Source organism: Chelon labrosus, assembly GCF_963514085.1.
Source record: "Chelon labrosus genome assembly, chromosome: 6".
NCBI classification, from domain to species: domain Eukaryota; kingdom Metazoa; phylum Chordata; class Actinopteri; order Mugiliformes; family Mugilidae; genus Chelon; species Chelon labrosus.
This window is the reverse complement of record NC_140342.1, coordinates 26492972-26565060: the sequence shown is the minus strand read 5'-3', so window position 1 is coordinate 26565060 and position 72089 is coordinate 26492972. Positions and strand designations below refer to the sequence as shown.

The following is a 72089-nucleotide window of genomic DNA, read 5'->3' as shown; positions in this document are numbered from 1 at the left end:
AGATGAAAGAGGAACAGGAGGAACCAGAACCTCCACAGATGAAAGAGGACCAGGAGGAACCAGAACCTCCACAGATGAAAGAGTACCAGGAGGAACCAGAACCTCCACAGATGAAGGAGGAACAGGAGGAACCAGAACCTCCACAGATGAAAGAGGAACAGGAGGAACCAGAACCTCCACAGGTGAAAGAAGAACAGGGAGAACATCTTGTTCTGAAGCAGGAGACTGATTCCTTGATGGAGACTCCTACTGATGAGGAAAGTGAGCACAGTGAACCAGAACCAAACAGTGAACAGCTCCTCTCTAACAACCCTCCTGTAGCTGAGAGCCCAGATCAGGAAGGAAGCAAACATGTAGACTCAGGATCAACTAGAAATGCAGAGCTGAATCCAAAGAAGAGACGTCACAGAGACACAAGACACAGTAACAATGGAGACAACTCTCCCATGTCAGAGAGTCAGTGTGATACTGACACAGGTAGAAAGTCTGTAACATGTGACGTCAGTGGAAAAACCTTTAAGAACATGTCTGTAATGAAGAAACATTACAGATTTCACACTGGTGAGACACCTTATCATTGCAACACGTGTGGTAAAAGCTTCACGCAGAGGAATGGTTTGATTTTACACACCAGGATTCACACAGGTGAGAGTATGCATTCTTGTCAAACATGTGGTAAAGTCTTCAGGGAACGTAGTAAATTAACCAGACACTTGAAGACTCACACAGGTGAGAAGCCGTATCGTTGTGACACATGTGGTAAAACCTTCACTGAAAGTGGTAATGTAACGACGCACATGAGGACTCACACGGGTGAGAAGCCGTACGGTTGTGACACATGTGGCAAAACCTTCAATCAAAGTATTCATCTGAGTAATCACATGAGGACTCACACAGGTGAGAAGCCGTACGGTTGTGGCACATGTGGCAAAACCTTCACTGAAGGTAGTAGTTTAACGAAGCACATGAGGATTCACACAGGTGAGAAGGCATATTGTTGTGACACATGTGGTAAAACCTTCACTCAAAGCACTCATTTAACTACTCACATGAGGACTCACACAGGTGAGAAACTGTTGTCCTGAAACATCTGTGGGAAAAAAATCTCTGGGAAGCTGAGCTTGAAAAACACGTCAGAATTAGTAGGGGGTAAACGTTGTAGCAGATCAGTGTTGTTTCGCAGCCATTTTAGATTTGGTCTTAGTCTTAGTCTTTTGGACGAAATTGCTTATTAGTTTTAGTCACATTTTTGTCATTTCTATATGTGATGGTTTTAGTCTAGTTTTCGTCGACGAAAACTCAAAAAGGTTTTAGTCTAGTTTTACTCAGTTTTAGTTAAAAGAAAAAAAGTATTTTCACCAATAATTACAATAACCGAATGGTTTTAGACAGACAAGTTTTCCACCCAACAGCAAATACTTTCTGATCTACTATAAGGATTATGCATTACACACAGATAAACTGGTAACAGTGTATATATAGTCATATTAATTGGTGCTACAGTGTTAAAAGCTCTATCCATCTTTGTTTTTATTTTTATCAAGAAAAACTGGTGCACTGCACCTTTACAAAAGTAGCGCTGTCTCTTTAAGAAAGACGGTAGTGTTGAGTTGTTGAAGTTGTGCGTGGCGGTGGATGTGTGCCGCTGAACTGAGGGCATGTTGGAAATATAAAGTAAAAATAAATAAAGATGAACGTTTGTCTTGCTGTTTGTTTTGGAGGTAAAACAGACAAATGTTTTAGACTAACATCTAAAAAAAGTTTTCAGTGGCACGCGATCTACCCGCACTACCTTCGCGATCTGCCGGTCGATCGCGATCGACGTAATGGGCCCCCCTGCCATAGATCATCTCGTCGTTTCTGACCACCAAGGCCCTTGCCGCTGCCACTAAGGTCCATCATTTAGTGTGACTGTGACGGCAGGCGTGTTGTGCAGAATGTGCACAGATGCTGGCGTGATGCCATGTGGTGGGCGTGACCAAACAAGGATAGGATGCAGCACCATTGCTGATACTGTCAGACAATAGGCAGAAATGTCATGTATTTTGAACGTCTGGCAGACCACCCACAACATATTGTCATGGAAAAAAGGGGCGTCAATGAAATAATTTCATCATCGTCATCGTTGACGAAAACAACACTGATGTATGTTGAGTGTTCATTTAGTGTTTAACTAAAATACCTAAAACCACAGTCCTAATTATACGCTCTGTTACAGGCTTCGGTTTCTTGTGTTAGCCTGGCAGTAGAGAGGGTTCAGAGGAGCTGTCCAGTGCTGAAGTTACCTCTCCTTGTGTTAGCCTGGCAGTAGAGAGGGTTCAGAGGAGCTGTCCAGTGCTGAAGTTACCTCTCCTTGTGTTAGCCTGGCAGTAGAGAGGGTTCAGAGGAGCTATCCAGTGCTGAAGTGAGGGACTGTGGTTTGTCAGTGGCCTTGACCCAAGGAAAGTTGTCAAACTCTGACATTTTGAACAATCTCTCAGGTTGCTTGGCTCATCTTTCTGATGTATAGTGTTCTGATCTGGTAGAGTTCATTGAGTCTAGTAAATCCTTGTTTGCTGATACTCCTTCCCAGACTCATTTGCTAACGCACGATATAAACGTGGGTGACTCCTGAGGAAGCTTCCTTTGTGACTCAAGTCATTTTTCCATCAATTGTCTACAGATAGATTATTTCACTTCTTCTTCACTATATCTTAATTCCAGTGGGTCAGACAATAAAAGGACACTCAGTTGACTGCACCTTTAAACAGCTTAAACATTTCCGGAAAGTGATGTCATGGCTTTAGAAGCTTCTGATTGGCTAGCTGACATCATTTGAGTCAACTGGAGGTGTATCTGTGGATGTATTTTAAGGCCTACCTTCAAAGGTTTGATTTAACATCAAGGGAAAATCAGAAGAAATCAACCAAGACCTCAGAAAACAAACTGTGGACCTGGACAAGTCTGGTTCAAGCTTGGGAGCAATTTCCAAATCCTGAAGGAACCACGTTGATCTGTACAAATAATACTACACATCATGGGACCAGGACACCATCATAGTGCTCAGGAAGGAGACACATCCTGTCTTCTAGAGATGAACGGACTTTGGTACGAGAAGTTCAGATCAGTCCCAGCAGCAAAGGACCATGTGAAGACACTGGAGGATACGTGTACAAAAATATCTGTATCCACAGTAAAACAAGTCCATCATCCACATGACCAGAAAGAAGACACTGCTACACAACACACAGAAAAATGTCACTGATAGATTTTTACAGAGCAGTGTTTCATATGTACAGGACACCAACGTTTTGTAGCAGAAATATAAAGTGTCTTATTCCTGTTAGCATCATCATCCACTCCAACAGCTCCATCTCCAAACACAGAACACTGACAGTCCTGTTTGTTCCCGCTCTAACACTGAATGTAGGATTCAGACTGGCTGGAGTGAAGCAGTGTGCTGTTTGAACCAGCAGAGGGCGGCAGAGGGACTGTTTGATTCTCTCCAGTAGAACATGGAGACAGCAGATTGGATTGAAGGAAACATTCATGTGATTGACATGACAGTGTTGACAGCAGCCAGAAGTGCAAAGATTAAAAGGAAAGAAAGTGTCCAAGTACAGTAACTGATACTGATCATATCTGCTGAATATCATGAAAGTAGAGATAGAGAGAGATCCAGTCTGAAAAGAAGGAGGAATGAAATGATTCATGGAGGAGGAGATTTTCATTTTCTTTCTTCTTTTCATTGATCAAACTCATCATTGGAGTTTTTCTTTGAATGCTAAAGCTGCAGATGTGAACAGCTCCAGTGGTGATGAACAAGCAGCTGACACCATAATGACTCTGTTTGTGTCTGGATGCCTTTGTACTTTCTGTGACTCACCACAGGATGTTAAAGTCGATCATTCAGCCACCTACTATTGCTCCTGCTCTGACATGTTTGATAAATCCAGACCTGATCAGCTCTGATCATTTTGTTGCTGCCTGAGGCTGAAATGAAGAAGCAAAGAGAAGCAGCGTCATCCTGTGGTGAGTCCAGGGTTGGGTAGTAATGGATTACATGTAATCTGGATTACGTAATCAGATTACAAAAATCAAGTAACTATAATCAGCCCAGATTACAACACAAAAATTGTGTAATCAGATTACAGTTACATTGTTGGGGATTACCTGATTACATTTTATCATGCAAACAGTGCAACTTGTTTATGACAGCCTGGGCATGAAAAAAATCCTAATATGTTGTAAAAAGGCAAGGCAAGGCAAGGCAAGGCATTTTTATTTATATAGCGCATTTCATACCAAGAGGCAACTCAATGTGCTTTACATAAAAACAGAACAAATTAGAACACACAGTTAAAAGCAAGAACAAAGAAAAAGAAAAAAGAAAAAAAAAACAAAAAGAAAAGTGTATTATATATATACATATATTAAAACGATTAAGAGGACTTACAGTGTAAATCCAAGATTACGATTTAAAATTATTTAAAAGGGCTCAGCCATATGCACATGAAAAAAGAAATGTTTTTAACCTGGATTTAAAAGTGCTTACAGTTGGGGCTGATTTCAGCTCTGCTGGTAGTTTGTTCCATTTGTGTGCAGCCTAACAGCTAAATGCTGCTTCACCGTGTTTGGTTTTAACTCTGTGCTCCACTATCTGACCTGAGTCAGTCGATCTCAGAGCTCGACTGGGTTTATACATTGCTAACATGTCATTCATGTATTCTGGACCTAAACCATTCAGTGATTTGTAAACCAGTAGCAGAACTTTAAAATCTATTCTGTAGCTGACTGGGAGCCAATGTAAAGACTTAAGAACTGGGGTGATATGCTCTGATTTCTTTGTTCTGGTTAAAACTCGAGCTGCAGCGTTCTGGATGAGCTGCAGCTGTTTAGCAGCAAAAGAACATGTTTACTTTTGTTCTATGATATGTTTACAGACTTATTTACAGACTTATTTTGAGATTTTGAAAGACATGTTGTGGATATGTTATGAGAAATGTTCAGAAAGAGAAATATGAGAAAAGATAGACAAATGTTTTAAATGTGGTTTTTTTTTTAATATATGATTTATTTGTGGAAAATTTCAATACAAGAGTACAATAGTCCTCACAGATAAAAAGTTAGAGGATCACATAGTGGACAGCCAAATGCTGCTGAGGATACACAATACAGTCCCCCCCCCCCCCTCCCCCCCTCCCCCAACCCTCCCTTCCCCCCGCCTCCCTTTCCCAAATCAAACAGACAACTTAAATAATGTGACACACAGACAAAACTAAACAAACAACAACAAAAAAAACAGACACACCAAAACATGACACAACTGCCTGTTAAGTGCTTGCAGTGACAGATAATATTGTAGAACTATATGCTTATGCTCATTCACACTATTCACAAAGACATAGACATAGACATAAGCATACAAATATCCACTTGCACAGAGCAAATTGAGCAAAGTGATGACCATAAGTAAGAAAACAAAAACGTAAACTTAATCATAATAATAACAATAAAATAAATCATACAATTAAACAAAAATAATAAAATAAATAATAATAATAACAATAATAATAATAAAGAATGAATAGTGCTGCATGCTGCTAATATGTGCTACCAATAAGGCTAGTTGATACAGGGAGCAGATGGGCTGTTGGGGTGAATCAGTCAGTGATAGTGGTATCTAATTGGAGAGACCTGATGTGATCTAAGAGAGGTTCCCAGACCCTACAAAACTTAGAAGAGGTGCCACGCAGAGAGTATTTAATTTTTTCCAATGTCATAAAATGAAGGGCATCCCTAATCCATTGAGAGTGGGTGGGGGGGTGGGAGTTCTTCCAGTGTAACAATATGACACGCCTTGCTAAGAGTGAGAGAAAGGCCACAAGTTCACAAAAGTAGGAAGGTAGTGAATGGCCAATAGGTAGGACACCAAACAAGGCAACTAATGGTGAGGGACAGAGGTTGGTAGAAGTGATGGCTGAAAGAGTGTCAAAAACACCCTTCCAGAACGGCGCAAGGGCAGGACAAGCCCAGAACATATGGCCAAGACTGGCCGGTCCTGAATGACACTGGTCACAGCTTGAATCTACACCTGGGAATATACGTGCCAATTTACTCTTGGACCAATGGACCCTGTGCACTACTTTGCATTGTAGGACTCCATGCCGGGCACAGACAGAGGATGAGTGAACCCATTTCAAAGCATGATCCCATACTGCAGGATCTACTTCTATGTTAAGATCATCTGACCATGCAATGCGTAGGTCGTCAGAGGTTGAAGATTGATGCGCAAGAAGAGTATAGTAAATCCTTGATATGGTACCTTTCCGGTAGGGGTTCATTTTGAGGATGGTATCTACAAGCGTGGGAGATGGTATGGTGGGAAAACTGGGAAAACGGTTACGTACAAAATCTCTTATCTGCAAGTATCTGAAAAAGTGGGTTGAAGGCAAGTTATAAGCCTGTGCTAACTGACCAAAAGAAGCAAATTTACCATCAATGTAAAGATGGTTAAAGGATATAATTCCCTTGTCTCTCCAAATTAAAAAAGCATTATCAATAATGGATGGAGCAAACAGAGGGTTAAAGCAAACAGGAGCCAGACCAGATATAGATTGCAGAGTAAAATGTTGTTTAAATTGTGTCCAGATTTTAAGACAATTTTTCACTACAATATTATCTGAGTGCACAGACGGTGATATAGTCGTGGGGAAGCACAGGAGGGACATCAGGGATGATGAACCACAAGAGGCCTCCTCAACCTGTAACCAGGGTGGGGGTTGGTCATTAGTGCAACAACAGTGTAACATGGCTCTAATGTTCGCTGCCCAGTAATAGAGTAAGAAGCTGGGGAGGGCTAGACCACCCAGCTCCTTAGGTTTTTGTAAAGTGTCTTTTTTAATTCTAGGGGCCTTCTTGTTCCATAAAAACTGGGAAATTGTGTGGTCTAGTGAGTGAAAGAAACGTTTAGTAAGGAAAATGGGTATACATTGGAAGAGATATAAAAATTTCGGGAGCACATTCATTTTAACACAATTTATCCGCCCTGCAAGAGAGAGGGGCAAAAGAGACCAACGCTGAAGATCTTGAGTCAAGCCTGCCAGGAGAGGGGAGAAATTACGCTTATATAAGTCTGAATAATTTTTGGTTATACAGACACCCAGGTATTTAAAATGTTCAAAAGATGTTTTGAAAGGTAGATCAGATAATGGATATGCCATGGCTGCCGCATTAATTGGCATTAACTCACTTTTTTGGAAATTTAGTTTGTAGCCTGAGTTAAACAGGTTGATATGAGGATATGGTCTGAAAAATGTTCAGAGTAAAGAAAGTACTTAGTAATAAATCCAAAGTTTTTAGTTAATACAGTTTGTAGTTCATTCACAAAGGAATGCTTTCTCAGCTTTACTGAGAACAAAAAGTTTTCTTAGATGTAATGAAATAATAAAGAGAAAAATAAAAAGAGAATTCATTGATCAATTCTGTGACGGTGTCTTTTACTTAAGGTGCATATTTATTGAAGTAATCTAAAAGTATTCAGATTACGTTACATGTTTTTGGTAATCCAACTGATTACGTTACTGATTACAAAAATTGCCATGTAATTTGTAGTCAGTAATGGATTACATTTCAAAGTAATCTGACCCAACCCTGGGTGAGTCACTGGAAGTACAAAGGCATCCAGACGGCTCACTGGAGGTGAATTTCTCTTCAGCTGGAAAGTGGAGGAGAGCAGGAGGCTGCATGTGGAAGAGACAATAAGCTGCAGCCCACTCTGTGTATCACAGCTTGATTTTTTTTCTTTCCTCTTCCATCAATCATCTCACCACCCCTCCCATTTATGTGCTGACACTTCAGATGGAGCTGATCGCTAGACTGGGAACTACTGGACTTAACTATCAAACTGTAGATAAAGAAGTTGAACGTGGCTCCATCAGTAAAATGCTGCTGAAGCTTTGGTTGATCAGAATCAAAAACAGACATAAAAAGCTCCTAAAAATTAAACTTCAACTAAAAGATTCAATTATTTCCAAAGGTATTTCTCTTCCATATGTTATGTTCCAGGTGGAGGTATTTCAGGTCAGCAGTTAACGACTGAATCAGCAGAAAATAAACTGGTTTAAACTGGTTTCAGGATTAAATTTGGATTTACTACAGTAGACACAGAAGTGGTCGACTTAAACTTTAAATATGAAACAAAAACAGTGTCAGAGTGAATACATTTAGTCATCAATTCAAATAAAAAATAATATATACCTTAAGTTAAATCATTGAGTTGATTTTTGTTTTGTACTCATTTACTTTAGAGTTAATATTCCTGCAAGTAATTGATAGGGTGACCAGATGTCCTGCTTTGTGCGGGACAGTCACGCATTTTCATTACTTTTCACACGTCCCGCAAATTGAGACGTTGTCCCGCATTGTTATTGACAGTCAGACTCCAGTTTTGAAATGCGTGTTTTATAATCTGGCATTTATCAAATAGCTGTTAGGAGAAAGCAGTGAGGGCTGTCATCAGGGGTCGGGGCGGGCTGTTTGATCATGTCAATCAAACTGAGACGCGGACGCAGGTTAAGGGCGCGCCCACCAACAACAAAAAATGCAAATCAGATCAGAACGGCATGCAGCGCGAGACATGGAGGGAAGCACAACCCGTACGACTGAGAAGAGGAAATGCAGCTATAATAAAGACTGGGTACTATCTATCCCTGGGTGAGACCAGTGCAAGGCGAGTCTGCAGTTTGCTGTGAAGTTTGCTTGAGTCATTTTTCCGTTTCACACGGAGGTGAATACGACGTGAAACGATACAGACAATGCGAGACAAAACGTGTTGCTCAACTTGGGAACTTGGGAAAGTTGCATTTAAATAAGTTTTAAATAATACATATATTATAAAATATATTTGTTAAGTTTTTATTTGCAGACTGTTATGTGCTACTGAATCAATCAGATGGCAAAGCATAGTAATGCTATAAGCAAAGGGGCAGAATAGAAATGTTTATTTTTTCTGTTAGTTCTTTTAGGGTACCTTGATGCACTAGTATCTCACATTGTCCCACACTGTCCCACACAAACGTAGCCTTTGTCCCAAATCTGGTGAATTGGGATCTGGTCACCCTAGTAATTGATGATATGATCCGAAGTGAGATTTAAAAATGTAGCGGAACAAAATGTTAACTGTCCTCCTCTGTCGGAACTTTATAGTGTTACACCAGGCGGAAGTGGTTTGTTTTTTAAACTCCGTTAGTAGTGTTGTTGTGTTTCTTTGTTTGTGGACTGAGCTGGAAGACGGTTGTGTCGTGTCGTCGTGTCCCAGATAAATATTAGAGCTGTTGAAGTAACAATGTCTTCAGCTGAGAGTTTGAGAGAGTTGATCATCGAGCGACTAACTGCTGCTGCTGAAGAAATATTCAGACTCTTTGAAAGAACTGTCGTCCAGTACGAGGAAGAGATCGATCGTCAGCGCAGACTGCTGGATATCACCTGGAAACCCGAGATAAAGTTACACAGAATAGGTGAGTAGAACTAGAATGGTCTAAATGAACTAACTAATGAATGGAAACACACAGTATGGAGAAGACACAGAGGAAAGACACTCAGCTACAAGACTGATAACATGCTAAGAGGCTAACTAGCACAGCTAACGCTACATGGATTTAAACTAGAACATATTTGCTCAGATGTGTTTTCCTGTCATCACATTAGTAACCTTTATGTTGTGTCTCTTTGTCCCTCCAGACCTCCCACAGCAACATGTCTGTACGGAGGAGGAGGTTCTCAGTGACCAGCAGCTCTGGAACCAGGAGAGGAACTCCAGTCTGGACCAGGAGGAACCAGAACCTCCACAGATGAAAGACGAACAGGAGGAACCAGAACCTCCACAGATGAAAGAGGACCAGGAGGAACCAGAACCTCCACAGATGAAGGAGGAACAGGAGGAACCAGAACCTCCACAGATGAAAGAGGACCAGGAGGAACTCTGCAGCAGTCAGCAGGGAGAACATCTTGTCCTGAAGCAGGAGACTGATTCCTTGATGGAGACTCCTACTGATGAGGAAAGTGAGCACAGTGAACCAGAACCAAACAGTGACCAGCTCCTCTCTAACAACCCTCCTGTAGCTGAGAGCCCAGATCAGGAAGGAAGCAAACATGAAGACTCAGGATCAACTAGAAATGCAGAGCTGAATCCAAAGAAGAGACGTCACAGAGACACAACACACAGTAACAATGTAGACAACTCTCCCATGTCAGAGAGTCAGTGTGATACTGACACAGGTAGAAAGTCTGTAACATGTGACGTCAGTGGAAAAACCTTTAAGAACATGTCTGTAATGAAGAAACATTACAGATTTCACACTGGTGAGACACCTTATCATTGCAACACGTGTGGTAAAAGTTTCACGCAGAGGAATGGTTTGATTTTACACACCAGGATTCACACAGGTGAGAGTATGCATTCTTGTCAAACATGTGGTAAAGTCTTCAGGCAAAGTTGTAAATTAACCAGACACTTGATGACTCACGCAGGTGAGAGACTCTACCTTTGTAAAATATGTGGGAAAAGATTTATTAACTGGTCATCAATTAGACATCATATGGAAACCCACCCAGGCGAGAAGCCGTTCTCTTGCAAGACATGTGGGAAATGTTTCAGTAAAAATAGTGATTTGATTAAACACATGAGGATTCACACAGGTGAGAAGCCGTACTGTTGTCATACATGTGGTAAAACCTTCACTCAAAGTTGTAATTTAACGACGCATATGAGGGTTCACACAGGTGAGAAGCCGTACGGTTGTGACACATGTGGCAAAACCTTCAATCAAAGTATTCATCTAAGTAAGCACATGAGGACTCACACAGGTGAGAAGCCGTACGGTTGTCATACATGTGGTAAAACCTTCACTCAAAGTAGTAACTTAACGAAGCACATGAGGACTCACACAGGTGAGAAGCCGTACGGTTGTCATACATGTGGCAAAACCTTCACTGAAAGTGGTAATTTAACGACGCATATGAGGGTTCACACAGGTGAGAAGCCGTACGGTTGTGACACATGTGGTAAAACCTTCACTGAAAGTGGTAATTTAACGAAGCACATGAGGACTCACACAGGTGAGAAGGCATATCGTTGTGACACACGTGGTAAAACCTTCACTAGAAGCACTCATTTAACTAATCACATGAGGACTCACACAGGTGAGAAGCTGTTGTCCTGAAACATCTGTGGGAAAAAAATCTCTGGGAAGCTGAGCTTGAAAAACACATCAGAATTAGTAGGGGGTAAACGTTGTAGCAGATCAGTGTTGTTTTTGGCAGCCATTTTAGATTTAGTCTTAGTCTTAGTCTTTTGGACGAAATTGCTTATTAGTTTTAGCCACATTTTTGTCATTTCTATATGTGATTGTTTTAGTCTAGTTTTTGTCGACGAAAACTCAAAAAGGTTTTAGTCTAGTTTTAGTCAGTTTTAGTTAAAAGAAAAAAAAGAAAGTATTTTCACCAATAATTACAATAACAACAGAATGGTTTTAGACAGACAAGTTTTCCACCCAACAGCAAATACTTTCTGATCTACTATAAGGATTATGCATTACACACAGATAAAATGGTAACTGTAGGAGCTGTAGTCTTAGTTGTAAATGTAATTTGCTAATTAAGAGTAAATTTATTTGATTAACTGAAGTGTTTGTTTTGTTTAGATTCGATTTTTGATGATACTCTTTGTTAGTTATTTGTTTAGGATATTTGCATAGTTTAAAATTTTGGTATTTGGGTAACTGTGGGCACCTGAGTTTATTTAAGGAACTAGGCACCTTGAGGACCAGCATGCACCTGGGTGGGCCTATGGTTTTTTACCAGCGCAAGGAGGAAGCAGCCACGATTTTCTTTGTTCTTTTGTTTGTTTTATTATTTCTGAAATAAATCAACACCAAACGCAAGATCTGGTATGGACATTCACCTTCTTTTTGCCTGCGTTAAACCACATTCCCATGGTGCATCAGTGGCCCTTTGATTATGTTTGATTTAAAGTTTATTTTGTTTTTTATGGACAAATGGCCACTACAACAAGTAAAAAACCCGCCCCTGGACACAAAGGAAGGATTCTACATCACTGGACAGATTGGATCTTCTTGGATTATGGATTGATGTTCAGCAGAGATTGATTTATTCAACACTTTTTGTAATATCATCGCCATCAGCGGGACACTGCCTGAGGCTCAGATGAACAGAGGTGCTCAGCCTTCTCCCGAGAAACTGGTATGTAATGCTATTGCTGTATTGGACAACAGCCAAACGAGTGGTGTTTGAAAGTCAGTATTTCATATCAAGTTGGAAAAGTTTGAACGACGCCGAATTGCGGCACGTCATCATTACGAACACTTTACGCATAGCTGTCAGCGGCTTCCAGTCATAAAACTACTCGACCTCAGTGTGTGGTGTTGTGTGTGATGAACTGGATCTGATCAGTCAACAATCAAATAATTTTGCTACTTTTTGCTATTTTTATCTGCACGTTTGATCGCTGCACAAGCAGCTTTGGAAGAATCAACATGTCCGATGATACGGCGGAAGAGACTGAAACATTGCCAACTAAAAGAAATATTACACTGACTTCTAAAGGATTGTGCTTCTACATTAAAATGAGCCAGGAAAAACGGAGTGTAAAATGCAAACAAGCAAAAAAGTCAATGGACAAAATCACTGCGTTAATGGAATCAAATGAAAACGTCAATTCAGTGAATTCTGAGCTTGCAAATCTTATCCAGTGTTGTCAAGACGCAAATGAGCTGCATGAATCTTTAATAAACTTACCTTTGCCAGAGGATGAAATTAAAAGACAATGTGAACATTTCGAGGCAAAGATGGTAAAGTTGAATGATTTCACTGAAACGGTAAAACAGTATCTTTCCAAACTGGGTCATCCATATGTGGATCAAAATACTGCATCTCATGATCATCAAGGTGTCACTGATGAAATAAATCCTGACGATAGCGCTTCTAATGTGTCAAGTGTAAAGGCAAACTCTGTAAAATCACACTCCCAGTTATCACGGACCTCCTCGACCGCATCAGCGCGTATTAAAGCCGAGGCCGAAAAGGCAGCTCTGATGCAGCGCGTTGCTGCGCTAAAAAGGAAACATTTAATTGAAGCAAAAAGAGGAAAAGCTAAGGAAAGAAAAGGAACAACTGGAACTTGAAACTGAACTGGCTGCAACAAATGCAAAACTTAATGTTCTGGAGATTAATTCATCTGCGTGTGGCTCAAAACGATCAGACGGGATGAACTCTTATTTTGAAAGGAACATTTCTCAAGCATCAAATGTACTGAATCCCGATGCTGACATGTTTGTACCACTACCTCTGAATAAAAAGGTGAATGTTACTGATGTGCCTGTAATATCTCAACCACAAGTTGTTAGGCCTAAACAAAGTAAAGAAACACAAAGGGATGAAATGTTTTTGGATGTTGGTGAACCAGTTCAATTTGCATCTGCTGCTGATCAAACCCAAGGAGGACTGGTAAACCCTCAATATCATGCTCTGATAAATGGCTCTCAGGATGAGATTGTCAACATTATGCAGAGACAAAATGACATCACTGCTCTGCTGGTTCAACAAGCTCTGTCCTTCCATCAAGAAATATTCCTGGGTTCGATGGAGATCCTCTTCACTACAAGTCTTTCATCAGAGCTTTTGAAAATGGAGTGGAGGAGAAAACATCTAATTGGAGTGACCGTTTACATTTTCTTGAACAATACACCAGGGGAGAACCAAGGAACTTAGTGCACAGTTGTCAACACTTACCCTCAGAGCTGGGATACAACAAGGCCAAAATTCTTCTTGCAGAGCATTTTGGAAATGAATACAAAATTTCAAGTGCTTATATGGAAAGAATTCTTAACTGGACACCTGTTAAAAGTGAGGATGTTAAAGCATTAAAGTCATTCTCTCTATTTCTGCGAGGATGCTCAAATTTAACAGAGCAAATGACACAAATGAAAGAACTGGACTTACCCTCTAACATGAGAAGCATCATCATGAAACTTCCTTACAAGCTAAGGGAAAGATGGAGGAATGTTGCTTGTGATCTTCTTGAGAAAAATGGTCGGAGAGCACTGTTTGTTGATCTTGTTACTTTTATTGAAAAGCAAGTCAAAATTGCCTCAGATCCGCTTTTTGGCAACATTCAAGACTCACTATCCACCAAATCCAAATCTTCCAAGACAAGCCATTTCATACAAAGAAAGAAGGAAAGCAGTTTTGCTACTAATGTCACCACAATAAAGGAAGGAGACACGACTCTATGTACAGGAAATAAAATCAAGCCCTCCTCAATTCACAGTTGTTTGTTTTGTTCACAAAGTAGTCACTCATTGGATAACTGCTCTCAGTTTAGAATGAAATTACATCGGGATAAGATCAATTTCATCAAGGAAAAAGGAATATGTTTTGGTTGCCTGAAAGTAGGCCACATGAGCAAAGACTGTAGGAGTCGTTTGGATTGCAATGTGTGTAACCAAAAGCACCCAGGAATCCTTCATATCGAGCGGCAGGATAAAGGCACATCCTCCAAACAATCACAACAGACTGTGAGCCCTCCAAGTGTTTCTACTGTAATGACACAGACCTGTGGCCATATTGGGGCCGGTGCTGAAGACGATTCTATCTTTTCTGTTGTTGCAGTTAAAGTTAAGAGCCACAAGAGTAACACAATTGTACAGACATATGCTTTTCTGGACCCAGGTAGCTCAGGAACATTCTGCACAGAGAGCCTGGCAAGAAAATTAAATATGAGTGGCAAAAGAACAAGTTTTTTGATGAGGACAATGGGGCAAAAGAAAATTGTAAATGCTCATATTCTGTCAGGCCTTGAGGTGTCTGGTGTGGACATGAATGATTTCATCCAGTTACCTGATGTTTTAACACAGAGATCTATGCCTGTCTCGTCACTTAATATCCCCCGACAAGAGGATCTTGTTCAGTGGTCTTACCTAAAGGATGTAAAGGTCCATGACATTGATGCGGATGTAGACCTCCTAATTGGAACTAATGCCCCCAAAGTAATGGAGCCTTGGGAGGTAATAAACAGCCAGGATGAAGGACCCTATGCAGTAAGAACCAGGGTCGGTTGGGTCATTAACGGTCCACTTCGTGGCACAAGCAGCAGGAGTAAGAGAGGCTGCCCTGTTGTAACAGCCAACCGAATCTCTGTTGAGCATCTTCAGGACATGTTGGTTCAACAATATAACCACGATTTTAATGAAAGATCAGCTGAGGAACAAACTGAAATGTCCAGAGAAGATGTCAAGTTCATGAATGTTGTTAGCAGCACAGCAGAAATGATTGAAGGTCATTACTGTATTGACTTACCTTTCCGACAGGAGGACTGTGTGCTGCCAAACAATCGCTATGTTGCAGAACAGCGCCTCCAAAGCTTGAAAAGAAAATTTGACAGGAACAGCACATTTAAGGAGGAATACACAACATTCTTAAAGGACATGATTGCTCAAGGATATGCTGAAGTGGTGCCTGCTGACCAACTAAAACAAAGTGATGGAAAAGTGTGGTATATTCCCCATCATGGAGTCTATCATCCCAGAAAAGGCAAGCTGAGAGTTGTTTTTGACTGTGGAGCAACATATAAAGGGACATCACTGAACTGCCAACTCTTGCAGGGACCTGATCTGACCAACACTCTCATTGGAGTCCTTATTCGATTTAGGCAAGAACCTATAGCAGTAATGGCAGACATCAAAGCCATGTTTCACCAAGTGCGTGTCCCAGATAAACACATCGATTTTCTCTGCTTCCTCTGGTGGCCAGATGGTGATACTGCACAGCCTCCACAGGAACATCGCATGAGAGTTCATCTGTTTGGTGCTGTATCTTCACCAAGTTGTGCAAATTATGCTCTGAGGAGAACAGCAGAAGACAATGCACATCATTTCCCACTTGAAGTGATCAATACAGTGAAACATAATTTTTATGTGGACGATTGCCTGAAAGCCATGGCTTCAAAGGAAGAAGCTGTACAGATGATCAAGGATTTGACTGCTGTCTGTGCAAGAGGAGGATTTACTCTTTCAAAATGGATTAGCAACAACCGCACAGTGCTGCTGTCAGTCACAGAGGAAAGGAGAGCAAATAAAATGATGGAGCTGGATTTGGATGCAGACCAATTTCCAACAGAGCGAGCACTTGGACTACAGTGGTGCATTGGAACGGATATGTTTCAGTTCAGAACAACAGTTCGAGAACAACCACAGACCAGAAGAGGCATTCTTTCAGTGGTCAGCTCTCTTTATGACCCTTTGGGATTCTTGGCCCCATTCAGTATGCCAGCCAAATTGTTGTTGCAGGAGCTCTGTAGGAGAAACTTAAAGTGGGATGAGGTCATTCCCTATGTCTTATCTAAGCAATGGTCTGAATGGCTCCAGGATCTTCAAAAAATGGATGAGTTCAAAGTGGAACGCTGTATTAAACCTAGAGACTTTGGAGCCCCAGTTTCAGCACAGCTTCACCACTTTTCTGATGCCAGTCAAGTTGGATATGGAACGGTATCTTACTTAAGACTGGAAAAGGATCATAAGATACACGTAGCATTTCTCTTGGGAAAGGCTAGGGTCGCTCCTCTCAAGCAGACTACAATCCCAAGATTGGAACTCACAGCTGCAGTTCTTGCTGTTCGAGTTGATAAAATGCTGAGGAAGGAATTGCAACTTATGCTGGAGAAATCAGTTTTCTGGACAGACAGCACAACGGTACTCAAATACATTGCAAATGAGACCAAACGATTTCACACTTTTGTGGCAAACAGAACTTCTGTCATCAGAGAAGCTTCAGATATTGAGCAGTGGAGATATGTGTGTTCGAAAGAGAATCCAGCGGATGAAGCATCAAGAGGAATGAAAGCTCAGGATTTCCTGACAGGCAGGAGATGGTTGAATGGACCTGAGTTTCTCTCCAAATCAGAGGAGGAATGGCCTAATCTGAAAGGGGATTGTGATGTAGTTTCTGATGATGACCCAGAGGTCAAAAGGGACATGACAGTGAATGCTATTGTCAAGGACGTGGAAAAGGCCACCAGCCAGCTGATCAATTATTTTTCATCCTGGATTAAGTTAAGAACATCTGTGGCTTGGTTTTTAAAAATCAAAGCAGCTTTCATGACACTGGCGCAGAAGAGGAAGGAGTTTAGTGCTTCTGCAGGCCTTAATAAAGAACAAGTGGACAGGAAAGTTCAAAACTTTAAAGTCACACTCAAAGGACAAAGTCTGACTCCCGAAGATCTTGTGAAGGCAGAAGAGTCCATCATTCTGTATGTACAAAGGCACAAGTTTGAAGCTGAAATCGTCTCACTAAAGAGTGGATTTAAAACTATCTCCAAAGAAAGCACACTGTACAAACTGGATCCAGTGCTGGATGATGGAATCCTCAGAGTTGGTGGTCGGTTGAGTAAAGCAGCATTGCCAGCAGAATCTAAACATCCGGTGATTCTTTCTAAAGACATGTATGTATCCACACTCATTTTGCGCCATATTCATAATCAACTAGGGCATGCAGGGAGGAATCATATGTTGTCCAGGTTACGACAAAAATACTGGATCACTAACGCAAACTCTGCTGCCAGAAAGGTAATATCTGACTGTATTGTGTGCAGACGCAACAGGGGAAAGAAGATTGAGCAGAAGATGGCGGACTTACCTGAAGAGAGGGTGTTGCCTGAAAAGGCTCCTTTCACAAATGTGGGAGTTGATTATTTTGGCCCCATTGATGTTAAAAGAGGTAGAAGTCTTCTTAAAAGATATGGAGTGCTATTTACATGTCTAACTAGTCGTGCTGTACATCTGGAAGTGGCTTATACACTGGATACAGACTCGTGTATAAATGCAATTCGGAGGTTTATCTGTAGACGAGGTCCAGTCTCAGCTATCAGATCGGATAACGGCACAAATTTTGTTGGAGCCAATCGGGAGCTGAAGGAAAGTCTGGCTGCTCTAAATCATAGCAAAATTCAAAGGGCTTTTGTTCAGGATGGCATAAAATGGAGCTTTAACACACCTGCAGCTTCCCATCAAGGTGGTGTTTGGGAACGTCTGATTCGTTCAGTGAAAAGTGTTCTCACCTCAGTACTGAAACAACAAACTCTGGATGATGAAGGGCTCCAGACTGTCTTCTGTGAGGTTGAGGCAGTACTAAACGACAGACCCATCACAAAAGTCTCAGATGATCCAGATGACTTAGAAGCTCTCACACCAAATCATATTTTAATGTTGAAAGGAAAACCAATCATGCCACCAGGACTGTTTGACCGAAATGATCTATATATAAGGAAAAGGTGGAAGCAAGCACAGTATATTGCCGAGCTGTTTTGGAAGAGATGGATTTCTGAGTATCTACCCATGATGCAGGAGAGACAAAAATGGACAAGGCCAAGGAAAAGCCTCACTCCTGGAGATGTTGTTCTTGTTGCAGATGCGTCAGCTCCAAGAGGATCTTGGATCATGGGGAAGGTTTTGGACATCAGACCAGATGCAAAGGGCCTGGTACGCACTGTGCGTCTTCAAACAAGGACCAGTATTCTGGAGAGACCTGTGACGAAGCTCTGCCTACTACTGGAAGCAGCAGTCTAACATCATGACTCTCTCTTTCTCTACCTCTATTCTTTCTTTCTTTTTCTCCAATTAACCTGTGTTTTATTTTGCAGATTCATCAAGAAAAGAGTTTATTTGGGGCTGACAGATAGAATAGGTCTGTTTCATAGTTGTAGTTGCAGAAGTAGCTCCTTATATATAACTGTAATTGTGATATTATGCACAATTAGGGGCCGGAGTGTAGGAGCTGTAGTCTTAGTTGTAAATTTAATTTGCTAATTAAGAGTAAATTTATTTGATTAACTGAAGTGTTTGTTTTGTTTAGATTCGATTTTTGATGATACTCTTTGTTAGTTATTTGTTTAGGATATTTGCATAGTTTAAAATTTTGGTATTTGGGTAACTGTGGGCACCTGATTTTATTTAAGGAACTAGGCACCTTGAGGACCAGCATGCACCTGGGTGGGCCTATGGTTTTTTACCAGCGCAAGGAGGAAGCAGCCACGATTTTCTTTGTTCTTTTGTTTGTTTTATTATTTTTGAAATAAATCAACACCAAACGCAAGATCTGGTATGGACGTTCACCTTCTTTTTGCCTGCGTTAAACCACATTCCCATGGTGCATCAGTGGCCCTTTGATTATGTTTGATTTAAAGTTTATTTTGTTTTTTATGGACAAATGGCCACTACAGTAACAGTGTATATATAGTCATATTAATTGGTGCTACAGTGTTAAAAGCTCTATCCATCTTTGTTTTTATTTTTATCAAGAAAAACTGGTGCACTGCACCTTTACAAAAGTAGCGCTGTCTCTTTAAGAAAGACGGTAGTGTTGAGTTGTTGAAGTTGTGCGTGGCTGTGGATGTGTGCCGCTGAACTGAGGGCATGTTGGAAATATAAAGTAAAAAAAAATAAAGATGAACGTTTGTCTTGCTGTTTGTTTTGGAGTTGCAACAGATACATGTTTTAGACTAACATCTAAAAAAAGTTTTCAGTGGCACGCGATCTACCCGCACTACCTTCGCGATCTACCGGTCGATCGCGATCGACGTCATGAGCCCCCCTGCCATAGATCATCTCGTCGTTTCTGACCACCAAGGCCCTTGCCGCTGCCACTAAGGTCCATCATTTAGTGTGACTGTGACGGCAGGCGTGTTGTGCAGAATGTGCACAGATGCTGGCGTGATGCCATGTGGTGGGCGTGACCAAACAAGGATAGGATGCAGCACCATTGCTGATACTGTTTAGCTTTTGACAGACAGAAATGTCATGTATTTTGAACGTCTGGCAGACCACCCACAACATATTGTCATGAAAAAAAGGGGCGTCAACGAAATCATTTCATCATCGTCATCTTTGACGAAAACAACACTGATGTCTGTTGAGTGTTCATTTAGTGTTTAACTAAAATACCTAAAACCCCAGTCCTAATTATACGCTGTGCTGAAGGCTTCGGTTTCTTGTGTTGGCCTGGCAGTAGAGAGGGTTCAGAGGAGCTGTCCAGTGCTGAAGTTACCTCTCCTTGTGTTAGCCTGGCAGTAGAGAGGGTTCAGAGGAGCTGTCCAGTGCTGAAGTGAGGGACTGTGGTTTGTCAGTGGCCTTGACCCAAGGAAAGTTGTCAAACTCTGACATTTTGAACAATCTCTCAGGTTGCTTGGCTCATCTTTCTGATGTATAGTGTTCTGATCTGGTAGAGTTCATTGAGTCTAGTAAATCCTTGTTTGCTGATACTCCTTCCCAGACTCATTTGCTAACACACGATATAAACGTGGGTGACTCCTGAGGAAGCTTCCTTTGTGACTCAAGTCATTTTTCCATCAATTGTCTACAGATAGATTATTTCACTTCTTCTTCACTATATCTTAATTCCAGTGGGTCAGACAATAAAAGGACACTCAGTTGACTGCACCTTTAAACAGCTTAAACATTTCCGGAAAGTGATGTCATGGCTTTAGAAGCTTCTGATTGGCTAGCTGACATCATTTGAGTCAACTGGAGGTGTATCTGTGGATGTATTTTAAGGCCTACCTTCAAAGGTTTGATTTAACATCAAGGGAAAATCAGAAGAAATCAACCAAGACCTCAGAAAACAAACTGTGGACCTGGACAAGTCTGGTTCAAGCTTGGGAGCAATTTCCAAATCCTGAAGGAACCACGTTGATCTGTACAAATAATACTACACATCATGGGACCAGGACACCATCATAGTGCTCAGGAAGGAGACACATCCTGTCTTCTAGAGATGAACGGACTTTGGTACGAGAAGTTCAGATCAGTCCCAGCAGCAAAGGACCATGTGAAGATACTGGAGGATACGTGTACAAAAATATCTGTATCCACAGTAAAACAAGTCCATCATCCACATCACCAGAAAGAAGACACTGCTACACAACACACAGAAAAATGTCACTGATAGATTTTTACAGAGCAGTGTTTCATATGTACAGGACACCAACGTTTTGTAGCAGAAATATAAAGTGTCTTATTCCTGTTAGCATCATCATCCACTCCAACAGCTCCATCTCCAAACACAGAACACTGACAGTCCTGTTTGTTCCCGCTCTAACACTGAATGTAGGATTCAGACTGGCTGGAGTGAAGCAGTGTGCTGTTTGAACCAGCAGAGGGCGGCAGAGGGACTGTTTGATTCTCTCCAGTAGAACATGGAGACAGCAGATTGGATTGAAGGAAACATTCATGTGATTGACATGACAGTGTTGACAGCAGCCAGAAGTGCAAAGATTAAAAGGAAAGAAAGTGTCCAAGTACAGTAAGTGATACTGATCATATCTGCTGAATATCATGAAAGTAGAGATAGAGAGAGATCCAGTCTGAAAAGAAGGAGGAATGAAATGATTCATGGATGAGGAGATTTTCATTTTCTTTCTTCTTTTCATTGATCAAACTCATCATTGGAGTTTTTCTTTGAATGCTAAAGCTGCAGATGTGAACAGCTCCAGTGGTAATGAAGAAGCAGCTGACACCATAATGACTCTGTTTGTCCAGAACTTGGTGGATGTTCTGCATCCAGAGCTCAGAGCTGTTTTTCTCAACCATTGTGTGTCATTTGTGTCTGGATGCCTTTGTACTTCCAGTAACTCAACACAGGATGTTAAAGTCGATCATTCAGCCACCTACTATTGCTCCTGCTCTGACATGTTTGATAAAGCCAGACCTGATCAGCTCTGATCATTTTGTTGCTGCCTGAGGCTGAAATGAAGAAGCAAAGAGAAGCAGCGTCATCCTGTGGTGAGTCACTGGAAGTACAAAGGCATCCAGACGGCTCGCTGGAGGTGAATTTCTCTTCAGCTGGAAAGTGGATGAGAGTAGTGTATCTAACAACTTTTTAGTCAATGGTTAATTTACAGATTCAGACATAAAAAGCTCCTCAAAATTAAACTTCAAATGAAAGATTCAATTATTTTGAGCATTTCCAAAGGTATTTCTCTTCCATATGTTATGTTCCAGGTGGAGGTATTTCAGGGCAGCAGTTAACGACTGAATCAGCAGAAAATAAACTGGTTTAAACTGGTTTCAGGATTAAATTTGGATTTACTACAGTAGACGCAGAAGTGGTCGACTTAAACTTTAAACATGAAACAAAAACAGTGTCAGAGTGAATACATTTAGTCATCAATTAAAATAAAAAATAATATATACCTTAAGTTAAATCATTTAGTTGATTTTTTATTTTTTTTTTGTCTTCATGGACTTTAGAGTTAATATTAATGCAGGTAATTGATGATATGATCCGAAGTGAGATTTAAAAATGTAGCGGAACAAAATGTTAACTCTCCTCCTCTGTCGGAACTTTATAGTGTTACACCAGGCGGAAGTGGTTTGTTTTTTAAACTCCGTTAGTAGTGTTGTTGTGTTTCTGTGTTTGTGGACTGAGCTGGAAGACGGTTGTGTCGTGTCGTCGTGTCCCAGATAAATATTAGAGCTGTTGAAGTCACAATGTCTTCAGCTGAGAGTTTGAGAGAGTTGATCATCGAGCGACTAACTGCTGCTGCTGAAGAAATATTCAGACTCTTTGAAAGAACTGTCGTCCAGTACGAGGAAGAGATCGATCGTCAGCGCAGACTGCTGGATATCACCTGGAAACCCGAGATAAAGTTACACAGAATAGGTGAGTAGAACTAGAATGGTCTAAATGAACTAACTAATGAATGGAAACACACAGTATGGAGAAGACACAGAGGAAAGACACTCAGCTACAAGACTGATAACATGCTAAGAGGCTAACTAGCACAGCTAACGCTACATGGATTTAAACTAGAACATATTTGCTCAGATGTGTTTTCCTGTCATCACATTAGTAACCTTTATGTTGTGTCTCTTTGTCCCTCCAGACCTCCCACAGCAACATGTCTGTACGGAGGAGGAGGTTCTCAGTGATCAGCAGCTCTGGAACCAGGAGAGGAACTCCAGTCTGGTCCAGGAGGAACCAGAACCTCTACAGATTAAAGAAGAACAGGAGGAACCAGAACCTCCACAGATGAAAGAGGAACAGGAGGAACCAGAACCTCCACAGATGAAGGAGGAACAGGAGGAACTCTGCAGCAGTCAGCAGGGAGAACATCTTGTTCTGAAGCAGGAGACTGATTCCTTGATGGAGACTCCTACTGATGAGGAAAGTGAGCACAGTGAACCAGAACCAAACAGTGACCAGCTCCTCTCTAACAACCCTCCTGTAGCTGAGAGCCCAGATCAGGAAGGAAGCAAACATGTAGACTCAGGATCAACTAGAAATGCAGAGCTGAATCCAAAGAAGAGACGTCACAGAGACACAAGACACACACAGGAGGAACTGAACGAATTAGAGGATGACAAGGACGAGATAAACACAAAGAAAACCACGAAATGGGCAGTTAAAACATTAAGAGACTTCCTGGCTGACAAAAACATGGACATCAACTTTGAAAGCTACACTGCCGCTACTCTCAACGACGTTTTGCGACTGTTTTATGCGTCTGTCCAGTCGACCAAGGAAGGAGGAGAATACAGTGTTGCCAGTTTGAGGAGTCTGAGAGCCGGTATTAACCGCCATTTAAGTGACGTCAACATCATTAGTGACGCTGTGTTCACGACCAGTAATGCGGTTTTTAAAGCGATGCTGAAGCGTTACAGAAAGAGTGGGAAGAACACCAGCTTCCACCGTCCTCGCATCACAGAGTCGGATCTTCAAAGAATCAGATGTTCATCTGCGCTGTCTCCCGATACGCCCCTCGGCCTCGTCAGAAAGGTGTGGTTTGACATCCAGCTGTGTTTTGCTCGGCCTGGCAGGGAGGGGAGCCGAGAGCTGACCATGACATCTTTCATCATCCAAAGAGACGAGCATGGCGTTGAATACCTCAGCTTAGCGCACAATCCTCACACAAAAAACCATAAAGATCCGAACGACTCACACAAGAAAAACCTACGAGGCTTCATGTTCGCCAGGCCCGGGGATCCTCTGTGTCCAGTAAAAAGTTTTAAAAAGTACATCTCCAAGTGTCCACCAGATGCAAAATCGTTTTATCTCCACCCGAAGCGCTCCATCACTGTGGCATCTGATGTGTGGTACTCCAGGGAGCCGATGGGTGTCCACTACCTGGGGAACATGCTGAAAAGAATCAGCGAGGAGGTCTGTACACGAGCTACATTCTCATAATAACGTAGCCGTGTAACCCCTCTTCTGTCCTCATTAATATAGCCTGTTTATTATTGTTTCTTTCAGGTGGGTCTGTCGCGGGTTTACACCAACCACAGCCTCCGGAGCACAGCTGTCGGTCGTCTCTCTGACGCCGGGCTGGAAACTCGCCAGATCGTGTAGGTGACGGGGCATCGTTGTGAGAGCAGCCTGCAGGCTTACTGGGCTCCGTCAGTACAGGACAGACGAGAATGGAGCAACACTTGTCATCTCCCAATGTCCCAAGCAGTGGTCGTAGTGAGACACAAACTTTAAATCTCTGTCCATCAAATGCCACGATGATGGACATGCCAATATCGCTATCAAATTTTACTATTAATGGAAATATAGCATTTAATTTAAATAGTGTGTTAATAGTTAAGTTACGTCTGGCATAGGTCTACTGCCATTGCCTGTGTTTCTGTCTTGCATATAGGCTACTTACTTGCTTTCCTTTCAACACACGTGATGATCAGAGTGAATGGTTGACAATATTTGCTGTAATAAAAACGATTTAGGAAACTATCTGTGGACTTTGATTCTTTGAAACAAAGTTTCGCTTCATCCTCTGGACGCACACAAGCGGTAAGTAGTGCACTGGCCTTCTGAAATGATACTTTGTATCGCGTAACGTAAATTTAAGCCATCATCTCAATTCCCATCGCTGATCAACTGCTGCAGCCGGGTCGCTGTGGCCACGTTGCTTCGCAACGCCTATATACGGGAGATATTAAATAGTGCGCTCGACTTGTAAAAACAAAAAAACCCAAACGATTTTAACTCTAAAACACATTAAAGTATTATTAATTGATTAAATATTTCTTTCGTAAGTGAACATGGTATAAGCGGGATAATGCACTTCGAGGTGTCCATTAACAGAAATGAATGGACACCTCGTCGGGCATTATCCCTTACCTAAATGTTTGGAACGTCACTAATATTTACAGAAATAAAGAAGAACTTTAGTTGTTCAGTCAGATTTCAACATGTTTTCAGAAATGATTGAGCTTTTCTTATGGAACAATGGCTGCAGGATGAATTCTCTACTAATGAGGAAAAAACTAACATGGAAAGGCTGAAGCAGCACAAACTGACTTTAAACACATTTTCAGCTTCTACAATAAAACAACTGAAGGAAAAGAAATGTTTCTTCTTACCTGTTACATACAGTTTAGTTCCAGAGCCAAAGATGTCGTAGCTGCTGCCACACAGTGAAAAAGACTAATACAAAAACCTGTGTGCTGTTGAGAGAGTCAGCTGAGGTGAAGGAGTCCAAATGAGGAAGTAGGATCATATTTCAGCTCCATGATGTGTTTCTCTAATGTTCACATCAACATGACTGTCTCTTCTTCTCTTTTCTTTTAGCCACACTAGCAGCATGGCTCTGATGTTAATGTCAGTGGTCGCTCAGTCCACTACTTTAGTCCTCATGGACTGGATCTGGACTAAACAACTGCATCATTTTATTTTGCTGTTTGATCAGTGAAGTGGTCACTAAGTCTCAGACTCCAACGCTCACAAGCATCGACTCAGGCCTGCACCGTTTTATTTGAATGGACATTCCTTTTATTTTTTGGTTTAGTGCAGAGTGAATGTGTGTTTAAGTTAAAACATTTTATTTTTATATTTCAAAAGCACCATATAAGGTGTATATCTTTTCTGTAAATATAATTTTGTACCTTTGTTTTATTTCCTGTGTATTTTTAATATTGCATTTAAAGTTCAGTGTGTGAGTCACTTGAGTTTACAGTTTGATAAGAGGAGAGGATTTAAAACAGATGCACTTCCAATATATTCTTAGTAGGATTTAGACTGAGTCAATATATTCTACTAAGTGGAGGCACCAACCAGTTCATTTATTTGTATTATTTCAGTAAAGGTAAAAGATGAAAAAGTTCTTGTTGATATGATGAACCACAACATTAAAAGAGCCCAGGGCCCCGCCCATAGTACTAGAACACCCAAACTATATTTAACTCCATTTATTAATAGCTACATGGGACAGGTGCTACACTGATGATTGTCTGACTGGCTCCATCATCAGATCAACATTTGAATTTGTCTGATACTTTGATTTATGACCAAATATCTGCTAAACTAACAACATTCTGACTTTCTATCTGTTTGGTTTCTCCTGCAACTTGTTCAGGTTCCTGATCATTTATTTCATTCCATCTGTATTTTTTTTTCCATCTCTGACAAAACAACAGACTCAGGTTCATGAAACAGTCAAAGCTACGTATCAGTCAGATTTTTTTTTTTTTTTTTTTTTTTTTTTTACTGTGTTCCTGTTTAGTAACAATTGTTAAACCGATCATTCACAAAATGATTCAACTAGCTCACTAAATGGTGAGCCTGTTGATAATGACATCATAGACAGAACTGAAGTCAAGCCTGCCATAAAGAAGGCCAAGCTGAAATAAAAAACAAAGTGGAGGTATCCTTTGTCCACCTGAACATCTGCTCTGCTTGGCAAGGCTTGAAGAACATGGCAGCTGTGAACTCTTTGTCATCCAGTCGTAGACTCATCCAGGTTGATGGCTGCAGCACAGCATCTCTTCCTAATGACATCAACTCATTTTTATCAGATTTGAGAAGGACAACAGCTCAGAACTACAGACTGTCATCTCCTCCCTCCATCGTGGTGACTCAACCTTTACCTTCATCAGGGAAGAGGTGGTCAGTGCCCTCAGAAGGACTAAATCCATTACTGCCACTGGACCTGACAACATCTGTGGGCGGACCCTAAGGCACTGAGCTGAGCAGCTGTTAAAGCTATTAAAAGCTACATCACCAGGATTCCTCTGATGGACCCACTCCAGTTTTCATACAGGGCTGGCAGGTGAGTGGATGAAGCCAAGATATTTATCCTGGAGACCATGCACAAACATCTGGAAACCCCCAACTCCATCAGCAGGCTCCTGTTAGCAGACTGTTCTTCTGCATTTAACACCATGCAGCCACGCATCCTTGCAGGAAAGTTAATAACTCGCTTCCATGTGGACCACCAGCTCACTCTGGATTACTGACTTTTTAACCAACTGTTTCTGAACAGAAACATTTTCTTGACTTTCTACCATTCCTTCATGGAGAGCGTACCCTCCTTCTCAGTCACCTGTTGGTTTCATTCCATCAGCCTGAAAAACTGGACACGTTTACACACCATCACAAAAGTCTGCTACAAAATCATTGGACATCCTGTTAGAGCTCTGTCTGCTCTCTGTGAACAACAAACTACTCAAACTGCTCACAGGATACTACCAGATCCCTCACACATTCTTCTCTCAGTGTTTCAGTGGCTCCCATCAGGTCACAGTCTGCATTTTCCAGGTTGTAGAACACAAAGGAGGAGAAACACCTTTGTCTCCACAGCAGTCCAGCTCCTGAACTCTGACCCCTCCTTGCTCCAGCATCATAATGATGCTCTGTCCTTCAATAGACAGTTTTCCTCTCCAAACCTAGACTGCATGTAGCACTTCAGCACTGAGCACTTTGTGACTGTTGTTTGCATTTTGCACATGTTGTGTTTTACTTATTTTTTATGTCCTGTGTGTTTTGTCCATGTTGTTTCTCTCTCTGTGCCTTTTAATAGCCCATCATGGATAAAAAAAAGTGTTTTGAATAGAACTGAATTGAATTGAATGGTTGAGGATTGATGAAGAAAGAGATGAAATTAAACAAAGATGAAAATGTTTGAAACCATGATCTGATAGAAAAGGAACCAACCCAAAGATTCATGTGTTCATACATGAACTCTGAGGAATATGTCTGTTTGACCTCAGAGTGAATGTTACAGGATTTAAACTGTTACGTTCCAGACAGGGGCAGTGTGTTTCTCTATTGGTTCGGCCCATGTCATCCAATCTTGCTGTGTACTTTCCCCTGCTCTTGACTCGCTGCTGCTCGCTGGTTGCTCTAACTCCTCAAAGACGGTAGTAGAGAGGAGTTCAGAGGAGCTGTCCAGTGCGAGACTGTGGTTTGTCAGTGGCCTTGACCCAAGGAAAGTGCTAATACATGATATAAACGTGGGTGACTCGCAGCCAACAAAACAGCATCTATATCGACTTAATCCTGACAAACGTCGTCATCTTAATCAGCAGGTGGAGTACATGTCAATTCACCATGAAGTATAGTAATACTAAAAATAATGTTCATTTTAATAATGTTAATGATACCAATTTATTCATGTTGATTTGGACAGTTATTAAGTTATTACAATCACATAAAAACCGCTCGTTTCAAGCCATTTAAAATGCAGTACCGCAGTTCCAGACTATGGCCACGAGATGGCAGTAAACATCCGTATTTCAAATAACTTCTGTCAACAACTTACTTCCCAACTGTGGACTCAAAACTTTTATATTTAAAACTCTGGTGACACAGAGAACTATAAAATCAACTCTTAGAATAACTCCTCTTGGTCTGTGTCACCTCTAAAGTTGGAAAGTAGAAAAATTCGATGAAATCAAAAACACATAGAAACATCAAATGATAGAAGCTCAGAAACAAAGAGAAGACTCCAGTTGACAGGGAGCAGTCTTTTCAGTACTAATGATGATACACCACAAAGAACTTCATAGATCATCCAGAGTACTTCATTTTCATATCCTGTAAAAGTTTAGTTCTTTGCTTCTGGAAGATTCACCACATATCCACTGCACAGTTTACCAGCCTCAAACTGAATGTGCAGTCTGACACTGGTCAAAACCAGATTTCATAAACCAACCTCACACAGTCTGACATGCAGTAAAGTCACTGATACATTGTCAGTTTCTCTACATGGTACTACAGTCTCTGGAAGAGTTGTTTTGTTAGCCATGTTCTTTCAGTTCTCACCATTAAAACACAGTCTGGTTGTCTTATCTTCTCCTTGTCCTGTGGCTCCTGCACAACCTTTAGGTTAACGAACAAAGGTGGTCGTAAAGTGGTCCTCTCCAAATCCTGTTGTAAACTCAAGTGTCAGTTAGATGGTCGTCCCAGGCAGAGGGAGATGTCTCCTTCCATCTGTTTAATGTCCAGATTGGATATTTTTATGCTTAAAGTGAGCAGCTTGTTTTTGCAGAATGTGTGTCTGAAAAAAACTACTTTATTTTAACTCATTTGAATTAGAGCAGATGTCTGCTACAACGTTTACCCCCTACTAATTCTGACATGTTTTTCAAGCTCAGCTTCCCAGAGAATTTTTTCCCACAGATGTTTCGGGACAACAGTTTCTCACCTGTGAATCCTCATGTGCCTAGTTACAGTAGTGCTGTGAGTGAAGGTTTTACCACATGTGTCACAACGATATGGCTTCTCACCTGTGTGAGTCCTCATGTGCCTCGTTAAATTACCATTTTCAGTGAAGGTTTTACCACATGTGTCACAACAATATGGCTTCTCACCTGTGTGAGTCCTCATGTGCTTCGTTAAACTACCATTTTCAGTGAAGGTTTTACCACATGTGTCACAACCGTACGGCTTCTCACCTGTGTGAGTCCTCATGTGTTTAATCAAATGACTATTTTGACTGAAACATTTCCCACATGTCTTGGAAGATAACGGCTTCTTGCCTGGGTGGGTTTTCATATGATTTGCAATTGCTGACCAGTTAATAAATCTTTTCCCACATATTTTACAAAGGTAGAGTCTCTCACCTGCTTGAGTCTTCAAGTGTCTGGTTAATTTACTACGTTGCCTGAAGACTTTACCACATGTGTCAGTATCACACTGACTCTCTGACATGGGAGAGTTGTCCACATTGTTACTGTGTCTTGTGTCTCTGTGACGTCTCTTCTTTGGATTCAGCTCTGCATTTCTAGTTGATCCTGAGTCTACATGTTTGCTTCCTTCCTGATCTGGGCTCTCAGCTCCAGGAGGGTTGTTAGAGAGGAGCTGGTCACTGTTTGGTTCTGGTTCACTGTGCTCACTTTCCTCATCAGTAGGAGTCTCCATCAAGGAATCAGTCTCCTGCTTCAGAACAAGATGTTCTCCCTGCTGACTGCTGCAGAGTTCCCCCTGTTCTTCTTTCATCTGTGGAGGTTCTGGTTCCTCCTGGTTCCAGAGCTGCTGGTCACTGAGAACCTCCTCCTCCGTACAGACATGTTGCTGTGGGAGGTCTGGAGGGACAAAGAGACACAACATAAAGGTTACTAATGTGATGACAGGAAAACACATCTGAGCAAATATGTTCTAGTTTAAATCCATGTAGCGTTAGCTGTGCTAGTTAGCCTCTTAGCATGTTATCAGTCTTGTAGCTGAGTGTCTTTCCTCTGTGTCTTCTCCATACTGTGTGTTTCCATTCATTAGTTAGTTCATTTAGACCATTCTAGTTCTACTCACCTATTCTGTGTAACTTTATCTCGGGTTTCCAGGTGATATCCAGCAGTCTGCGCTGACGATCGATCTCTTCCTCGTACTGGACGACAGTTCTTTCAAAGAGTCTGAATATTTCTTCAGCAGCAGCAGTTAGTCGCTCGATGATCAACTCTCTCAAACTCTCAGCTGAAGACATTGTTACTTCAACAGCTCTAATATTTATCTGGGACACGACGACACGACACAACCGTCTTCCAGCTCAGTCCACAAACACAGAAACACAACAACACTACTAACGGAGTTTAAAAAACAAACCACTTCTCCTTCTTCTTCTTCTTTTTTTATGGCGGTTGGCAACCAGCTTTTGGTGCATTACCGCCACCATCTGGACTGGAGTGTGGATCAAAAGGTCAACCTACACTTTCTTAAATTCTTTTTAATAACCCAGTTACCTTCAAAAAAGAAAACAAAAAATGAAAACAAATTCCACCAGATTCTCTCTGCAGTATATCATGTAAATTTAATGTCATCTGGTTTTCACTAAGTTGCGAAATCAATCTTTGTCTGGCTTGATGGTATTTAGGACAATACATAATTACATGCTCTATGGTCTCTTGACTATTGCAATATTCACACATTCCATCAACATGTTTTTTCATTATAAATAATGTTCTATAATCCTGTATGTCCTAGCCTCATTCTAGATACCACATCTTCTTCCTGCTTACTTCTGCACACATTCCTGCTCCCCCCCACCTTTCCTTGAATGCTATACAGGTGTCTCCCAGACTGTTCATTATCCCATAAAAATTGCCATTTTCCATTTATTTTCGATTTAATTATGCTCTTGACTTCAGCTTTGCTGTATTTAATATATACCTCTATATCAGACTTTCCTGCTGCTTTCTTCACACATTTATCTGCTAGTTCATTACCTCCTACACCTATATGAGCAGGTAACCATATAAATGTAGTACTACTACCAGCCTTAAGCAGATTGTTAGCTAGTTGGATTATTTCATACACTATATCTTGTCTAGATTCAGAGTGGAAAAACAAACCACTTCCGCCTGGTGTAACACTATAAAGTTCCGACAGAGGAGGACAGTTAACATTTTGTTCCGCTACAATTTTAAATCTCACTTCGGATCATATCATCAATTACTTGCAGGAATTATTAACTCAAAAGTCCATGAAGACAAAACAAAAATCAACTAAATGATTTAACTTAAGGTATATATTATTTTTTATTTTAATTGATGACTAAATGTATTCACTCTGACACTGTTTTTGTTTCATATTTAAGTCGACCACTTCTGCGTCTACTGTAGTAAATCCAAATTTAATCCTGAAACCAGTTTAAACCAGTTTATTTCTGCTGATTCAGTCGTTAACTGCTGCCCTGAAATACCTCCACCTGGAACATAACATATGGAAGAGAAATACCTTTGGAAATGCTCAAAATAATTGAATCTTTCAGTTGAAGTTTAATTTTTAGGAGTTTTTCATGTCTAAATCTGTAAATTAACCATTGACTAAAAAGCTGTTAGATGCATTTTCACAATGGACAATATATATCATTTACCAGTGACCTGCCAGTGTTTTCTGTGCGTTTAGAGTTTTTAGAGTCACATGAAGTTTTTCCAGCACAGTAATAAAAGTCCACAAGTATTATCAGCTCCATGTAGTCACCTGTCTCTGTTCCTGACGTCTGAATGTGACATGATGAGACTTTTGATGCTGATCAACCAAAGCTTCAGCAGCATTTTACTGATGGAGCCACTTTCAACTTCTTTATCTACAGTTTGATAGTTAAGTCCAGTAGTTCCCAGTCTAGCTATCAGCTCCATCTGAAGTGTCAGCACATAAATGGGAGGGGTGGTGAGATGATTGATGGAAGAGGAAAGAGAAAAAATCAAGCTGTGATACACAGAGTGGGCTGCAGCTTATTGTCTCTTCCACATGCAGCCTCCTGCTCTCCTCCACTTTCCAGCTGAAGAGAAAATCACCTCCAGCGAGCCGTCTGGATGCCTTTGTACTTCCAGTGACTCACCACAGGATGACGCTGCTTCTCTTTGCTTCTTCATTTCAGCCGCAGGCAGCAACAAAATGATCAGAGCTGATCAACTCTGGATTTATCAAACATGTCAGAGCAGGAAATCTCTTCTAACTGACCAAAATCTCTCAGAGTCACTGAGCTTTGATTCTACTTTTAGGAGTTGAAGTCAAACATTTGATCTTCTGCTTTCATTTGTCAAATTCCTCCTGTATGTTAATCATTTCTTTTCATTTGAAATAATTCTACTGTGTTTGTGGGAACATGAATGTTTTTTAGTCTTTCTGCATCATGTGACCCAGATTTTTTTCATCTGCTGTCAGATTGAAATCAAGACCATGAAAGCACACAGCAGCTTCATCTGAGCTGTCAATCAGCAGCAGCAGTCTCATCTGTGGGCTGCAGGGGCTGATGGGAGCTTTGAGGACCTGCTAGAAACCACGTGGCCTCGTCTGATCTCACAGCTCGTCCTTGTTGGGCCTCAGCTGCATCAGAGCTCCACTTCTCCCCAGGTTCACCAGAGGATACACCACTGCACAAAATGCTTTTCCTCCCAGCTGCTGCTCTGTGCTGTCTGTGTTCAGGTGAGTGTTTCCAACAAACTCCACCTTTAACAAACACTGTCTCACTAACCTTCATCTATCTGTCTGTGTCTCTACAGCGCTGGTTGCCATGGCAGCAGAGCTGACCCAGGACCAGTTAACATTGACCAGAAGAGTTGGTCAAACAGTCTCCTTCAGATGTGGACGAACAGACCAGTGTAGTAGTGTCGTATACTGGTACCAGAAGAAAGAAACAGAAACATTCAGAGAGATTCTTTATATTGCTAGTCGTGGTTACATAGGTTTAGGTTACAATCATCCTCAGAAACATGATTTTCTCTGCTGTGAATACACAGAATGGCTGGGAGTTGGAGATAAAGAATGTTAAAGTCGATCATTCAGCCACCTACTACTGCTCCTGTTGGTACCCACAGTGAGAAATGATGCGAGCAGCCTGAACAAAAACCAACAGATGAACAGATGTCAAACAGTGTTTGTGACAGGAAGAGAGCAGTAAACCACAGCCCAGGTTCACATATTTCACCTCCATCTCAGACAGAGTCCCAAACATACTGAGCTGAGGGAGATTCTTCTAATATTGTATAGTTCTCCCTCGTGGTTGTTCACGGTTCTGCCGTTTCATTTGTTGTGTTCATGTTTTGAGTTTTGTTCATGTTTCATGTTTTTGAGTTTCCTGTTTTATTTTGTGAAGTTTTTTGGATTGGACAAGTGTGGCCGGATGGTCTCAAAGAGAGGCGAGATTATTAGAACTGAAGGGGTTGACATAGGTGATATCCAAGACAGCTACAAGTACCTTGGTATCCCACAGGCAAATGGAAACCATGAGGAAGCTGCATGGAAATCAATCACAACCAAATACCTCTGAAGAGTAAGGCAGGTTTCTGTAATGTCAGTTGAATTGCAGGAACAAGGTCCAACATGTATGCAATACCAGTCATCAGATACCCCGCTGGGATCATAAGCTGGCCAAAGGAGGAGACAGAAGCCACAGATATCAAGACAAAAAAGGTTTCACCCCAAATCCAGCACCCTAAGACTGTACACTAAGCGGAAAGAAGGAGGCCGAGGACTAGTGAGCATCAAGGCCACGATCCAGAATCAGAATCAGAATCAGCTTTAATGGCCAAGTATGTGCACATACAAGGAATTCGACTCCGGCAACTTTGCTCTCTTGTGGCTGATATCGAGAAGACCTACCAATTGCTGGGAAAGGCTGGACTCAGAGACAGCACAGAGGCACTGATAATGGCAGCACAAGAACAGGCCCTAGGTACAAGAGCCATAGCGGCCAAGATCTACAAGAGTAGATCAGACCCAAGCTACCTGGGTCAGCAATGCTTCAACACCGGATTTCAGACAGAAAAGAATTTGTCCCCAGACCCCCTGAGAGTGTATTTTATTTTCTCCAATTGTATGAATTGTGTCACGTCACTAAACCACAAAGACACTTTGGGTGTCATAACTGCATTGGGTTGAAGATCCATGTTAAGTGTTTCTGACAGTGTTTTAAATATGGTAAACCAATAGGTTGTTAGTGCTGGACGCGACCAAAACATATGTGTTAAGTCAGCAGGAGTGTTTCAACACCTGTCGCAGCTTGCATCTATGTTCAGATATATTTTAGCCAGTCTTGCTTTGGAGTAGTGGATGCGAAGTAGAATCTTGAGTTGTATAACGTTTAATTTGGCACAGGAAGTGCTGTCATTTACTCTTAGAAGAGCACTCTTCCAAATGTCCTCTTCCAAGTCTTCTCCCAGCTCATCCAGCCAGTCTGCTCTGATCTTTGCCAGTGTCGTGTTTTTAAAAGAGGTTATACAACCAGTAATTCTTGAAATAAGTCTTTTAGAATTGAAAGGGGCTTTTAACAGATCATCTAAGCCAGAAGGTGGTGTTATGTATGGGAAGTTGGGATCATGAAGTTGAAGGAAGTGGCGGATTTGGAAATATCGGCATAAGCTAGACAGAGGGAGGCCGAATTTGTGCGATAAATCGTCATAGCTTGCAAAAACAGAATTTATGTACATATCCTTAAAATTATGAATGCCTCTCTGCCACAAAATAAACTCGTAGTCAGATCTAGCAGGGGGGAAAACTTGATTATTGTTTATGGGACTGAGATGGAGAAGGTTTTTTTTCCAAGTTGAACCCATATTTTGAGGGTATTTATGACTATGGGATTGTTAGAGTATTGCAAGAAAGAGTGGAAGACTGGAGGTGACCAGGGCTCTAAGAGAGGTGGAGATGCAAGATGCGGCTTCAAAGTGGCATCAGTCTATATCAGGAGTATGGAGCCAATACATGATTCTTTGAACATTTGAGGACCAATAATAATGACAAAAACTTGGAAGAGCTAAGCCACCTCGGTTTTTAGGTCTTTGTAACAGTTCTAACTGTATTCTAGGCTTCTTCCCGTCCCATATAAAAGAAATTAAAGCCTTATCAATAGATTTTAAAAAAGATTTAGGAAGATAAAGTGGGATACATTGAAATAGGTAAAGAAACTTTGGGAGCGCATTCATTTTGATACAGTTCACTTTCCCTGCTAGAGATAGGTGAAGTAATTTCCATTTCTTCAGGTCTAATTTGACATTTTCCAATAGTGGGCAAAAGTTTTCTCGGTAAAGATGTTGTATGTCCCTTGTAATATTAATACTCAAGTATTTAAAGCCATTTTTAGACATTTTGAATGGTAGAGCACCATCCTGTATTTGAAGAGCCAAATCATTAACAGGATAATACTCACTTTTACTGAAGTTCAATTTGTACCCAGAGAAAGCACCAAATCTCCTCAGGGTGTGGATAATATGGGGAGCACATGAAACAGGGTCAGATACATACATTAATAAATCATCTGCGTAGAGAGATACTCTGTGCTCTCTCCCCCCTCTATGAATCCCAGTAATTGATGGTGATGCTTCAAGTGTAATAGACAAGGGCTCTATGGCCAAGGCAAATAGCAATGGACTGATAGGGCAGCCCTGACAGGTTGGAAATATTGTGAACGTTTACCATTCGTTTACCATTCGTGGTTACAGAGGCCTTCGGTGAGGTATATAAAAGTTTAATCCATGAAATAAAATTAGGGCCTTATCCAAATTTCTTTAAACAAGCAAATAAATATTCCAATTCTACCCTATCAAATGCTTTCTCTTCGTCCAGAGCGACAACCACCTTAGGTACTGCGCTGGACGCAGAAAAGTGGATAACATTTAGGAGCCGACGGACATTTGTAAATGAATGACGGCCTAAAATAAAACCAGTCTGGTCAGCAGAAATTTTGTCGTGTATTGTGGTTTTTTAGACGTAGGTCAAGGGCTTTGGCCAAGATCTTCACATCACAGTTTAGGAGGGAGAGTGGACGATATGAGCCACACTCTGTGCTATCTTTGCCTGGCTTCAGCAGGAGGGTAATTAATGCTTCAGTCAGTGTCTTTAATAGTTCATCAGAGAATTTTTTTAAAGAACTCTATGGGATACCCATCAGAGCCTGGCGCCTTCCCATTCTGCATTGCCTTTATTGCAATGATGATTTCTGTACGATTTAGTGGAAGCTCAGTCTTAGTCCTATGAACTGTTGTTACAGAAGGAGCCTGGAGGTTATTGAAGAAATGTTCCATGTGATGTATATAGATTTGAATAGAATGTGGTGAATGTTTCTTTAATTTCTTCTGGGTCAATAGTTAGTTCAACGTCATCTTTCCGTATTTGTTGATTTGTTGAGAGGCTGAGGGGCATTTAAGTTGGTGTGCTAATAAAAGTCCGGCTTTGTCGCCATGCTCATATACATAAACCCTTGATTTTAGGAGACGCTCTGTTTTTTTGGTTAATAACAAATTGTATTGTGTTTGGAGGTCCAGCTTTCTTTTGTAGAACTCAGGAGAGGGAGAAACAGAGAACTGAGCATTCATCATAGATATGGCTTTAATGAGCTCCTCTTGCCTAATTCTTTTCATTCTATTTATTTTAGCTGAATACGATATAATCTCACCCCTGATCACAACTTTGAGTGTTTCCCACAGCAGAGAAGGGGCGATGTCATCTTTTTGATTGAAATTTATTAACGCATCTATTTTTTGTGATATGATTTCACAAAAGCTCTCATTGACGAGGAGATTTCTATCTAATTTCCAAGAGGGACGTTCTAATTGGTAAAGAGAAAATGTAAGATCAAGAAGTACAGGATCATGGTCTGACTCTGTTATAGATGAGTATTCAACTTTTTTGACAGAGGAAAGAAGATTTTGGTCAGTGAAGAAATAATCTATTCTACTGTTCGAGTGAAAAAATAGAAGGACTTATTCTGTGGGAAAAAAAAAAAAAAAACAACGCCAGGGGTCCACACTTCTTATCTGGTCCATAAAAACCAATAATAGCTTGGCTTTTTTTGAAAGATTTGCAGGTTTAGAACTGGAGCGGCCAAGTGCTGGATTCATCACGCAGTCTCCACCAAAAATCAATTGTTGTGACATTCAGACGTTCCTCACTCATTTTCAGAGAAATGTGTTGATCGAACGTCTGCTCCAGAGATTGAAAAAAAAAAAAAAGATAGTATCAAAGAAAATGATGTCAGTCCAAGCTCTCCTTGAACATATTCAGATTGTATTACAGCGTCTGTTTATCCTGTAGTTGAATGTGATTGGAAAAAATACCTTTCTCTCTTTGGTGGCAGGTTAGATGATCATCAAAACGGTTTGTGGTGTTCATCCTAAGGAGAACATGAACATCTGAACCAGTTTAAATGACAATCCATCCAACAGTTAATGAGATGTTTCAGTCTGAACCACAGATGTTGACCTGCTGGTGGCGCGAGATGAAAAGTTAGAATCAACAAAGTCAGCTGATGTTAAAGTTAATCCTCTGGGGACCAAGAATGTGTGTAGAAAGTTTGATGTCAATCCATCATCCATCCTTTAGTCCGGATCCAATCCATAAGGACTAAAGTAGTGGACTGAGCAAACACTGACATTAACATCAGAGCCATGCTGCTAGTGTGGCTAAAAGAAAAGAGAAGAAGAGACAGTCATGTTGATGTGAACATTAGAGAAACACATCATGGAGCTGAAACATGATCCTACTTCCTCATTTGGACTCCTTCACCTCAGCTGACTCTCTCAACGGCACACAGGTTTTTGTATTAGTCTTTTTCACTGTGTGGCTATGGCTACGACTACCCCATCTTTGGCTCTGGAACTAAACTGTATGTAACAGGTAAGAAGAAACATTTCTTTTCCTTCAGTTGTTTTATTGTAGAAGCTGAAAATGTGTTTAAAGTCAGTTTGTGCTGCTTCAGCCTTTCCATGTTAGTTTTATCCTCATTAGTAGAGAATTCATCCTGCAGCCATTGTTCCATAAAAAAAGCTCAATCATTTCTGAAAATGTATATGAGCATTTCTGTTGAAATCTGACTGAACAACTAAAGTTCTTCTTTATTTCTGTAAATATTAGTGACGTTCCAAACATTTAGGATTTGATCATCTCAGTAATTCTGTGTTGATGAAAACAAGATGATATTTGATGTTCAACTATTTCAGATTGTTTTGAAGTGTCTATCGATTGTATTGGATCATTTCTGAAAGTTAGAACCTTGTCAGATCTAATCGCTGTCAGTTATTATTTATCTGATGGTAAATGTGTCTTTAATTGATAATGGATTCATAGAAAAAGAAAAAAAACACAAAGTGAATGTGATATTAGAAGAAATAGAATTGACTCAAACAGTGTTTTATTACTATCATCAGCATAAAGTATTTAAACATTTGAACATGACTGACACAAACTTGTATATTGATGTGTTTTATTAGTGCTTAAAGTCTGTGCTCTTAAATGTGGAATATTCAATACATATTGGAATCAGTGAAATGACAAACGTACAACTGAAAAACACAATTCAGGGATTTGGAAATGATTTAAATATTTAATTTGATTCAAAATAATACAAAAGTAATAGTTTCTTCTTTTAATTTCATGCCACAGCTAAATAAGTTTATTGATTATACAACTGATGATTGATCAACCACTATCTGTTCTGATTGAGTTTATATAGCATCAGTTATTTTTGAAACAAAAATTTACTTGAAGATATGTTACAATGTATACTGAATGTGTACACCGATCAGCCGTAACATTATGACCGGTGAAATGGTCAGACGACTGGATCAGAGCATCTCCGGAACTGCAGCTCTTGTGGAGTTTTCCTGGTCTGCAGTGATCAGTATCTATCAAAAGTGGTCCAAGGAAGGAGAAGAACCAGAGACAGGGTGGTCATGGGCAGCAAAGGATCATTGACCCTTGTGGTCCCATCCAACAGACGAGCTACTGTAGCTCAGACTGCTGAAAAGGTTAATGCTGGTTGAACTTTGTTCTGTATTGATGAGTAGTTTAGTGATCAGAGTCCATGTAGTTTCCAACATCAGACTGAATGCAGAGCAGTGCTGGAAGCTGCTGTTGGCTGTGTGAATGTGTGTGTGCTGTCAAACTTCAGATGAGCAGGTAGTGAAGCCCGTGGTGAGCGTGTACCCACCAGCATCCAGAGCCCACCTGGAGGGGAAGAGCTCCCTGCTGTGTCTGGCCTCATCCATGTTTCCTCCTCTGGTCCAGTTCTCCTGGAAAAGACAGAAGAAGAACGGCCCTCTGGAGGAGCTGACCCCTGCTCAGGGAGAGCAGCTGGAGCTCAGAGAGTCGGGACGCAGCGCCTCCATCAGACTGGTGGATGCGCATGATCCCTGCACATATAAATACAGCTGCTCTGTGCCTCCGTCAAGCACGAGGGGGGGACAGTGGAGGCACAACAAGGTAATGAAGGCTTGGTGACTGTGTTCATGTGGAGACGCTGTCAAAGAGAGCAGAGGAACAGAAGACTGACATGTCTCACTGCAGCGCCTTTTCTGTTTCAGAGGTTCCTTATGTCCCGTCTCAATACCAAGTGAAGCTGCTCTGTCTGCTGTACACAGTGCTGATAGTGAAGAGTCTGGTGTACTGCTGTGGACTCTCTCTGCTGATGAGCCTCAGAAACAAGGGACCGTCCACCAACTCCACACATGCTGACTGACTGTTTTCTGCTGGTCTTTTCTCTCCATCAGATCTCATCAGTTCATCTCATTCATCACTTTGATCAGTATTCACAAATGTTGTTGTAATGTGCTTCTTTGTAATCTGTATCTTTTCATTCACGTCTTGATTGTTGTTACGTGACAGGCAGGGTCAGGGGGCAGAATTGTTTGTATGTGTGTTTATCCCCCCTGTTCTCCTCTTCCCCTCCTCCTTCTCACTCCTCTCAGGTTAACTTAACCCAATTAGAGTACACCTGTGGATCACACCTGGCCAATCACCCCAGGTTCCGTATAAAAGGACCGTGCCTGCAGTGACGTTTACAGCTATTCTCTGCCTGCATTCATTCTTGGTTTCGTGTTCTGTGCAATACTTTGTTTAGTAAGCTTTGTAGTTAAAAAAAAATAAAAAATAGGTTTGTGGAGTGAGGAAGCTAAGTTCGGAGTACTCTGTACATTTTCTCATTCACTTAGTACTTCCTTGTATAGACACATTAGGTTTTAAACTCTGGCATCATTTATTGTGATTGTTGTTTTATGTCTCATTGCCTTTAATATGTCTAAGGAGTTGTAACAATTGTCATCCTGGAAATAGAAACACATATATTCACATAGAAATCTGTCCTCATGATGTGTTCATTCTCTACTAGTCTAGTTTATTTCCACTTTGAACTGTTTCCACCAGGCTGCTATTTTCTTTCACTGGAACACACTCAATCGCAAGAAACTGACACAATCCCAGAGTCTGGCTTTGATAAACTGCTTTTTATGATTTTAAACACACCACAATAGTTGGTTTGATTTAATTGCAAAAAAAAAAAAAAAAATAAAAAATTTGAACATAATTACTGATTGTAATGTTTAATGATAAATGTAAATGTGTTTCTCTCTCAGATGAAGAACACAGGTGCTTCCTGGAAAGATTCTTTAACCACAGCTGGTCGTTGAAACTGTCATTGTGTCATTAAAGTGAAAAGCCACAGCTAACGGTGTGGAGGCTGCAGAGCACAAACCCACACAGCCCGTCTGCTGCAGGAAGGAAGTCTGATTGGCTGTCAACAGTTTGTTTTCTGTCCTAATAACCACTGAGAACAGATTCATATCTGCTGCTGAACACCTCCCCTCCCTTTCTCTTGTTTTCTGTAAACCTTTTTTCCTCTGAGCCCTCCACCCACACAGAGTTGAACTGAGTCCGATCACCCACCTGAAGCTCATGTCCTGGTAACATGTTCAGGGTATTTAGAGGTTTGGATGATTAAAGATGCACTTTACACTTTGAAATAAACAATAAGAACATTAATGAAATTATATTTTATTGATCAGACACCTCTGTGATTAATGACTGATTAGGATTTATTCACTAACAGGTCCAGTTAGAGGACCATGAACTTTCAGTGTTCAGCTCTCAAACAGTTGAAGTACCACTGACACACTGACCTGCTGCTAATGAAACTATTTCATGACTGTTAATTAAACACATCCTTCATTTGATCAACATTCAAACTTCAGCACTGACTCATCAAACCAGTGGATGATAGTTTTTAACAGTCGTAGCTTCAAATCAGCTCTGCTCTTTGTTCATCTGTGTAAACAACAGTGTCGTCAGCGTAGAGTTTGACATCCGACACATTTATATTAGAGAACTAATACACAAACTAAATGATCTGAAGACACAGAACTGAACCTGGTGGAACAACCACAAACACTAGATGTTCATTTTGATTTAAAATGTCTTAGGAACAATCATCAAATTACTTTGGGGTGTCAACATAATGAATCTTTAGACAAGAAGAAAAACAAAACACCATTATTATTTTATAGTTGTTATATTTTAATAGAACAGAATAAATGGATGAACACACTGCATTGTATTTCTATAATAAAAAGAAAAAGAAGGCAAACACATGTTGTATTAAATGTTGAAACATCTACAAGGAAGTTAATTCTTTAACTGGTGTAATATTTAGAAGTTACAATTAAGAGATTAGATAAAGAAACTCTGATAAATCTATCTGACTCTACATTACAACCAAAGCATCATGACTAACATTTGTGAATACTGATCAAAGTGATGAATGAGATGAACTGATGAGATCTGATGGAGAGAAAAGACCAGCAGAAAACAGTCAGTCAGCATATGTGGAGTTGGTGGACGGTCCCTTGTTTCTGAGGCTCATCAGCAGAGAGAGTCCACAGCAGTACACCAGACTCTTCACTATCAGCACTGTGTACAGCAGACAGAGCAGCATCACTTGGTATTGAGACGGGACATACGGAACCTCTGAATCAGAAAAGGAGTCAAATGTTTGGATCTGCAGTTAGAAATGTCAGTCCTCTGCTCCTCTGCTCTCTTTGACAGCGTCTCCACATGAAGCTGAATCACTGCTTAACACAGTCACCAAGCCTTCATTACCTTGTTGTGGTTGGGCCTCTATTGTGTCCACCACTGTGCCCCCCTCGTGCTTGATGTAGCAGTGATATCTATACTTGTCCAGATCATCTCCGTCCACCAGCCTGATGGAGGCGCTATGTCCCGACTCTCTGAGCTCCAGCTGCTCTCCCTGAGCAGGGGTCAGCTCCTCCAGAGGGCCGTTCTCCTTCTGTCTTTTCCAGGAGAACTGGACCAGAGGAGGAAACATGGATGAGGCCAGACACAGCAGGGAGCTCTTCCCCTCCAGGTGGGCTCTGGATGCTGCTGGGTACACGCTCACCACAGGCTTCACTACCTGCTTATCTGAAGTTTGACAGCACACACACATTCACACAGTCAACAGCAGCTCCCAGCACTGCTCTGCATTCAGTCTGATCCTGGAAACTACATGGACTCTGATCACTAAACTACTCATCAATACAGAACAAAGTTCAACCAGCATTAACCTTTTCAGCAGTCTGAGCTACAGTAGCTCGTCTGTTGGATGGGACCACAAGGGTCAATGATCCTTTGCTGCCCATGACCACCCTGTCTCTGGTTCTTCTCCTTCCTTGGACCACTTTTGATAGATACTGATCACTGCAGACCAGGAAAACCCCACAAGAGCTGCAGTTCTGGAGATGCTCTGACCCAGTCGTCTGACCACTTCACCGGTCATAATGTTATGGCTGATCGGTCTACATATTCAGTATACATTATAATATATCTTCATGTAAATTTCTGTTTCCATAATAACTGATGCTATATAAAATCAATCAGAACAGATCCAGTGGTTGATCAATCATCAGTTGTATAATCAAGCCTGCTCCCAGTAGACCAAACACACGCTGGACAATCACAACACAAACTGGAATATCCTTAATATATTTGGAAGAACTTATGTTTGCATATCATTTATTCTTTCATGTGCAATATACATACATACATACGTAAGTAGGATTTCTATTATATTTCAGTTTCTATTCTTTGTATTTATTTAATGTTTTATTACTTCTTTTTATCTCCTGTGTGCTCTGTCCTTAAACTGTCTACTGCTGCAACGCTCCAAATTTCCTCACGGTGGGTTAAATAAAGGAATATCTTATTTTATCTTGATCAAAAGACATTATTTGCTGGTTTTGAATTTGCTGCTGATTTAGCAGCCTGGATTTAAATAAGCAACTATTCACTTTAACTCCCCTCGTCACTTTAACTCCACTTGCACGCTACCTCAGTGGCACAGGACTGGATACTACTGTGTTATTCATTGCAATAATCTCCAATTACTACAGTGCTTATTTATATACTCCTTGATATTTTTTTTTTTTTTTTTTTTTTTGTATAATTCTTAGTCAGTTAATTTTACTTATATTTATACTTTTCTATTTTCTATTTCTGCTATGGCTTGAATCGGGACCAGTGAAACTAATTTTGTTCCATCCCATGTACCAACATGTGTTGAAATGACAATAAGGAATCCTTGAATCCTTGAATCCTTTAACAAGAATAAAATAAATAAATTATCATTATTATCTAGGTACTATTTTTTCCGTGATGTTTCTTAGTCATCTAGATTGTATTTCCAAAAACGGTCTTACATTTTTTGTTTCTTTAAAAAGGTTACCTTTTCTAAACGTTTTTTTTTTTAAAGCTTTTTTTGGATACGTACTATTTTCAGTTAAATTATTTGAACTTAACTGAAGTTAATTTAAATCTTTCCAAATCCCTGAATTGTGTTTTTCAGTTGTACGTTTGTCATTTCACTGATTCCAATATTGAATATTCCACATTTAAGAGCACAGACTTTAATCACGAATAAAACACATCAATATACAAATTTGTGTCAGTCATGTTCAAATGTTTAAATACTTTCTGCTGATGATAGTAACAAAACATAGATGGGTCAATTTCAACATGTTTTCAGAAATGATTGAGCTTTTCTTATGGAACAATGGCTGCAGGATGAATTCTCTACTAATGAGGAAAAAACTAACATGGAAAGGCTGAAGCAGCACAAACTGACTTTAAACACATTTTCAGCTTCTACAATAAAACAACTGAAGGAAAAGAAATGTTTCTTCTTACCTGTTACGTACAGTTTAGTTCCAGAGCCAAAGATGAGGTACTCGTAGTAGCCGCTGTCACACAGTGAAAAAGACTAATACAAAAACCTGTGTGCCTTTGAAACAGTCAGCTGAGGTGAACAAGACCAAATGAGGAAGTAGGATCATATTTCAGCTCCATGATGTGTTTCTCTAATGTTCACATCAACATGACTGTCTCTTCTTCTCTTTTCTTTTAGCCACACTACACACATTCTTGGTCCTCAGAGGATCAACTTCATTAACTGCCTTTGTTGATTCTAACTTTTTCTCTAGCGCCACCAGCAGGTCATCGTCTATGGTTCAGACTGAAACATCTCAACAACTGTTGGATGGATTGTCATTTAATCTGGTGCAGATGTTCATGTTCCCCTTACGATGAACACCACGGATGATCAGGTGATCAGGTAACCTACCACCAAAGCGAGAAAATTATTTTTAATAAAACTCTTTCAGTTCTCTGTGTTTTCTAGTAGTTCTTCTAGTTTTCTATTGCTACTTTTAAGTTTAATGTTCCCTTTTTTGGTTTGACTGGTTGTAGAGCATGTCGCAAAACGTTATCACCCAATTGTTAGTCAACTTCAGTCCAGCTCGGGAAGCATGACATGAACAGTGGGACAATTTGAGGTGCAACAATCATCAATATTGATGATACGGTTATACAGTCCCTGACAAAAGTCTTGTCACTTATCCATTTTGTAGAAACAACAGTTTATAATCTGACTTTTAATTAATCCATTGGTTTTAGAAATGGCTCATATGAAAGCTAAAACCCTCCCAAATTATTTTTGATATACTAAAATAAATTTGCTTCACTGAAGAAAGATTGATCATATAATCAACACAGAAAGGTCAGATTTTGGCAAGACAAAAGTTTTGTCGCCTACAGAAAGTAATGTGAAAATTGAACAAATCATTTACTTCAAATACAAAAATATGATGCATAACATCAGTGAATTAAGTACTGGTGCTGTGAGATCCATATTTAATATCTTGTATGACTTCCATGAGCTTGAAGGACTGCATCCATGCGGTTCGACAATGATTCATACAATTTATTGATGAAGTCATCAGGAATAGCAAAGAAAGCAGTCTTACATGCCTCCCAGAGTTCATCAAGATGCTTTGGTTTCGTCTTCCATGCTTCCTCTTTCATTCTTCCCCAGACATGCTCAATGATGTTCATGTCTGGTGACTGGGCTGGCCAGTCCTGGAGCACCTTGATCTTCTTCGCCTTGAGGAACTTTGATGTAGAGATGGAAGTATGCGATGGAGCACCATCCTGCTGCAAAATTTGACCCCTTTTATGGTTGGGAATGTAAGAGGTAGCTAATACTTCTTGATATTTTACGCTATTGATATTGCCTTCCACCCTGCAAATCTCTCGCACACCCCCATACTGGATGTAACCCCAGACCATGATTTTTCCGCCACCAAATTTAACTGTTTTCTGGGTGAATCTCGGATCCATGCGAGCTCCAGTAGGTCTCCTGCAATATTTGCGGCGGCTGTGATGTAATTCAACCGAAGATTCATCTGAGAAATCCACCTTCTGCCACTTTTCCAGCGTCCATCCTTTTAGCAGGCTGTGGGCCTTGGGAAATGCCACACGTTTTTTTAATTGCCTTTTGTTTAGTGCTGTTTTCTGGGCACTGATTCTACCATGGAGGCCATTTCGAGACAGGATTCTACAAACTGTTCTGGTTGACACGGGGACTTGAGGTGACCAGGCCTGGTGGAGCTCTGCTGCAGTGGAAAAGGGGCTGGCCTTGGATTTTCGAGCCAACAAACGGTCCTCCCGAGCAGTTGTCTTGCGGGGTCTGCCGGACCTGGGCTTGTCAAAAACATCTCCAGTCTCTTCAAATCTTTTTCTTATTCTTGTAAGACTGCTTTATTTGCTATTCCTGATGACTTCATCAATAAATTGTATGAATCATTGTCGAACCGCATGGATGCAGTCCTTCAAGCTCATGGAAGTCATACAAGATATTAAATATGGATCTCACAGCACCAGTACTTAATTCACTGATGTTATGCATCATATTTTTGTATTTGAAGTAAATGATTTGTTCAATTTTCACATTACTTTCTGTAGGCGACAAAACTTTTGTCTTGCCAAAATCTGACCTTTCTTTGTTCATTAAATGATCAATCTTTCTTCAGTGAAGCAAATTTATTTTAGTATATCAAACATAATTTGGGAGGGTTTTAGCTTTCATATGAGACATTTCTAAAACCAATGGATTAATTAAAAGTCAGGTTATAAACTGTTGTTTCTACAAAATGGATAAGTGACAAGACTTTTGTCAGGGACTGTAGAGGAAAAAACGTAGTTTCACAATTATCATGAGTTTGGATGTATAACATCACATTTGTATATATTGTATTTTTCCCTTTTTTAAGAATAACAATAATAATAACACATTTTATTAATCAGCACTTTCAATAAAACTAATACACTTTACAAGATTACTGAGAGCTTTATAAATGATGAGGAGGATCTTGAAGTGGATATGCTGCTTTATTGGAGCCAGTGCAGGTGTTGCAGGATGGCTGTAACGCATTTCTTTGAGTAACTTACACTTCGACTTCTAAAGAAGTCTCTTATGTCCGCTTTTCTTTTTTTAGACATCCTGGCTGCGCCTAATTACCAAACACACATACACACACACACACACACACACACACACACACACACACACACACACACACACACACGCACATACACATTCAAACGTTAATGTAAATGAAACCTCTGATATTACAATCCTTCTAGCTGACGTGATCCAGGCAGAACAAACGCCCAGTTTACAGTAGCAGGTTAACAAGGAGTCCTGACCGCAGACGAGCAGACCGGTGTGACAGCAAGGTGGAGTGACAGCGGGGACGGCCAATCACACAGGAAAGGGCAGAGCCAATCGAGGAGCTTGTGGGCGGGTCTAAACTAAGAGAAACAGGCTTCAGCTTGAGCAGACGTTTCTCTGTTTACTATAGCGGAACATTGTTTTTGGACGGTAGGAAGTGCAGGGGAGCAAAACGGCCTTTTGAAAAACTGCAGGGGCCATGTCCCCTGTGTCCCCCTCACCCTCAAATTACGTCCGTGGCGTCAATGTTTCCAGGTGCTGACATCCATTCGGTTTCTCCTCATCTTTCTGTCACCTGTTCCCTCATCGTTTCCCCTCACCAGTTCCCACGCTCAGCATGCTAAACTGAATGGACAGGGAGAGTGTGAGGACTAAACAACTGCATCATTTTATTTTGCTGTTTGATCAGTGAAGTGGTCACAAAGTTTCGGAATCCAACGCTCACAAGCATCGACTCAGGCCTGCACCGTTTTATTTGAATGGACATTTGTTTTATTTTTTGCTTTAGTGCAGAGTCAATATTTTACACTGATGATTGTCTGACTAGCTCCATCATCAGATCAACATTTGAATTTGTCTGATACTTTGATTTATGACCAAATATCTGCTAAACTAACAACATTCTGACTTTCTGTTTGGTTTCTCCTACAACTTGTTCAGGTTCCTGATCATTTATTTCATTCCATCTGTATTTTTTTCCATCTCTGACACAACAACAGACTCTGGTTCATGAAACAGTCAAAGCTACATATTAGTCAGATTTTGTTTTGGGTGGATTAGTTTGGATCATGAGGTTCTGGTAACAGTGCTGCAATGTGTAAATCTGGTTTGGTTCAATTTATTTTTCTGATCATATCAGGGTTCTTCTTGGTTTTACTGTGTTCCTGTTTACCAGAACTGTGCTCTGATTCCCCAACAATAGAGGATAGGGGAATGGGGAATGCTGCTGTTAGGATGATGTTGTTTGAATTCTCCAGCTCATTCAACACAATCCAGCCCCTGTTACTGAAGGACAAGATGACAGGAGTGGACTCACACCTCACTTCCTGGCTAACAGAGTCATGTCTTATTTATATATCTAATAGTGAGAGCAGGAAAGAAGAATCTCCCTCAGCTCAGTATGTTTGGGACTCTGTCTGAGATGGAGGTGAAATATGTGAACCTGGGCTGTGGTTTACTGCTCTCTTCCTGTCACAAACACTGTTTGACATCTGTTCATCTGTTGGTTTTTGTTCAGGCTGCTCGCATCATTTCCAACTGTGGGGATCATCCTTGTCACAGGAGCAGTAGTAGGTGGCTGAATGATCGACTTTAACTTTCTTTATCTTCAACTCCCAGCCGTTCTGATTATACACAGCTGAGAAATCATCTTTCTGAGGATGACCGTAATCTGAATCTATTTCACCATTACTTTTATCAATTTCAAGAATCACTCTGAATGTTTCTGTTTCTTTCTTCTGGTACCAGAGTACAAAATTGTAATCACACTGTTCAGTTCCACATCTGAAGGAGACTGTTTTACCAACTCTCCTGGTCAGTGTTAACTGGTCCTGGGTCAGCTCTGCTGCCATGGCAACCAGCGCTGTAGAGACACAGACAGATAGATGAAGGTTAGTGAGACAGTGTTTGTTAAAGGTGGAGTTTGTTGGAAACACTCACCTGAACACAGACAGCACAGAGCAGCAGCTGGGAGGAAAAGCATTTTGTGCAGTGGTGTATCCTCTGGTGAACCTGGGGAGAAGTGGAGCTCTGATGCAGCTGAGGCCCAACAAGGACGAGCTGTGAGATCAGACGAGGCCACGTGGTTTCTAGCAGGTCCTCAAAGCTCCCATCAGCCCCTGCAGCCCACAGATGAGACTGCTGCTGCTGATTGACAGCTCAGATGAAGCTGCTGTGTGCTTTCATGGTCTTGATTTCAATCTGACAGCAGATGAAAAAAATCTGGGTCACATGATGCAGAAAGACTAAAAAACATTCATGTTCCCATAAACACATTCAGGTTGGTGGTGAATTTAGTAACACAGACTGTTATCTGTTGTTGAAGAGCTGAGATGAAAATACAAAACTACAAATCCACACAGCTCCTCAACTCTGATTGAACTCTAACTATTTGACATTTAAAGAGATGAAAGCATTAAAAATCCTTGACAGAGCAGCTTTACTGTGTAATATGTAATATTACTGTGCAGCTTTAATATCTCTCAGGACATACAGGAGGAAGTTGACAAGTGAAATCAGAAGATCAAATGTTTGACTTCAACTCCTAAAAGTAGAATCAAAGCTCAGTGACTCTGAGAGATTTTGGTCAGTTAGAAGAGATTTCCTGCTCTGACATGTTTGATAAATCCAGACCTGATCAGCTCTGATCATTTTGTTGCTGCCTGAGGCTGAAATGAAGAAGCAAAGAGAAGCAGCGTCATCCTGTGGTGAGTCCCTGGAAGTACAAAGGCATCCAGACGGCTCGCTGGAGGTGAATTTCTCTTCAGCTGCAAAGTGGAGGAGAGCAGGAGGCATGTGGAAGAGACAATAAGCTGCAGCCCACTCTGTGTATCACAGCTTGATTTTTTCTCTTTCCTCTTCCATCAATCATCTCACCACCCCTCCCATTTATGTGCTGACACTTCAGATGGAGCTGATCGCTAGACTGGGAACTACTGGACTTAACTATCAAACTGTAGATAAAGAGTTGAAAGTGGCTCCATCAGTAAAATGCTGCTGAAGCTTTGGTTGATCAGGATCAAAAATCTCATCATGTCACATTCAGACATGAGGAACAGAGGCAGGTGACTACATGGAGCTGATAATACTTGTGGACTTTTATTACTGTGCTGGAAAAACTTCATGTGACTCTAAAAACTCTAAACGCACAGAAAACACTGGCAGGTCGCTGGTAAATGATATATATTGTCCATTGTCAAAATGTATCTAACAGCTTTTTAGTCAATGGTTAATTTACAGATTCAAAAGTGGATCCGGGTGCGCACATCCAAATAAAACAGTTCAGGTGCTAGACAAAAAGGATATATATTGAAAAAATGGTCTGCACACTGTGTATGCTCCAAGTGCAATTTATTTATTTTAAACAGGCCTGTTTAAAATAAATAAATTGCACTTGGAGCATACACAGTGTGCAGACCATTTTTTCAATAATTTACAGATTCAGACATAAAAAGCTCCTAAAAATTAAACTTCAACTAAAAGATTCATGTATTTTGAGCATTTCCGAAGGTATTTCTCTTCCATATGTTATGTTCCAGGTGGAGGTATTTCAGGGCAGCAGTTAACTACTGAATCAGCAGAAAATAAACTGGTTTAAACTGGTTTCAGGATTAAATTTGGATTTACTACAGTAGACACAGAAGTGGTCAACTTTAAACTTTAAACAGTGAATACATTTAGTCATCAATTAAAAAAAAAAAAAAATATATATATATATATATATATATATATATATACCTTAAGTTAAATCATTTAGTTGATTTTTGTTTTGTCTTCATGGACTTTAGAGTTAATATTCCTGTAGGTAATTGATGATATGATCCGAAGTGAGATTTAAAAATGTAGCGGAACAAAATGTTAACTGTCCTCCTCTGCCGGACCTTTATAGTGTTACACCAGGCGGAAGTGGTTTGTTTTTTAAACTCCGTTAGTAGTGTTGTTGTGTTTTTGTGTTTGTGGACTGAGCTGGAAGACGGTTGTGTCGTGTCGTCGTGTCCCAGATAAATATTAGAGCTGTTGAAGTAACAATGTCTTCAGCTGAGAGTTTGAGAGAGTTGATCATCGAGCGACTAACTGCTGCTGCTGAAGAAATATTCAGACTCTTTGAAAGAACTGTCGTCCAGTACGAGGAAGAGATCGATCGTCAGCGCAGACTGCTGGATATCACCTGGAAACCCGAGATAAAGTTACACAGAATAGGTGAGTAGAACTAGAATGGTCTAAATGAACTAACTAATGAATGGAAACACACAGTATGGAGAAGACACAGAGGAAAGACACTCAGCTACAAGACTGATAACATGCTAAGAGGCTAACTAGCACAGCTAACGCTACATGGATTTAAACTAGAACATATTTGCTCAGATGTGTTTTCCTGTCATCACATTAGTAACCTTTATGTTGTGTCTCTTTGTCCCTCCAGACCTCCCACAGCAACATGTCTGTACGGAGGAGGAGGTTCTCAGTGACCAGCAGCTCTGGAACCAGGAGAGGAACTCCAGTCTGGACCAGGAGGAACCAGAACCTCCACAGATGAAGGAGGACTGGGAGGAACCAGAACCTCCACAGATGAAAGAGGAACAGGAGGAACCAGAACCTCCACAGATGAAAGAGGACCAGGAGGAACCAGAACCTCCACAGATGAAAGAAGAACAGGAGGAACTCTGCAGCAGTCAGCAGGGAGAACATCTTGTTCTGAAGCAGGAGACTGATTCCTTGATGGAGACTCCTACTGATGAGGAAAGTGAGCACAGTGAACCAGAACCAAACAGTGACCAGCTCCTCTCTAACAACCCTCCTGTAGCTGAGAGCCCAGATCAGGAAGGAAGCAAACATGTAGACTCAGGATCAACTAGAAATGCAGAGCTGAATCCAAAGAAGAGACGTCACAGAGACACAACACACAGTAACAATGTAGACAACTCTCCCATGTCAGAGAGTCAGTGTGATACTGACACAGGTAGAAAGTCTGTAACATGTGACGTCTGTGGAAAAACCTTTAAGAACATGTCTATAATGAACAGACATTACAGAATCCACACTGGTGAGACACCTTATCATTGCAACACGTGTGGTAAAAGTTTCACGCAGAGGAATGGTTTGATTTTACACACCAGGGTTCACACAGGTGAGAGTATGCATTCTTGTCCAACATGTGGTAAAGTCTTCAGGCAACGTAGTAAATTAACCAGACACTTGAAGACTCACGCAGGTGAGAGACTCTACCTTTGTAAATTATGTGGGAAAAGATTTATTAACTGGTCATCAGTTAGACATCATATGGAAACCCACCCAGGCGAGAAGCTGTTCTCTTGCAAGACATGTGGGAAATGTTTCAGTCAAAATATTAATTTGATTAAACACATGAGGACTCACACAGGTGAGAAGCCGTACGGTTGTGACACATGTGGTAAAACCTTCACTGAAAGTAGTAATTTAACGAAGCACATGAGGACTCACACAGGTGAGAAGCCATACCCTTGCAAAGCATGTGGGAAACGTTTCAATCAAAGTGGTTCTTTGAATAAGCACATGAGGACTCACACAGGTGAGAAGCCATATCGTTGTGACACATGTGGTAAAACCTTCACTCAAAGCACTCATTTAACTTATCACACGAGGACTCACACAGGTGAGAAACTGTTGTCCTGAAACATCTGTGGGAAAAAAATCTCTGGGAAGCTGAGCTTGAAAAACACGTCAGAATTAGTAGGGAGTAAACGTTGTAGCAGACATCTGCTCTAATTCAGATGAGTTAAAACAAGATATATATATATATATATATTTTTTTTTTCCCCCAGACACATTCTGCAAAAACAAGCTGCTCATTTTAAGCATAAAAATATCCAATCTGGACATTAAACAGATGGAAGGAGACATCTCCCTCTGCCTGGGACGACCATCTAACTGACACTTGAGTTTACAACAGGATTTGGAGAGGACCACTTTACGACCACCTTTGTTCGTTAACCTAAAGGTTGTGCAGGAGCCACAGGACAAGGAGAAGATAAGACAACCAGACTGTGTTTTAATGGTGAGAACTGAAAGAACATGGCTAACACAACAACTCTTCCATATGAAAATGAAGTGCTCTGGATGATCTATGAAGTTCTTTGTGGTGTATCATCATTAGTACTGAAAACACTGCTCCCTGTCAACTGGAGTCTTTCTTTCTGAGCTTCTATCATTTGATGTTTCTATGTGTTTTTGATTTCATCAAATTTTTCTACTTTCCTACTTTAGAGGTGACACAGACCAAGAGGAGTTATTCTAAGAGTTGATTTTATAGTTCTCTGTGTCACCAGAGTTTTAAATATAAATGTTTTGAGTCCACAGTTGTGAAGTAAGTTGTTCACTGAAGTTATTTGAAATACGGATGTTTACTGCCATCTCGTGGCCAACGTCTGGAACTGCGGTACTGCATTTTAAATGGCTTGAATTGAGTGGTGTTTATGTGATTATAATAACTAATATAAAGTAGATATACAGTCATAAATACAATATAACGAGGGCATTTCAGTGCATCACTGCCATGCTAGAAAAAAACAAAAGAAACAAATAACAGATCAGTGTTAGTGAAAGTGAGTTAATACGTTTTAACATGAATACTGATCGATTTTCCCTTTTCTGGCGTGGTAGTGATTCATATGTATGTATATCTTTTACTATGACATAGAAGTGCTTTTATTCTGTGAATAAAATAGTGAAATACATCCGTTTCACTGTTATCAATTCTAACAGTTTCACCATTGATGGTATTTAAAGCATTAAAATGTATTCATTACCAGGTGTGTTGTGTTCATCTTAGTTATTTTCAACCCACAGTTTTCCATTGAGGGGACTGACTTTCTAACGGGGAATGACACTTAGCTTTATTGTGTGACACTGATTCCCATTAGACAGTCTCCAAATGAGCTTGACTGGAAGTTTCCAGCAGTTCCAGCAGCTTGTGCTGTTACTAGATCTACGCTCAAATTATGTCAGCTAATCAGAAGCTTCTAAAGCCTTGACATAATTTTCTGGAAATGTTTAAGCTGTTTAAAGGCACAGTCAACTGAATATATGGTATTAAGATATAGTAAAGAAGAAGTGAAATAATCTATCTGTACACAATTGATGGAAAAATGACTTGAGTCACAAAGGAAGCTTCCTCAGGACTCACCCACGTTTATATCGTGTGTTAGCAAATGAGTCTGGGAAGGAGTATCAGCAAACAAGGATTTACTAGACTCAATGAACTCTACCAGATCAGAACACTATAGATCAGAAAGATGAGCCAAGCAACCTGAGAGATTGTTCAAAATGTCCACTGACAAACCACAGTCCCTCACTTCAGCACTGGACAGCTCCTCTGAACCCTCTCTACTACCGTCTTTGAACTCGTGACATCCTCTGCAACTTCTGAAGAACACAAGTGACCAACACTAGAATCAGAAAAGAACGAAGCTGTCACTCACATCAACTTCCTCCTGGTCCAGTTTACGTGCAGATCAAGTAACAGCACAAGCTGCTGGAACTGCTGGAAACTTCTGGACAAAGACTTAATGCAACAGCACACCAATATCTTTCATGCCAAACCAGATCTTACAGTAGATCCATTATCAAAGGGTCAAACTCCCTCCAAAATGAAAGATCTTCACTGGGATTTTATGGTAGTTACCAACCAACGAGAAAACACCATCCATAACAAACGGAGCCAAGTCAGTGGACAACTCTTCAGACGCCACAGGTTTGTTGACCAAAGCTACTGGTTTTCCATGTGGCTTTTTCAGTAACAGGCCAACCTGCCACAATATGGCCCTTTTTTATTACAACAGTAGCACATTAAATTGTCCACTCCCTTCACGTCCTCCTTCACAGTCTGGACTTCAAGCTCAGAAGACCCAGAACTCCTGGCACCTTCATGACACCCGCCCACGACCACTGTGACCATCAAGAGGCTGAAAGGACGATCCACACAAACAGACCTGAGTGAGAACATCCTCATCAACCAAACCTGCAGCCTTAGAAACATCATTGACTTTCTGTTCATTTAAATGTGTTGACTCCCTCTCTGGTAGACAGCATACTGAGTGATCTAACACAAGCAGTATAATTAGGACTGTGGGTTGAAAATAATTAAGATGAACTCAACACACCTAGAATCAGACAGGTAAATGAATATGGCTTTTAAACACAGGACTCACTTTCACTGACAATGATCCGTTTTTTTCTGGCGTGGCAGCGATGCATTGAAATATCTTCGTTCTATTGTATTTATGAAATATTTGTCTGTGCAGTTACTTTTTATTTTTTACCGGAAGTTCATTTTCTACTCTCTCCTCTAACCACTGACTGTATATCTACTTTATACAGTCTATAGACTTTATAATGTCCTGTTAAATGTCAACTCAACATGAAGTAAACTGTCATTAAAACTGCACTAAGTGTTGCGATTTAAACAACAATGTTCATTTTTAATAATGACAATAATACCAATTTATTCATGTTGATTTGGACAGTTGTTAAGTTATTGTAATCACATAAAAACCGCTCGTTTCAAGTTATTTAAAATGCAGTACCGCAGTTCCAAACTTTGGCCACGAGATGGCAGTAAACATCCGTATTTCAAATAACTTCTGTGAACAACTTACTTCCCAACTGTGGACTCAAAACTTTTATATTTAAAACTCTGGTGACACAGAGAACTATAAAATCAACTCTTAGAATAACTCCTCTTGGTCTGTGTCACCTCTAAAGTTGGAAAGTAGAAAAATTTGATGAAATCAAAAACACATAGAAACATCAAATGATAGAAGCTCAGAAACAAAGAGAAGACTCCAGTTGACAGGGAGCAGTGTTTTCAGTACTAATGATGATACACCACAAAGAACTTCATAGGTCATCCAGAGTACTTCATTTTCATATCCTGTAAAAGTTTAGTTCTTTGCTTCTGGAAGATTCACCACATATCCACTGCACAGTTTACCAGCCTCAAATTGAATGTGCAGTCTGACACTGGTCAAAACCAGATTTCATAAACCAACCTCACACAGTCTGACATGCAGTAAAGTCACTGATACATTGTCAGTTTCTCTACATGGTACTACAGTCTCTGGAAGAGTTGTTTTGTTAGCCATGTTCTTTCAGTTCTCACCATTAAAACACAGTCTGGTTGTCTTATCTTCTCCTTGTCCTGTGGCTCCTGCACAACCTTTAGGTTAACGAACAAAGGTGGTGGTAAAGTGGTCCTCTCCAAATCCTGTTGTAAACTCAAGTGTCAGTTAGATGGTCGTCCCAGGCAGAGGGAGATGTCTCCTTCCATCTGTTTAATGTCCAGATTGGATATTTTTATGCTTAAGGCGAGTGGCTTGTTTTTGCCGTACATTGTGTCAGAAATAAAAACTTTATTTCAACTTATCTGAAAGAATGATTAGATCTGAATATCTGCTGTCAGATTCAAATCAAGACCATGAAAGCACACAGCAGCTTCATCTGAGCTGTCAATCAGCAGCAGCAGTCTCATCTGTGGGCTGCAGGGGCTGATGGGAGCTTTGAGGACCTGCTCGAAACCATGTGGCCTCGTCTGATCTCACAGCTCGTCCTTGTTGGGCCTCAGCTGCATCAGAGCTCCACTTCTCCCCAGGTTCACCAGAGGATACACCACTGCACAAAATGCTTTTCCTCCCAGCTGCTGCTCTGTGCTGTCTGTGTTCAGGTGAGTGTTTCCAACAAACTCCACCTTTAACAAACACTGTCTCACTAACCTTCATCTATCTGTCTGTGTGTCTACAGCGCTGGTTGCCATGGCAGCAGAACTGACCCAGGACCAGTTAACATTGACCAGGAGAGTTGGTCAAACAGTCTCCTTCAGATGTGGACGAATTGACCAGTGTCGTAGTGACTTCCCTTATGTATTCTGGTACCAGAAAAAAGAAACAGAAACATTCAAATGGATTACTGCCATTAATCTGAATAGTGGTGACATAGCTCCAGGTTCCAATCATCCTCACATAGATGATTTCTCAGCTGTCTGTAATCAGAACGTTTGTGAGTTGAAGATACAGAAAGTTAAAGTCGATCATTCAGCCACCTACTACTGCGGCTGTTCGAAGAGAGATCCCCACAGTGAGAAATGATGCGAGCAGCCTGAACAAAAACCAACAGATGAACAGATGTCAAACAGTGTTTGTGACAGGAAGAGAGCAGTAAACCACAGCCCAGGTTCACATATTTCACCTCCATCTCAGACAGAGTCCCAAACATACTGAGCTGAGGGAGATTCTTCTTTCCTGCTCTCACTATTTATTTGACATCAGATTTATTGATGTTGTTAGCAGATATTTCAACAGTTAGAAAACAGATGAAAACAAGACAGAGAAGAACAAAGAGCAGAAATACACAAAGAGATCTTCAAGGTACAGGTCCTCTCAGAAAAGTTTGACTCCAATGTTCAAGGCAGGCTGGGAACAATCAGTCCAGGAGAGAGCAGACCAGTGCAGGAGAAGAGTCTGCTTGGCTCTGGTAGAGTTTAGGTGTTAGGTGCTCTTGGCCTGAAAGAGTAGGGCCTCCATTCCACCATGCATCATATTTATTTTGTAGCCATCAGCATCACATTTATGTTCATCAAATACAATCATCACATACTCAGTAAATCACTTTCACTCTCATCTTCTATCACCTTTCTCAAACTCTCTATCTGTCCTGAGGATGTCTTCTTACTGTCCAGAGTCCCTCTGATCCAGATCTGTCCCCAGCCTCGTTCACCATCAGTCCTCTACTGTCTTCTGTCCACCCTGGTTATTCCAGACTCTTGGACAGTCTCTAACTCAATGCTGATTGCTGACACAAATAAAACAACCACATCTTCCTCCTCTTCCTCATCCTCTCCTTCCACACCCAGTCCAGAGGCCCCTGCTGTGTTTGTCCTTCATAGACTGCAAATGGTTAAACCTAGAATTGTAGAAATACTCTCACACCTCCCAAAAACAAAAGACCCAGAAATAAAGCTTCATTCAATAGTTCATGTTCCTCTTTCTAGCATCCATGCTAACTAAATCACAAAATGTCATCACACAGTCAAGAGGACGGGTGGTAGCGAAATTATATGTGGGCAAGATGGAATAAAGTCCAAATAATGTTCCTGAACATGAATAATTAAATATCCTCCAGAACACTCACAGTCTAGAATCACTTCAATCCCATTTGATAGTTTTTAGGTTTCTAAAGCCATATATTTAAAATGAGCAAATCACACTGATGCCTCAGGTTCTGGGTTCTTGTCCAGGTCAACTGGTTCCTTTCTGCATGTATTTTGCATGTTCTCCATGTGTCTGTGTGGGTTCTCTCCAGGTTCTCCAGCTTCCTCCCACCGTCCAAAGACATGCTGGTTAGGTTCATTGGTGATTCTAAATTGACCGTAGGTGTGAGTGTCTCTCTGTGTTAGCCCTGTGATAGACTGGAGACCTGTCTAGGGTGGACCCTACCTCTAGACCAATGACAGATGGGATAGACCCCAGCCCCCCATGACCCTTCACAGGATAAGAGGTTACAGAAGATGAATGAATGAATGAATGAATGTTTCCCTCCTTGTTCTTCTGCCCCTCCCCCTCCTCTCTCTGCTCTCAGGTACCATCAGTCTAATTGAGCTGCACCTGTGGAGCACAGCTGACCAATCATCCAGGGCTCCTGTATAAAAGGACGGTGTCTGCAGTGATCCTGGTGCTCTACTCTCTGCCTGCCTTTGTCATGTCTCTGTCTAAAAACACTAGGTTTTAGGGTTGGTGCCACCTCTGTAATTATTTTTGGTTAAGATCCGTTGTTGGAGATAAGAGAGTCATGTTTTGGTTTGCGTTGTGTTTTGAGTCCAGCATCAGATTAGGTTCAGTTTTATTGTCTGTTTTTCAGTTTATTTGTTTCAACCACCTCGCCCCACACTCCTCCACGACTGTGTTCCTGTCTTAGTAGTTTTCTGTTGATCAATAAAACTTTTTTCTTTTTGCTCACATCAACTCTGACTCCATCTTCTTCTGATTGTGGTGTTTATGTCTCCTTTCCACGTGACCATCTAAGGAGTCGTAACACCTTTACTGAAATAACACAAATAAATGAACTGGTTGGTGCCTCCACTTAGTAGAATATATTGACTCAGTCTAAATCCTACTAAGAATATATTGGAAGTGCATCTGTTTTAAATCCTCTCAAGTGACACAAACACTGAACTTTAAATGCAATATTAAAAATACACAGGAAATAAAACAAAGGTACTAAATTATATTTTCAGAATAGATATACCCCTAGACATATAAGAATAAAATCTTAAACACACATTCATTCATTCACATTCACTCTGCACTAAAGAGTGAGGAGCATGTTCTTTGATTTCTCCAGAGCTTTTAACGCCATTCAGTCATTTCTGATGAATGAGAAGCTGCTCAGATGGGTGTTAGCTCCTCCATGGTCTCCTGGTCCCAGTTTGTACTGCTGGGGGGGGGGGGGGGGGGGGGGTCCCTGTCTGATACTGTTGTCATCAGTGGAGGGCCGTGTATTTACCACCTAGACCTTCAATGACCTCCAACCTCATTAAAACACGTCTTAATACGATGGTTATGACTCCACTGCTATAGAAACCATTAACATCATACAGATACACAATAAAACAGGACGTAGCAGAGAATGTAGCTAACACAGAGAGACACTCACACCTACGGCCAATGTTAGAATCACCAATGAACCTAACCAGCATGTTTTTGGACGGTGGGAGGAAGCTGGAGTACCTGGAGAGAACCCATGTAGACACAGGGAGAACTTGCAAACTCCTTTGCAGTCCGTCTCATCCCAAACCATCTCCACTGACACAGGTGACTGTGGAGACCAGGTCATCTGGTGCAGCACTCCATCACTCTCCTTCTTCATCAAATAGCCCTTACACAGCCTGGAGGTGTGTTTGGGGAGCTGTTAACTTGTGATTTCTGAGGCTGGTGATTCAGATGAACTTATTCTCAGCAGCAGAGGTGACTCTTGGTCTTCCTTTCCTGGGACGGTCCTCATGTCAGCCAGTTTCTTCGTAGCAGTTGATGGTTTTTGCAGCTGCAGTTGGGGACACATTCAAAGTTTTTGTAATTTTCCAGACTGACTGACCTTCCGTTCTTAAAGTAATGATGGACTGTCGTTTCTCTCTACTCTGCTGATTGGTTCTTGCCATAATATGAATTCTAACAGTTGTCAAATAGAGCTGTCAGCTGTGTACCAACCTGACTGATGGTCCCAACCCCATTAAGAAGGCAAGACATTCCACAAGTGAACCCTGACAAGTCACAGCTGTGAAGTGAAAACCATTTCAGGTGACTACATCATGAAGCTCATTGAGAGAAGTCCAAGGGTTTGCAGCGCTGTCAACAAAGCAGAGGGTGACTACTCTGAGGAATGTTTCAGGAAACATTGACACTATAGTTAATGGGAGTAACCTGGTCTTCTAGGAGCCCACAAGGAGAAAGTCCAAGATGTGTGTCCTGGTCCTGTCCTTGACCATTAAACACAAACGTCTCTTAGTCACTTCTCCTATTGAAAAGTCTCCACATGGTGAAACAAACTCATTCTCTGTTCATTTAGCTAGTGTTAATGAAGCTGATCCTATGGGGACCAAGAATGTGTTAGAAAGGTTGATGTCAATCCATTATCCATCCTTTAGTCCAGATCCAGTCCATGAGGACTAAAGTAGTGGACTGAGCAACCACTGACATTAACATCAGAGCCATGCTGCTAGTGTGGCTAAAAGAAAAGAGAAGAAGAGACAGTCATGTTGATGTGAACATTAGAGAAACACATCATGGAGCTGAAATATGATCCTACTTCCTCATTTGGACTCGTTCACCTCAGCTGACTCTCTCAACGGCACACAGGTTATTGTATTAGTCTTTTTCACTGTGTGGCAGCGGCAACATCTACCCCATCGTTGGCTCTGGAACTAAACTGTATGTAACAGGTAAGAAGAAACATTTCTTTTAATTCAGTTGTTTTATTGTAGAAGCTGAAAATGTGTTTAAAGTCAGTTTGTGCTGCTTCAGCCTTTCCATGTTAGTTTTTTCCTCATTAGTAGAGAATTCATCCTGCAGCCATTGTTCCATAAGAAAAGCTCAATCATTTCTGAAAACATGTTGAAATCTGACTGAACAACTAAAGTTCTTCTTTATTTCTGTAAATATTAGTGACGTTCCAAACATTTAGGATTTGATCATCTCAGTAATTCTGTGACATGTGTTGTTGAAAACAAGATGATATTTGATGTTCAACTATTTCAGATTGTTTTGAAGTGTCTATCGATTGTATTGGATCATTTCTGAAAGTTAGAACCTTGTCAGATCTAATGGCTGTCAGTTATTATTTATCTGAGGGTAAATGTGTCTTTAATTGATAATGGATTCATAGAAAAAGAAAAAAACGTAATAAATAAAGAAGTAATAAAACATTAAATAAATACAAAGAATAGAAACTGAAATACAATAGAAATCCTACTTACGTATGTATGTATGTATATTGCACATGAAAGAATAAATGATATGCAAACATAAGTTCTTCCAAATATATTAAGGATATTCCAGTTTGTGTTGTGATTGTCCAGCATGTGTTTGGTCAACTGGGAGCAGGCTTGATTATACAACTGATGATTGATCAACCACTGGATCTGTTCTGATTGATTTTATATAGCATCAGTTATTTTGGAAACAGAAATGTACATGAAGATATATTATAATGTATACTGAAAGTGAACACCAATCAGCCATAACATTATGACCGGTGAAGTGGTTAGACGACTGGGTCAGAGCATCTCTTGAACAGCAGCTTTTGTGGGGTTTTCCTGGTCTGCAGTGATCAGTATCTATCAAAAGTGGTCCAAGGAAGGAGAAGAACCAGAGACAGGGTGGTCATGGGCAGCAAAGGATCATTGACCCTTGTGGTCCCATCCAACAGACGAGCTACTGTAGCTCAGACTGCTGAAAAGGTTAATGCTGGTTGAACTTTGTTCTGTATTGATGAGTAGTTTAGTGATCAGAGTCCATGTAGTTTCCAGGATCAGACTGAATGCAGAGCAGTGCTGGAAGCTGCTGTTGACTGTGTGAATGTGTTTGTGCTGTCAAACTTCAGATGAGGAGGTAGTGAAGCCTGTGGTGAGCGTGTATCCAGCAGCATCCGGAGCCCACCTGGAGGGGAAGAGCTCCCTGCTGTGTGTGGCCTCATCCATGTTTCCTCCTCTGGTCCAGTTCTCCTGGAAAAGACAGAAGAAGAACGGCCCTCTGGAGGAGCTGACCCCTGCTCAGGGAGAGCAGCTGGAGATCAGAGAGTCGGGACGCAGTGCCTCCATCAGGCTGGTTGCTGGAGATGATCCGAACAACTATATATATCGTTGCCACGTCAAGCACGAGGGGGGCACAGTGGAGGTCACAGTGGAGGATACAGTGAAGGCCACAGTAGAGCCCCAAAGCCAACCAGGTAATGAAGGCTTGGTGACTGTGTTCAGCAGTGATTCAGCTTCATGTGGAGACGCTGTCAAAGAGAGCAGAGGAGCAGAGGACTGACATTTCTCACTGCAGCTCCAAACATTTGACTCCTTTTCTGTTTCAGAGGTTCCAGCTCCAGCAGCCTCCAGTCCTCCAGAGAGAGAGCCAGCAGACCTCCCAGCTCTGCAGCAAGATCACTGTAAGATCACCTGCTGCCTCTCTGCATGGACAGCTCCAATGTCCAATGAGGACACTAGAACAACTTTACAGGATTAATCTGACACTTCCACTAATTCATATCTGTCTGTCTGTCTGTCTGTCTGTCTGTCTGTCTGTCAGTGTCCTTCCAGTCTCAGTGCAGGGTGAAGCTGCTCTGTCTGCTGTACACAGTGCTGATAGTGAAGAGTCTGGTGTACTGCTGTGGACTCTCTCTGCTGATGAGCCTCAGAAACAAGGGACCGTCCACCAACTCAACACATGCTGACTGACTGTTTTCTGCTGCTCTTTTCTCTCCATCAGATCTCAGCAGTTCATCTCATTCATCACTTTGATCAGTATTCACAAATGTTAGTCATGATGCTTTGGTTGTAATGTAGAGTCAGATAGATTTATCAGAGTTTCTTTATCAAATCTCTTAATTGTAACTTCTAAATATTACGCCAGTTAAAGAATTAACTTCCTTGTAGATGTTTCAACATTTAATACAACATGTGTTTGCTTTCTTTTTCTTTTTATTATAGAAATACAATGCAGTGTGTTCATCCATTTATTCAGTTCTATTAAAATACAACAACTATAAAATAATAATGGTGTTTTGTTTTTCTTCTTGTCTAAAGATTCATTATGTTGACACCCCAAAGTAATTTGATGATTGTTCCTAAGACATTTTAAATCAAAATGAACATCTAGTGTTTGTGGTTGTTCCACCAGGTTCAGTTCTGTGTCTTCAGATCATTTAGTTTGTGTATTAGTTCTCTAATATGAATGTGTCAGTGTGGAAGTCAAACTCTACGCTGACGACACTGTTGTTTACACAGATGAACAAAGAGCAGAGCTGATTTGAAGCTACGACTGTTAAAAACTATCATCCAGCGGTTTGATGAGTCAGTGCTGAAGTTTGAATGTTGATCAAATGAAGGATGTGTTTAATTAACAGTCATGAAATATTTTCATTAGCAGCAGGTCAGTGTGTCAGTGGAAATTCAACTGTTTGAGAGCTGAACACTGAAAGTTCATGGTCCTCTAACTGGACCTGTTAGTGGATAAATCCTAATCAGTCATTAATCACAGAGGTGACTGATCAATAAAATAACATTTAATTCATGTTCTTATTGTTTATTTCAAAGTGTAAAGTGCATCTTGAATCATCCAAACCTCTAAATACCCTGAACATGTTACAAGGACATGAGCTTCAGGTGGGTGATCGGACTCAGTTCAACTCCGTGTGGGTGGAGGGCTCAGAGGAAAAAAGGTTTACAGAAAACAAGAGAAAGGGAGGGGAGGTGATGAGTGTGTTCAGCAGCACATATGAATCTGTTCTCAGTGGTTTTTAGGACAGAAAACAAACTGCTGACAGCCAATCAGACTTCCTTCCTGCACCAGACGGTCTTTGTGGGTTTGTGCTCTGCAGCCTCCACACCGTTAGCTGTGGCTTTTCACTTTAATGACACAATGACAGTTTCAACGACCAGCTGCGGTTAAAGAACCTTTCCAGGAAGCACCTGTGTTCTTCATCTGAGACAGAGACACAAACCCATGAGATAAACAAGTCATGCTGTTGTTCTGAAGCAGGTGTCCATGTTGGTTCACCTCAAGTCTCATTATTTCACTGAGTTATAGTTGACAAAAAAAGTCTGAACGTCCCAATCAGTTCTAATCCACCATGAGTTCACCTCATTAACCACACTGACCCACATTTCTCATGGAAATTCTATTCCAGCTTCATTTTTTATCAGTGCAGCAGTCTGTGCTTCATTCACAGGGTTCATAGATGTCACATCCAGGAACTGGAAGCTGCTTAAGCTTCAACTTTATTTACTGACGTCCAACAGTTCCTAATATACGAGCTAAAGTATTTGACTTGTTTTGTTAAGACACATAAAAAGCAGTTTATCAAAGCCAGACTCTGGGACTGTGTCGGTTTCTTGTGTTTATTGAGTGTGTTCCAGTGAAAGAAAAGAGCAGCCTGGTGGAGTCTGCATTTATTAGAAAGAAACACAAGAGCTTAAGAAACAGCCTGCTGGAAACTGATGATGATTATTATACAAGTCACAGTTGAAAATGGAAATAAACTAGACTACTAGAGAATGAAGACGTCATAAGAGCAGATTTCCATGTGAATATATGCGTTTCTATTTCCAGGATGACAATCAAGACGTGAATGAAAAGATACAGATTATAAAGAAGCACATTACAACAACATTTGTGAATACTGATCAAATTGATGAATGAGATGAACTGATGAGATCTGATGGAGAGAAAAGAGCAGCAGAAAACAGTCAGTCAGCATGTGTGAAGTTGGTGGACGGTCCCTTGTTTCTGAGGCTCATCAGCAGAGAGAGTCCACAGCAGTACACCAGACTCTTCACTATCAGCACTGTGTACAGCAGACAGAGCAGCTTCACCCTGCACTGAGACTGGAAGGACACAGACAGACAGACAGACAGACAGACAGATATGAATTAGTGGAAGTGTAAGATTAATCCTGTAAAGTTGTTCTAGTGTCCTCATTGGACATTGGAGCTGTCCATGCAGAGAGGCAGCAGGTGATCTTACAGTGATCTTGCTGCAGAGCTGGGAGGTCTGCTGGCTCTCTCTCTGGAGGACAGGAGGCTGCTGGAGCTGGAACCTCTGAAACAGAAAAGGAGTCAAATGTTTGGAGCTGCAGTGAGAAATGTCAGTCCTCTGCTCCTCTGCTCTCTTTGACAGCGTCTCCACATGAAGCGGAATCACTGCTGAACACAGTCACCAAGCCTTCATTACCTTGTTGCGGTTGGGGCTCTACTGTGGCCTTCACTGTGTCCTCCACTGTGATCTCCGCTGTCCCCCCCCCGTGCTTGACGGAGCAGTGATATTTATACTTGTCCAGATCATCTCCATCCACCAGCCTGATGGAGGCGCTGCTTTCCGACTCTCTGAGCTCCAGCTGCTCTCCCTGAGCAGGGGTCAGCTCCTCCAGAGGGCCGTTCTTCTTCTGTCTTTTCCAGGAGAACTGGACCAGAGGAGGAAACATGGATGAGGCCAGACACAGCAGGGAGCTCTTCCCCTCCAGGTGGGCTCTGGATGCTGCTGGGTACACGCTCACCACAGGCTTCACTACCTCCTCATCTGAAGTTTGACAGCACACACACATTCACACAGTCAACAGCAGCTTCCAGCACTGCTCTGCATTCAGTCTGATCCTGGAAACTACATGGACTCTGATCACTAAACTACTCATCAATACAGAACAAAGTTCAACCAGCATTAACCTTTTCAGCAGTCTGAGCTGCAGTAGCTCGTCTGTTGGATGGGAGCACAAGGGTCAATGATCCTTTGCTGCCCATGACCACCCTGTCTCTGGTTCTTCTCCTTCCTTGGACCACTTTTGATAGATACTGATCACTGCAGACCAGGAAAACCCCACAAGAGCTGCAGTTCTGGAGATGCTCTGACCCAGTCGTCTAACCACTTCACCGGTCATAATGTTACGGCTGATAGGTGTACATATTCAGTATACATTATAATATATCTTCATGTAAATTTCTGTTTCCAAAATAACTGATGCTATATAAAATCAATCAGAACAGATCCAGTGGTTGATCAATCATCAGTTGTATAATCAAGCCTGCTCCTAGTAGACCAAACACACGCTGGACAATCACAACACAAACTGGAATATCCTTAATATATTTGGAAGAACTTATGTTTGCATATCATTTATTCTTTCATGTGCAATATACATACATACATATGTAAGTAGGATTTCTATTGTATTTCAGTTTCTTCGCTGCAAATTTCGCCACGGTGGGATAAATAAAGGACTATCTTATTTTATCTTCATCAAAAGACATTATTTGCTGGTGTTGAATTTGAATCCAACAACACGTTTCAAAGAAGTTGGGACAGAAACATGTCGACTATGTTTCATCACGTCGTCTTTTATGACCTCACAGCTGCTGTAGTTTAGAACGTGAAATATTTTACAGTCTGATTTAATATAAGATTTTAGCTGTTCCTTTATTTTATTTTATTTTATTTTATTTTGTTTTATTTTAAGAAAGGCCTTCCAGAATAAGACATCATCTGGATAGCAGCATTTGTTGCTCCAAAACCTCTACATACGGTTCAGCATTAATGGTGCGCTCACAAATGTGCAAGTTAATGAAGAGCAGCCTGAATTTAAATAAGCAACTATTCCTTTCAAAAGAAATATATATATATATTATCTATGTACTATTTTAAATTAAATTAAATTAAATTAAATTAACTTAAAATTAATTTAAATTAAATTAAATTAAATTACATTAAATTAAGTCGTTTCCAAATCCCTGAATTGTGTTTTTCAGTTGTATGTTTGTCATTTCACTGATTCCAATATGTATTGAATATTCCACATTTAAGAGCACAGACTTTAATCACTAATAAAACACATTAATATAGAAGTTTGTGTCAGTCATGTTCAAATGTTTAAATACTTTATGCTGATGATAGTAATAAAACATTGTTTGAGTCAATTCTATTTCTTCTAATATCACATTCACTTTGTGTTTTTGTCTTTTTGTCTTTTTAGTTGTTCAGTCAGATTTCAACATGTTTTCAGAAATGATTGAGCTTTTCTTATGGAACAATGGCTGCAGGATGAATTCTCTACTGATGAGGAAAAAACTAACATGGAAAGGCTGAAGCAGCACAAACTGACTTTAAACACATTTTCAGCTTCTACAATAAAACAACTGAAGGAAAAGAAATGTTTCTTCTTACCTGTTACATACAGTTTAGTTCCAGAGACAAACATGAGGTAGTTGCCACTTCCATAGGCACATAGTGAAAAAGACTAATACAAAAACCTGTGTGCCGTTGAGAGAGTCAGCTGAGGTGAAGGAGTCCAAATGAGGAAGTAGGATCATATTTCAGCTCCATGATGTGTTTCTCTAATGTTCAGATCAAGTTTTTATTTTCATTTTCATATTTGTTTTCATGTTGGTACATGAGGTGCAACAAAATGTGTTCCTCTTGTCCCCGTGCAGGCTAATAGCAGAGACAGTAAAAAGTAGAAAAGTAGAATAAATTTAGCTAATTAAGTAAAAGTACAAAACATCAAGATAGAATGCTCAGTAATAAATAAATAAATATAGAAAATCTAGACAGTAAAAAAAGTACAAACACTTGAATAAGTGGGTGGTTGTCAGGGGAGGGAGGGGGGTGATGTGTGTTTGTGTGTGTGGTGGTGGTGGTAGGGGTGTGTGGGTGTGTGTGTGTGTGTGTGTGTGTGCGTGTGTGTGTGGGTGTGTGTGTGTGTGTGTGTGTGTGTCTGTGTGTGTGTGTGTGTGTGTTTGTGTGTGTGTGTGTGTGGGGGGGGGAGCTGTTTCTGAGTCTGGTGGTTCTGCTCTTAATGTTCCGCCGCAGGGAGTGAAGGACTAACGTGTGTGTGAGGTGGGTGGGGTCTTTCATGATGGAGGTGGCCTTTTTTCCTGCATCTGGACGTGTAAATGTCCGTGGTGATGGATGGACTGCGTCACACAGTCTTCTGTGCAGCTTTCACCTCCCTCTCCATAGCCTTCTTCTCAGCTGCCGTGCCACACAGTCATGCAGAAGCACAGGACGCTCTCCACCACACATCTGTAGAACGATGTTCTTAGTGATTGTTACGGCCTGTGGGCCGATTTCTTTAAATTGTGTGTGTGTGTGTTGCTGCGGTGCTGTTCTCTCTCTCTCTCTAGGTGGATGCTTGCCACTCCCCCAGCTCACAGTAGTTTCCAATCCCCTAATCAGTGGCCAGAGTTTAAAAGGAGAAGAGAACAGCGCTCTGGTCGGTTGGGACACACTCTGGTTGGGGACACAGTGTGGCATTGCCTCGGTGGTGAGATTGTTCCTGTTTTGGCTGTTCCTGTCTTTTGATTACCTTTCAGTGGAAAGGTGTGTGTGGTGCGTGCTAAACTGTTAGCATTGTGTTTTGGTTTGTTCATCCGTCCTGGTTGCAAAGGTGTTAGCATAGTGTTTTGAGTTTATTCAATCGTCCTGGTTCCTGTGGAAGGCCAGCGTTTTCAGTTTGTTTAACTGTGCAGTTCCTTTTGCAGGTCAGCTGCTTTGGATTCACCCTGATTTTGTCCTTTTCTAATAAACGCCTTATTTTTGTTGGCCCATACAACTGTCTCTTTGTCTTATCTTTCCGTGATCAATCCTGGGAACATTATCTTTTGTTACTCCCCTCATCCCCTGAAGCACGGGGTCGTAACACCAGACAATAGAGAGGCAGCAGAGCTCATCCTCCCACAGACTGATCCAGCTCCACTCCCACAGTGAACGCTATAGGACTTCATTCATACCATTTTCAGTCCAGCTGTACAACAACTCACCTTTATGTAACAGACAACTCCATGTTATTCATGTTAATGGACACTATTGCACCTTACTATCATACCTGTGTATATATATATTCTTCCGTCTCAACTGTTGGATGCATTGTCATTTAAACTGGTTCAGAGATTCATGTTCCCCTGAGGATGACCAGCAGAGGCTTTTTCGGTGATCAGGCAACTTCCCAGGACAAAGAAAATATTTGTCACATTCAACCACAGTGAACTGTAGATGATGTAATACAATCTGAATGTGTTCCAGAAGGCCTTGAACTGGTATCTCCTTTGATCTTTTTATTCAGTCTCTGGAGCAGACAGTTAGCTATCGATCAAGACATTTCCCCAAAACTCAGTGAGTCAGGAAGGTCTGAATGCTGGTCATGCTTTCCATGGAGAGAGAACTAGTCAGGAACATGTCTGATCTGAATGAGAAACTGATCATCTGTTGTAATGTTGTAGCCTAACGTTACTGAACGTTGCTAATGTGTGTTAATGCTGTGAAGCTAAGCTAAAGCTAAATGAATTCAGAATGCGCTTGTTTTACCATGTGGATACTTTTCAATACGAGAAGTAACTAAAAGAAGTTTGTGTTTAATTGTCAAGGACAGGACCAGGACACACATCTTGGACTTTCTCCTTGTGGGCTCCTAGAAGACCTGGTTGTTCCCACTAACTAGCATCAATGTTTCCTGGAGCTGACATCCATTGGGTTTCTCCTCATCTTTCTGTCACCTGTTCCCTCATCGTTTCCCCTCACCAGTTCCCACGCTCAGCATGCTAAACTGAAAGGACAGGGAGAGCGCCACTTGTTTATCTGAAATAAAATCCTGGTTCACCTCAAAGTTTCTAAAACTAAACAGTGATAAAACTAAACTCCTCCTCATGGGAACCAAATCCACACTTTCCAAAGCTGACAGTTTTTCCCTCACAGTCGACAGTTCCTTAGTTTCCCCCTCCACCTAGGTTAAGAGTCTGGGTGTCATCCTTGACAGCTCTTTATCTTTTCATTCTCACATCAAAAACGTTACCTGGTCTGCATATTTCCACTTGCACAATATAAATCGTCTCCCACCAGACATCTGTAACATTGACTCTTTCCCTCTTTTCAAATCCAGACTCAAAACATACGTGTTCTGTTTGGTTTCTCCTAGAAGTTGTTCAGGTTCCTGATAGATTTTTTTCAGTCCATTCTTCTGTTAAACTTGAGAAGAGAGAGCACCTTATACTGTCTACTGAAAATGAATGGGTAAAATAAATAGAATAAATAAGTTCACGTCAGCAATCAGCATTGAGTTAGAGACTGTCCAAGAGTCTGGAATAACCAGGGTGGACAGAAGACAGCAGAGGACTGATGGTGAACAAGGCTGAGGACAGATCTGGATCAGAGGGACTCTGTGGACAGTAAGAAGACATCCTCAGGACAGATAGAGAGTTTGAGAAAGGCAATATACAGTAAATACTGATATATACTGTGTATGTGATGACAGTAGACAGCACTTTGCAATGCATGATGTAACCCCACATATCTTACAGCTGAAGGCACGGATGGATGGATGGATGGATGGATGGATGGATGGATGGAGCGTTGCAGGACTTTAGGTAAAACGCTGTGGCAAGAAGTGCACCTTAAATGTATTCAATGAATGTTTGCTAAGTTAAGATCAGTTTATCTTTTCATTTTATCGCACAGTGGTGAAATTTACAGTACTGCAGCAGCATACATTTTATGGAAAAATAAACATTAAATAAAAAATAAATATAAAAAATATCTATTACATACAACAGTAGTTCAACATATGTGGTCTACTGGGAGCAGGCTTGGTTGAACAGCCTCACACCGGCAGGAAGGAAGGAAGGACCTGAAGGTGCTATTACAGCACCATGGAGGGGGTGGGACTGGTTTTTCATCAGTGATGACAACTTTGCTTCCATCCTCCAATCATCAATCAATCATCAATCTGTGTCCCTCTGTATTTTAAACTACTAGAGCAGAACAGAACAGAACAATATCCAGAATATCTACACAACATCATGTATTTGTACCAATTGTTCATTAATTTGCACTGTCCTCACCAAATAAACAAATAAATAAATAAAACAAATATTCTGCACATGTTCCAACAGAGAGCCTTAGTAATAAAGAGGCGGGTACTAGACCAGCCTGCCTGCAGTCCAGACCTGTCCTCCATTGAAAATATGTGACAACAGTCAGTGTCATCAGTTCCTAAATGCTTATTGTTACAAGACCACAGTGGTGAACATGACCCTGTCCCAGCTTCTATGGAACGTGTTGCAGGCATCCAATTCAAAATGAGAGAATATTTACAAAACACAATAAAGTTTATAATTTAAATTATGGGCGGCACAGTGGAGAGGTGGTTAGCACTGATGCCTCACAGCAAGAAGGTCACCGGTTCGAATCCATGGGGCGGCTGGCCTTTCTGTGTTCTCCCTGTGTCTGCGTGGGTTCTCCAGCTTCCTCCCACCGTCCAAAGACATGCTCCTTAGGTTAATTGGTGATTCTAAATTGGCCGTAGGTGTGAGTGTGAATGGTTGTCTGTCTCTATGTGTTAGCCCTGTGATGGACTGGCAACCTGTCCAGGGTGTACCCCCACCTCTCGCCCGATGAGAGCTGGGATAGGCTCCAGCAGACCCCCGAGACCCTTAACAGGAATAAGCTGGTATAGAAGATGAATGAATGAATGAATTTAAATCATTAAATATCTTTGTAGTTTATTCAGTTGAATGGAG

General features: G+C 41.0%; 3 protein-coding genes across 3 annotated transcripts; 2 read left to right on the top strand and 1 right to left on the bottom strand.

Moving 5' to 3' along the window:
• The first annotated feature begins 23299 nt into the window (after positions 1 to 23299).
• LOC311489468 (zinc finger MYM-type protein 3-like) lies at positions 23300 to 25293 on the top strand. The gene is made up of 2 exons (XM_084546559.1): positions 23300 to 24204; positions 24298 to 25293. The coding sequence occupies exons 1-2, from the start codon at positions 23485 to 23487 to the stop codon at positions 24391 to 24393; spliced, it is 816 nt and encodes a 271-aa protein (XP_084402685.1). The 5' UTR covers positions 23300 to 23484; the 3' UTR covers positions 24394 to 25293.
• A 3319-nt stretch (positions 25294 to 28612) lies between these two features.
• On the bottom strand, positions 28613 to 30796 carry LOC311488925 (uncharacterized protein; the record flags this gene model as incomplete). The annotated part of the gene is made up of 3 exons (XM_084545793.1): positions 30581 to 30796; positions 30231 to 30348; positions 28613 to 28620 (listed from the first exon to the last, which is right to left on the bottom strand). The coding sequence occupies exons 1-3, from the start codon at positions 30740 to 30742 to the stop codon at positions 28613 to 28615; spliced, it is 288 nt and encodes a 95-aa protein (XP_084401919.1). The 5' UTR covers positions 30743 to 30796.
• A 21042-nt stretch (positions 30797 to 51838) lies between these two features.
• Positions 51839 to 54077, top strand: LOC311488924 (uncharacterized protein; the record flags this gene model as incomplete). Its single annotated transcript, XM_084545792.1, has 1 exon — positions 51839 to 54077. The coding sequence occupies one exon, from the start codon at positions 51839 to 51841 to the stop codon at positions 52955 to 52957; it is 1119 nt and encodes a 372-aa protein (XP_084401918.1). The 3' UTR covers positions 52958 to 54077.
• Positions 54078 to 72089: the final 18012 nt, after the last annotated feature.

What these genes read in the sequence shown, in the direction of transcription:
- LOC311489468 (XM_084546559.1), top strand. Translation starts at nt 23,485, where the DNA reads ATGGACATCAACTTTGAAAGCTACACTGCCGCTACTCTCAACGACGTT. An exon ending in TGAAAAGAATCAGCGAGGAG is followed by an intron (nt 24,205 to 24,297) that starts GTCTGTACACGA and finishes TGTTTCTTTCAG; the next exon opens with GTGGGTCTGTCGCGGGTTTA.